At 32.7% G+C, this 70,367-nt stretch overlaps 8 protein-coding genes and 2 long non-coding RNA genes across 20 annotated transcripts; 4 read left to right on the top strand and 6 right to left on the bottom strand.

Moving 5' to 3' along the window:
- Positions 1 to 1,177: 1,177 nt before the first annotated feature.
- LOC140173530 (uncharacterized) lies at positions 1,178 to 2,089 on the bottom strand. Its single transcript, XR_011862708.1, has 2 exons — positions 1,932 to 2,089; positions 1,178 to 1,702 (listed from the first exon to the last, which is right to left on the bottom strand). It is a non-coding gene; the product is annotated as an uncharacterized lncRNA (long non-coding RNA).
- Positions 2,090 to 4,418: 2,329 nt separating this feature from the next.
- On the top strand, positions 4,419 to 6,079 carry LOC112755941 (protein WHAT'S THIS FACTOR 9, mitochondrial). Its single transcript, XM_025804292.3, has one exon. The coding sequence runs from the start codon at positions 4,806 to 4,808 to the stop codon at positions 6,015 to 6,017; it is 1,212 nt and encodes a 403-aa protein (XP_025660077.1). The 5' UTR covers positions 4,419 to 4,805; the 3' UTR covers positions 6,018 to 6,079.
- Positions 6,080 to 9,820: 3,741 nt separating this feature from the next.
- LOC112757870 (F-box protein At5g07610-like) lies at positions 9,821 to 11,045 on the bottom strand. The gene is made up of 2 exons (XM_025806420.1): positions 10,767 to 11,045; positions 9,821 to 10,723 (listed from the first exon to the last, which is right to left on the bottom strand). The coding sequence occupies exons 1-2, from the start codon at positions 11,043 to 11,045 to the stop codon at positions 9,821 to 9,823; spliced, it is 1,182 nt and encodes a 393-aa protein (XP_025662205.1).
- Positions 11,046 to 14,046: 3,001 nt separating this feature from the next.
- Positions 14,047 to 15,139, top strand: LOC140173529 (uncharacterized). The gene is made up of 3 exons (XR_011862706.1): positions 14,047 to 14,278; positions 14,410 to 14,479; positions 14,566 to 15,139. It is a non-coding gene; the product is annotated as an uncharacterized lncRNA (long non-coding RNA).
- Positions 15,140 to 16,974: 1,835 nt separating this feature from the next.
- Positions 16,975 to 18,189, bottom strand: LOC112757869 (F-box protein At5g07610-like). Its single transcript, XM_025806419.1, has one exon. It carries the CDS (start codon positions 18,187 to 18,189, stop codon positions 16,975 to 16,977), a length of 1,215 nt encoding a protein of 404 aa, XP_025662204.1.
- Positions 18,190 to 33,704: 15,515 nt separating this feature from the next.
- On the bottom strand, positions 33,705 to 34,928 carry LOC112757867 (F-box protein At5g07610-like). The gene has a single exon (XM_025806416.1). The coding sequence runs from the start codon at positions 34,926 to 34,928 to the stop codon at positions 33,705 to 33,707; it is 1,224 nt and encodes a 407-aa protein (XP_025662201.1).
- Positions 34,929 to 37,167: 2,239 nt separating this feature from the next.
- Positions 37,168 to 42,538, top strand: LOC112755938 (uncharacterized). Its single transcript, XM_025804287.3, has 6 exons — positions 37,168 to 37,779; positions 39,335 to 39,658; positions 40,414 to 40,466; positions 41,006 to 41,172; positions 41,262 to 41,413; positions 41,689 to 42,538. The coding sequence occupies exons 1-6, from the start codon at positions 37,296 to 37,298 to the stop codon at positions 42,072 to 42,074; spliced, it is 1,566 nt and encodes a 521-aa protein (XP_025660072.1). The 5' UTR covers positions 37,168 to 37,295; the 3' UTR covers positions 42,075 to 42,538.
- Positions 42,539 to 43,101: 563 nt separating this feature from the next.
- On the bottom strand, positions 43,102 to 52,287 carry LOC112757866 (F-box protein At5g07610-like). The gene is made up of 3 exons (XM_025806415.1): positions 52,167 to 52,287; positions 51,872 to 51,939; positions 43,102 to 43,938 (listed from the first exon to the last, which is right to left on the bottom strand). The coding sequence occupies exons 1-3, from the start codon at positions 52,285 to 52,287 to the stop codon at positions 43,102 to 43,104; spliced, it is 1,026 nt and encodes a 341-aa protein (XP_025662200.1).
- A 7,563-nt stretch (positions 52,288 to 59,850) lies between these two features.
- LOC112755937 (protein NDL2) lies at positions 59,851 to 64,451 on the top strand. Its single transcript, XM_025804286.3, has 11 exons — positions 59,851 to 60,198; positions 61,632 to 61,731; positions 62,123 to 62,220; positions 62,361 to 62,449; positions 62,594 to 62,654; positions 62,769 to 62,855; positions 62,939 to 63,016; positions 63,097 to 63,153; positions 63,268 to 63,323; positions 63,532 to 63,667; positions 63,752 to 64,451. The coding sequence occupies exons 1-11, from the start codon at positions 60,112 to 60,114 to the stop codon at positions 63,962 to 63,964; spliced, it is 1,062 nt and encodes a 353-aa protein (XP_025660071.1). The 5' UTR covers positions 59,851 to 60,111; the 3' UTR covers positions 63,965 to 64,451.
- Positions 64,452 to 64,474: 23 nt separating this feature from the next.
- On the bottom strand, positions 64,475 to 68,750 carry LOC112755936 (homeobox protein ATH1). Of its 11 annotated transcripts, none has more exons than XM_072197781.1 (7): positions 67,950 to 68,677; positions 67,222 to 67,296; positions 66,730 to 67,017; positions 65,777 to 66,651; positions 65,149 to 65,501; positions 64,992 to 65,052; positions 64,475 to 64,838 (listed from the first exon to the last, which is right to left on the bottom strand). In XM_072197781.1, exons 3-7 carry the CDS (start codon positions 66,878 to 66,880, stop codon positions 64,674 to 64,676), a joined length of 1,605 nt encoding a protein of 534 aa, XP_072053882.1. In that variant the 5' UTR covers positions 66,881 to 67,017; positions 67,222 to 67,296; positions 67,950 to 68,677; the 3' UTR covers positions 64,475 to 64,673. The 11 variants fall into 11 exon arrangements, with proteins under 11 accessions (XP_072053882.1, XP_072053883.1, XP_072053880.1 ...); XM_072197782.1 differs by having other exon boundaries at positions 68,165 to 68,595; XM_072197779.1 differs by having other exon boundaries at positions 67,222 to 68,733.
- Positions 68,751 to 70,367: the final 1,617 nt, after the last annotated feature.

Genomic DNA, 70,367 nt, shown 5'->3' with positions numbered 1-70,367 from the left:
TGATAAAATGCACTAAATATAAAGACATTTGAAAGAACTCTAGTGACTAGATTTTAACGTGATATTTTATAAGTCTATTTAAAAAAGGAGATTTTGTTATCTATGTGAATTTGTTTTTGTCACTTTTTGTGTGTGTTGAAAAAGGGTCTAGAGGTTGAATTTTATTGTTTTTTAATGTATTTTCTAATTAAATTTCTAAATGTTTCAATAAAAGGTAGACCAAATATATAAATGAGTTTAATTTTGATATATTGATTGTGTAATTATATTTGGTCTCTGGGATGATTAGTTACACGGTTAATGTAAAAAGTAGTTATTTTTTCTAATGTCAAGTCATATGATTGAATGTACGTGTAAAACGATTTTATACTGAGACATCAAAATTAAATACATACTTGAGTTGCTTGTCAAATGTGATGAAATGATGTTTTTTGTAAAATCAGAATCATTTTTAAAGGATTAAAATGTCATCTTTTAGTTATTTTATTAAAAAATTATTTTTTTATGCCACAATGTCTTCTCTTTCATAAGGTACTATTGGTTATGGTAGGTGCATCATTTAAGGGCTTACTATCCAACAATGAAAGAGAAGACATTAATTTGCCCATTATGGTTAACAAGATAAAACATGACGTGCGGTTGGGGGAGTTAAAAGTGTACCTCACGAATATCATAAGTGTTTTGGATGTTTGTGAAAAGAGTTCAATTTTTGGGCAGAATTTTACTTCTTTTGAATTTTGTCCTCTTTTCTGGGCCCTGGCCCTGATAGTTTACCAAAAACAAAAATTGTTATTTCATTATGGGAATTAATTTCTTCTCCAAGATATATATGTATTATATATTGTTTTCTGTTTTGTATTTTTTAATTTTAAATAAATGGATGAAATCACCGAGTGAAGCACAAAAAGTTTATTCCGTGAAAGATGAACGAGATGTCTCATCATTCATATGGCAAAACTTGCACAAACAGAATGACAATTTGAAAATATTCTTTTATGGTGGAAACTCAGGTGCAGTCGACTTCACATGAAGTTGATACCTGAAAGCCGTTAAATGATTTGACTAAATTTTCATCTGACGACTCTCAGGTATCAACTTCACGTGAAGTCGACTTCACCTGAGTTTTTACTTTCTTTTATATCAGATACATAATTCCCCGTAAAGTTGTATGTGGTATCACCAAAAAGGAACAAAAGATTTCAATAAATTAGATTACAGACTTCCAAATGGAAGTGATATCGCATCACCACCTCATAAAATATGATATGATAAGATAAGATACGTTAACATTAAACTAAAAAATGTTTCTAAGCCCACCCAAAAAAAAAAAAATTCTCGACTCAATGATGCTTCTAACTAGCTAAGATCACATAATTGTGCACATGGATTCTAGATCATGAAATGGATGCTTGTGTGGTGGTGGCAATGGTTGAGAGTACGCCAAAAGTGGAGACTCAAAGTAGTGTGTTCCATAGCTTGCATAAGGATCCACTCTTCCCTGAATACCATAATTTCGAGAATTATGGTAATAATAGGGATAATAAGGCCTCCTTAATCTTGCATCAAAACATGAACCGTCAAAAGGGTAAGGGTTTCTTTCCACATAGTTATTGTTGTTGTCGATTATATAGTGTTGCTGATGTTCACAATAACATGACGGGTAAGGATATGAACCCTCATGGCAACAGTAACCTTGACTCATCTACAATACAATATTATTTGTCACAAGAAATGTTATTGGAACCCCACCCATTAAATGGAGTGTGAATTCTACATTGTCTAGGTAACACTATTCCAACAATTCAATTTGCAGCTTACAAGATCAAACAATAACTAGTTATTAGCATCAAATAGAAGAAAAAGAAATTGAGAGACCAATAGCAAGATAAAAGAAATTAAACTAAATATTTGAATGTTTATAGATCACTTACCATACATGCGGGATACATAGTTGGAGCAAGAGCGACCAAAAAGAAATACTTGGGTTGAGATGATGAATGATGATAGAGAAGTGGAAGGGAAGATAGCAATTATATATAATTTCCCCTCAAAAATTAACTTGAGCGAGTGGTGGTTTATTTCTTTTCCTAAATGGTATTCAAGACCGGGTATCATTCTTATTTAATGAAATTATTTTGCATGGGATATTATTTATAGAAATTAAATATTTTCTTGTCATATTAATGACTTATTGTCTTATTCTTAAACATACTTTTTTTTTTTGGAAACACATTAGCATATTTCCCATAGTGACCAATATATATGTTTAATAGTCGATATGATACGTATGGTAATATTTCCATCCAATTTGAAGCAGAACCCTTTTTTAAGAAGTAGAACTTTTTTTTTTTCTGATTGGATTTGTTGGCATGGTGCAAAACAAAACATGAAAAATAAGAGAAGAAAATATATATGCAAATCCTTTTGATTTACATCAGTAGCAAGAAGAAACACACAGAAAAATAAGACAATTATTTAGATGAACTAAAATCATCTATCAATAATAATATTAATCCATTTTCATACTCACCTTACAAAAAGATGCAAATAACTAATAAAACTGAATTGAAATACTTATGAACTGGAACATAAGAAGCAAAACTTTTGCCTGGACTTCTCCCCATATGCCACCAAAAAGTGGTAGTTCTTCAACCCATTCTTTTAAGTCATCATTACTTTTCTAAAGTAATGCATGCATGCCCGGATGAGCATAAAGATTGTTCTACTTCTTGCTTTTTATAGCAATGTAGATACATATTAAGCTACTAGCCATAGAGTGAAGAAGAAAGCTGATCATGTCAAATGAACCTAAACCTCTGTGAATGTCTGTCCCATATCTCTAAGGCCTGTACGGTGATTGATTCGGGACACAGAAAATATGTCCAAACGGTCCCCCACTGACCACTGTCCCAATATTTTGGAATGAACAGAAAAAGGCAATGAACGTCTATTTGATCCACTCTCTCTTATATATCTCTTCAAATAAATTTGTGTCATCTATCATCTTTCTATTTCATTTTTGAAGCAATCTCTAAATTCAGCCTAAGCAGTGTGGTGGGGGCATAAGCCAACTAACAAACTGTTATTGGCTCCTTCGTACCTATTTATGAGAAGAATACTGTGAGGGTAGATGATCATCTCTTACCGTATTAATGTACAGAACATGAAGAGGGTACTGCATTTATGCAGAAGATTGAAAGGACTACAGAGAGAGGATTTTTCGCAGCTATATGTTGGGGCATGAGGGGGTAATGATGGGGGTGACTTTGGTCTATGGTTGAACAAATATTTTTATGATCTTTTGTTTATAGAGTTTGGGAAAATAGGAACAATCTTGTCTTGTCATTTCAAACATGAGGTGCCTTCAGAAAACAGAGGAATGGGACACACACAAAAGAGTTTTGAATTTCTTCTGGGAACACCAACGAGAATCTGTGTGAGATATCCTTCGTGAACGTGAGTGACTCTTGCAAAGACATATCTTGTCACTTGTCAGAAGAATTATGCTTATTTTGTTTATTATGCTTGAGTTTGAGTGAGTGAACTGTGAAAGTGCATGTGTATTCCTTCTGTTTGAACCATTTCAAGAAAAAAAAAAGAAGAAAGAAAAAAGGAGACATGAAAAGACAATGGCATTCTTGGTGAACGCTTGCTACAAGCAAGGGATCACCCCTCATCTCATCTGATCTTCACCGCGTCCTTTAATTTGATTGATGATGTTATTATTCTTATGCTATGCGATACAGAAAAGAGGTGATGAAGCATGCAATGCATCAAGGGTAAGAGAATATTGACCATGCTGGATTATCCAACAGAAAAAAGGGAACATGTTCTTTTGTTAGTTAGAGATATAAAGGTCTCATAGTCTATTTCTCTTTTCAAATGACTATTATGGCTTTCTGAAAAAAAGGGGATATCTCATACAAGATATTATTGCGAAAGAAACTCGTTAAAATTTTGGAAAAAGACAACCAGAATGACTAAATACTGACATAAGTATCTCACGAGGCTTTTGGTGAGAACATTGTTTATTCACCGAAAAAAACAAGGATCCCTTTTTTTTTTTTTAATGATAAAAACAAGGATCGCTTATCTCTAAAAAATTAGACATCATTCTTAACATAAGCATAGTTAAAACTGGATCTGCTTCTTTCAAAAGTGCAGAGACTTTTATAGTTTTATGCGTCTCAATAGTCAAAACTATCATCAAAGAACCCATTTCTGTGACAGGGTGTGTTACAAACTTCTCGTTTTTTGTTTCAATTTGATTTTTTTGTTTGTAGGACCATAAAAGACTTGGATCATACTTGACACCTCTGTTGGGCCTTTAACAGATCCTCTATTGCTGTTCTACAGTTCAATTTGATAGGCCTAGAATTACTCTATAGCTTATGTATAAATTTTGTTCACTATTTTAGAAACCAAAAAACACTTATTATTTTGCGGACGAATTCTTGTAAAAATGTTGTGCGACTAGATAACAGTCTGCATTTTTAACAAGTAAAAATATCTTCACAATGGTGCAATGTTACTTATTCTTAGGTTTTCACCAAAGAGCCATTTACAAGTGTTTTTTTTTTGGACTCCAGTCCATAAACGTTGGCCCATTATCTTTCTCTGATCACACTCACTAGCCAATTATGCTTAAAGCAAGATTATGAGCATCATCCCCCGTGCCCGGCGCCCCACCTCCCCCTCCCCCCAAAAAAATCGCCACCGAGAAAAAACCATAACAAAAACAGGAGTGCTAGGGTTATATTGGGTTTTTTGTAAATTATTACCTCCAGAAGCGTTTCCCTGCAAGCATGAACCATTTCGGAGACAAAAATTGCGTTTTTCAATTTCTCAAGCTCTGCCACCACCACCAGCAGCAATGGCGGCGGAGCATAGTGAAGGTGCGGCTCAAGTGGGTGAAGAACCGAAGCCTCGACCACATCATCGACAAAGAAACCGATCTAAAAGCCGCTTGCCTCCTCAAGGACGCCGTGAAGCGCTCCTCCGCCGGATTCCTGACGGCGAAGTCCGTCGCCGACTGGCAGAAGCTCCTCGGGCTGACAGTCCCCGTCCTCCGTTTCCTCCGCCGCTATCCTTCCCTCTTCGAGGAGTTCCCGCACCCTCGCTGGCCATCCCTCCCCTGCTTCCGCCTCACCGACACCGCAAAGCTCCTCGATTCGCTCGAAGAAGAAATCCACCAGAGCCACGAAAACGACGCCGTGGAGAGGCTCTCGAAGGTGCTGCTGATGATGAGAACCAAAACGGCGCCGCTGCACGCACTCCAGCCTCTGAAATGGGACCTCGGCCTCCCCGATTGCTTCGAGAAAACCCTAATCCTCAAATTCCCCGAACAGTTCCAGCTGGTAAAGTACCCTAACGGCGTGAGCGGACTGAAAATATCGCAATGGCGGGAAGATCTGGCGGTTTCAGCATTACAGAAGATGAATGAGTGCAGAGAATCGAAGAGAGGAAAAGCGGCATTAGTATTTCCGATGAGGTTCCCGAGAGGTTACGGATCTCAGAAAAAGGTTAGGAGTTGGATGGAAGAGTTCGAGAAGCTTCCATACATATCTCCGTATGCAGATTGCAGTAAAATTGATCCTGAAAGTGATCTGATGGAGAAGAGGGTTGTTGGAGTTCTGCACGAGTTTCTGAGTTTGAGTATTCATAAGAAAACAAAGAGGAACTACCTTCGCAGTTTGAGACAAGAGTTGAGTCTTCCGCATAAGTTTACAAGGATTTTCACTCGCTACCCTGGCATCTTTTACTTGTCTCTCAAGTGTAAGACTACTACTGTCACTCTCAGAGAAGCCTATCAGAGTGGCAAGCTTGTGGATCCTCATCCACTTGCTCGCCATAGAGACAAGTTCTACCATGTCATGAGAACCGGCCTTCTCTATCGGGCCAAAGGCGCCCTAGTAGAGGAGGCCGATCCTCATGCTCATGGAGGAGAGGATTCTGAAGAGGTTGAATCGAGTGATGAGTTGTGTGAGGATGAGGTTTCGGATTCAGAAGATGAATAATTTGTTTTAGTGTTGGTTAAACACATTCTTTGTAATTTAATCTTCAGATTTTGTTTTTCCCATTCTTGAATCTTCAGGCATGCATATGCCCATTCATTTTCAGGTAGTTTCTTGTTTATAAAGAAACTCAGGAAGACAGGGACAAATAATAATACAAGTGTAAGTAGGAAAAAATCTCTAAACAAAAACATTCCAGTAGAAGTTAAAAGATTAATCCTTGAAACATTACTTGTGAGTAAAGCCAGAAGTCAGTTACCTTATACACTGACTAGCAACTACTCAGTACTGAGTGGTAGTAGCTCAAATTCATTTACATATTTAGATTAGATTTCTAATTTCTTATTGATATACTTAGTCATCGGTTTTGCGCTTCCGTTTGACCGACGGCAAAATAATAATAATAACAAACAGAATAATGTAGTGAAGTTCATAAACATAAAGCTTGGCTATCAACAAACAAGAGCCACGAGTCCCACCAATATACTTGGAAAATTGATGACTATGTTGCATTTCATCATAAAGTAAAAGAGTTAACTGATGGAGAATCTTTCTCATAACTTCATTCAGTTAATTCAAGTATCAATTTGTGCACAAAAGATCGATGATATAATTTAATTAACATTCACATACAAAATTAAACTACAAAATATTGACAACATCTTGTTATATAAGCATTATTAGTACACATGTCCAATTCAAAATGATCATTGATTTTTATTTCTTATACAACTTAATTAAAAAGGACAATAAAAAATAAATAAACAAGCCAAATTTTAGAAGACAAAAATGAGAGAAGAGAACATCATCATGATCAAGAGAAGTTGAATCGGCACAACAAGAGTTGAAGCAAAACCTTTATCGTTATAAGGCACGTAGGTGTAAGGATTTGGAGGTGCATAACCACCATAGGCATATGGAGGAGCATAAGCATTTGGAGGACCATTCTAAGTATAGTAATAGGGAGCAGGTGGTTGGGTACAGCACTCAACACCGCCACCCCCACCACCAGAACAAGAAAGACATTTATTACTCTGTCCTCCTTTCTCGGGTGGTGGTGGTGCACCATATATAGAGTAGCCGGAAGATGTCGAGCTCCATAAGTAGGGTTCGGTGGAGATTGTTGTTGACATGGAGGCGATTCAAACAAGAATTTGGTGATGAAGGGACATCATTTGATGGATCTCCATAAGCTTCAAGATGAAAATGGGGTAATGATAACAAAAAGGGTATGGCTACTACAACAAATAGATACTTTAGTGGTGGAATCATTTTTTTTTTCTTTTGTAACAACTTTTAGTAGTGTATTCTTTCGATATGAAAATTCAATGGTGCGGAGGACAAAACTTTATTTGTAGACATAATAGAATTGTCCTTATATTATAGTACTCATTAGTCATTACTTGATAACTATAACATATGAAGCAGGGGAAAACAGAGTGTTCTAGATTCTGTGTTTTCATTATAACGAACCAGCATAAGCATGTCATAACTTTATTTTGATATCTATAATTTTTTTTTTATGCATTTCGTCTATAAATATTTAAGAATTTTGATTTAAAATGCAACAAATTAAATATTAATATAACACATTTTATCATCTGAATATTCCACATTTTATCCGCTCTTAATCCGCGGGTACCCGACCCTACCCGTGAGTTACAAAAAATATACAACATTATTATATAACTTGATGATAATTTAAAATAGAATTGATTTTTATATAAAAAAAAATTAAATTATCAATTAATAATTTTTTTTAGTGGTTAAGGATCTTTTGCATTCAGTGAGAGGTCTTTGATTCAACATCCACTTAAAACATATTTTTATACAAGTATATAACATAAACATATATAGAGTGCGGGTTGGTCGGGTAGGGTTGAGGCTTAACCCGCACCCTACCCGACCCGCACGAGAACTCTACCCGCACCCTACCCTATCCGCTGCGGATCGGGTTGGCAACTCTACCCGATCGGGTGGGGTCGGGTTGGGTACCTACGAGTAGGGTACATATTGCCACCTCTACTTGTAAGACCTTTGTTCCATTCATACTTTTTAATGATGATTTTTTCTTGATTTTAGTTATTTCTTAAAATCTGTTTATGAAATATTACCATTTCTTAATAAAAATGCAGCACAATATAAATAAGGCAGAAACTCGACTGCAGGTGAAGTTGCTTCTGGATGGTTGACACGTGTTACTATATGGTTTAAAAAAAATCGGTTTATTTTATACAAATGATTTATTTAAAAAAAATCGATTTGAATTGGACCAAACGGTTACTTTTATTCCCTTCTTCTTTGTTTTCACACGTTCATTCTCTTCCAATCCCTTTTTCAGAACTAATATCAAACTTTTAATTAGGTATGTTCTTCTTATTTATATTTCTTAATCAAATTTATTATTTCAAATATATTTGGAATACGTAGAAAATATTAGTTTTGAAATTCGGTGTTAATGATTTTGTGGGAATCGTGTTTAACATAGTTGGTTAATATGAAGAAAGAAAAAATGAATTCTTTACAAGTCTAAGGAAGATATCATAAATGCCAACATAATTCATCGCAATTTCATGTGATAGAAGACAAAAATGTAATTATGGTATAATGTAGACTATTTGATAACATGAGCATAGTTGAAATTTTGGCATGATCTCTTCCATATTTGTTGCATGTCTCTTTAGTTGGTGATGTTATAATTTATTGTGATGATGATAGTTTAATTGTATGAGTTAGGTCCTTTTTATTTGGTTGGATTTTTTCTATGGCTATCCTATTCTTGATGGCAATGCCAAAATAAATATTTTCATTAGTTGTTCTTTTTTTTCTCTATTTTTGGGTTGATTTTATTTTAAAAAATTTGATTAAAAATTTTTGTTGTAGACAAATTAATAATATTATGTTCAATTATTTAAGGAGACCAAATTAATAATTTGATTAGATACTTTTGTTTTATTGAAAATAAATTCTAATTTCATTAAAAATAAATTCTAGTTGGTAAGTAAAAACACAAAAACGTGCATGACAATGAAATCATAATTTTTAGGCAAGTAAATTATCGTCTTATTATCTTAAAAAAATAATTTATTTATAGAATAATATTAAAAAATCAACAATAATTTACATGAAAATAATTTATTAGTAAAATAAAAGTTAATTGATTGCATAAAATTTAATTTAATGGTAAATTTGTAATTGAACATATTTTTAAAGCTTAATTTAAAATCTGTTTACAGCTTAATTTAAAAGCAACTGTAAATGTAAGTTATGAGAAACAAAACAAAGCTCATCAAGAAGATAGAAAGTAGAGACACAACAAAAAGGACAGATGATACCATTTATGCCATTTCTATAAAAAAAAACGTGAATTTTGTTTTTTTGTTTTTTTCAGAATACTAAATGTTACTTTTTCAAACAATTTGTATACATATATATTTGACGAAAATTAAATAAATAAAAGTTTTAGATAAATTTAAAGAAAAATTGGTCAATAAAAATGAAAAAGAAGAACATACCAAATTCATCAGTTAGGAATTTAGGAATAACACGCAGAAAAAATTGAAATTATTTTAAAGCTAGTTATTTGATCTACTTAAACCGATTTTTTTAAATAAACCATTTGTATAAAATAAACCAGTTTTTTTTAACCATATAGTAACACGTGTCAACCATTCAAAAGCAACTTCACCTACAGTCGACTGCAGGTGAGTTTCCACCTATAAATAAATAATAAAATTAAAATCTATTAAATATCAAGTATTACACAAGATGAAATCAAAGTAAAGCAAAAGCTAAAATATCTATGTTTAAAGACAAGCTAAGCTCTCAACGTACTCAAAGGCTCTGTACCATCCCATAACTCCTGTAGAAGAATAATAAAGACGGGGATTTTTTTGTATTTTCAAGTCAAAGTCAAACACATCGTAACGGGTATGATCCTTTAATCTCAGAGCAATAACTTTTGTTTCTATCTGCACAAACAAAGCCATCTCATCATCATCTTCACCATCTTTAATGAGATGGAGTATGCTGTAGTTTCCAGCAGGATCTGTATTCAAAACACGTTTAAGAGTTGTACGTCGAAGATCAAAGCTGTGCATAAGAACCCATGACCTTGATGAAGAATAATCATCTTCCTTCAACCGGAATACGCGCATACCGAAATCAAAGTCAGCTCCAACCAAATTCATGTAACCGCATGCAGGTGCAAGAATGTATCCATATCCATTATAAGCTAGTTTTAAGGGACGTTTCAAGTCATCCAAGTAACTAGAGCCACCAATATTAAGATCTTGAGGCGCCGGAGGCAAAGGAGGCATGTCATCCTTCACGCACTCTGTTTTCAGATCAAAACGCAGCGTCGTTTTGCTTTTGTTACCGATCCAGTAAACTGAGTCCTTGAAATAAACACCATGTGCAAGATCCATGTCTAAGGGAGCCGAGAAGGAAGAACCGCATTGCTTCCAGGCACCGGATTCCGAGGAGTAAATCATGGTTTGGTAACCGTCTTCCTTTGAAGACTTGCCACGGAAGATGCAGATCAGCTTATAACCGAGAAATCGCAACGGATCAAAAGCCAGAGAGTACTCCGGGGAAGGTGATTTATCAAACAATGGAAAGGGTGAGAGCAAGCGTTTCTTGTCTCCGGTGGTGGGATTATAGATAAAGGTGTCACCGAATCCGCGGAGAAGCATCAAGCCGTTGCAAGACTGTAACATAGATGATTGACATAGATGAACAATCATCGGGAACTTTGGGACAGAATATGCGCCGGCGGCGGCACGGTCTACGAATCTTCTTATTGAAGTAGAAGAATGTTAATTCACGATGTTGAGGATTGACGGTGTCGGGATCTACGATCAAACCGGAGAATCTTGTTCCTTGGACGGTGGCGCGGCGGCGAGAGAAGTAAGGCTCAGAGATGAGAGAGAGCCACCGCTTGGAGACACGTTTGAAGGTTATGACATCTCTGAGGGGAAGACGAACAAGGATTTCAGTGAGTAAGGCATCGCTTCCTTCAATTACTTCCATTGAAGAAGAAATTAACTCTGTTGTGGCTCATGGCTTTCAATGTTCGACGAGTGTTACTGTTTATATAATCTCAATCCCAGATAAGATACCAGCTAAGCAAGATAAGTAGATAACTTTTTAATTTTTTATATAATGAATTGAAAAGATAGTTATACATTTTTTTTAATATCTTAGAGATTTTAAGATATTCAAGTTCAAAATTTAAAAAGGTCGAACAATCTCATTACTCATTAGTTAGTTAATTTTAAAAATAAAAAATTTAAAGTTGAATCATATAATTCCGTTGTTAACTTGGTTCTGAATCCGTTTATTTCTGACTCCCTAATGGCTTTGTCGAAGGTCTTTTTTCTGTTAAAAAACGTTGCAAGTTAATAAAAGCATTTAATCATATGTCTTCATATCATATTATTGAATATCATATTATCTATAAATGTAATTTAAATTTATATTTATATTTAGCAATTAGCAGTAAAATATATAAAAATTTAAATAATTTATTTAAAAATTTTAGAAAATAATAAATATTATATGAAATGATAACAGCAACAACGGAATAAAAATGTATTTTAAATAGAAAAAATAATGAAATAAAACGACTAAAATTTGTTTGGATCAACTTTTGAAAAAAAAAATTTAAGTGATTTTTATTAATTTTTAAAAAAATAAAAATAATTTTATATTTGAATATCTCATATAAAAATATTATTTATTTATTAATTATATTTGAATATAATAATATAAAAATATTTTTTATTTATTTATTATGTTAAAATATTTTAAAAAAAATAAAAAATCTTTTAAAATGATATCTTTTAATACTTTTATTTGTCAAAAAAAATAAAAAATATATTTTTAATAACTTAATAACATCCAAATAAATTCTACAAGTAAAAGAAATTTTTAATTAACATGGATAAGATGAAACAAAAAAAAATAGAATGAGAATGAGCAATACTGTAGAAAAAAAATAGTCAAAATACTTGTACCATTCCTCGAAACGCATTCTTAATTAGAAGAAAAAAAATAGTCAAATACTGTAGAAAAAATAGTCAAATGCTATTTTAATAGTTCAAGAATCAAGATTTGTTAAAAAAATTTGTTGACAATATTTTATGGTAATAAATAAAAGTATAGACTTCATGTATTGTATGCAAGAGTTGAAAAAACATAATTAGAAGACTTCACCTTGTTAATTACAAGCAAGCCCCAACTTTGGTACTTAGAAGATTAGGAAAAGAAAATGATTCCAAACAATAATCTACAACTGCTTAGTGAAGAGATGAGCAACAAAATCAATCCAATATTACTTGTACTAAATCGCTTTAAAGCAGTATGTAAGATTGATCGGGTTGGACTAAAATAATATTCGAAATTACAATTATACTAATTACATTATTGATATGAATAAAAGTGCATTCGAATATATATGGAGTGTATGATTCGTTAAAGCTGGCATTGCAGGTCAAACCGTCAAAGTTGCAGGACACAGCTGGGAGTGAGAGGTGTCTATTGGTTTTATTCGCCAAAGTTGGAGTGCAGGACATGTACCAACCACAAGTGACTTTTATGTTTCAGCATTTTTTTGTGTAAAAGATTTTGGAAAGTTTTAAAGTATGTCGTGTGTTTTAGTGATTTTTAATAGTTGATCTTAATTATAAAAAATATATATAATATATATAATTAAGATTAACGGTTAAAAATCACTTATAACATGATGTGGCTTGTTCATAGCTATTGAAACAATGAAACTCTGGATGAGTGAAGTTTGAAACTTGTTCATTGGCCTCCTCCCAGCTAGTGTAAACACGAGGGACATGGCCCTTTGTAACGGCGAAGAAGAGAAAATGCTTCATGCACTCTTCCATTTTTTGTCAAGTAGCACAAACCCTGTTATTTCTTTTTCAATTTCATTGCATTATATCTTGAATTGTTGAAAGTTTAGGTTGTTGCTGAAATAATTATTCAGCTAATTTTGTTTTGCTGGAAATCATATTTGGAGAATTGGAGTTTAAGTTTTTGTTGCTGGAAGTTATTATAATTGAATTTGTTGGTAGAAGTAGAATTTGTTGCCGTAACTAGAATTTGATGCTGAACATATCACAGGGTAAATTTTTTTGTTGCTGGAAGTAGAATTTGTTGTTGCAAGTCTTTCGTTTTTTCTTTTTTTTAGAATCTTAAAAATCATGTTGCATGTGGTTTTTTAGAATTGTGGAAGCTGAATACTAGGGATTTGGAATGGTGTTTCTTCATTGTGCACGGTATTCAGCTTACAGATTTTCATTGTGCAAATTTACAACTTTGATCATATTATAGATTTTCATTGCATATGAATCTAGCATGCTAAAAGGATTTTCGTAACAACTCTGCATAATAAGTTAGCTTACAGATTCAGATTGAAGCTGAATTCATAGCTGCTGCTGCAAACTGAGAAATTGGATAGACATCTTAGCAATTTCTGAGATGCTTGTTTTTGCTTTTTTGTTCACTTTTTAGCTGTGGGAAAATTCAAAATTGACTCTTCGACCCAAGACACTGGTAATTAGGGGAGATGTCAATAAGCTGCAAGGTTTGATTGGCTTCTTGCTTTGCATTCGCTCAACTAAGTGCAACCATACCTTATCTGCTCCATCCACTGCTTTGATAGCAACATAGGGTTCCAACAATATTCAATTTGGCCTAACTTTCATTAGTTTATAAGTCCTTAGATTAATAATTCTCAGTTTCTCACATTAAAAGTTTTAAAAAGAAAATTCAGTCCAATTGGTAAGTATGTGTGACTTAGAAGTTAGACTTTACTACTAAGAGCACAATGGAAGGGGAGAGAAGTAAAGTTTGTAAAGAAAAAATGTTTGTCATGGTGCTATGGCTTAACTATGTAACTGCACTTGTTTAGTGTCTCAGTTTGATTTTGCCACTCCATTGGTAATGGTGGCTCTTGCTGGATACTTAAAAGTTCTTGATTTTTCATCCCTGTATGTAACTTACATTGCATCAAGTTTCTTTGAGAGGCTAATAGTTCCTTTTAATTTGTCAAGGAGAGTTTTCTATTCTTATGCATGCTCATTGTTTTGTAAATGGGTTTATGTATGTTCCTCTTTAACAATTTCTTTTTAATTATAATTTTGCATCTGTTTTTTTAATCTGCAGACAAGGACAGCAGGATTTCATAATCTGCGTGTGTATCAATCATTGAAAAGGTTATCAAAGCATGAAGGATTTCTAGGACTATATAAGTAAGACTCTGATATTTTGTTATTGAATTTTACTTGGTTATTTTTTCTTCAATGCTCTGTTTTCTTTACTTAAAGGACAAATTCCATATTGTTCTTATATTTGATTACATATTTCATATAACATGATGCAGCTCTCTTCTTGTGAATCGCTTGTCGGTAAATTCCAAAGCATCTAGGAAATATTACTACTCTCACATACCTGTATGTTTTGAGCTTTAAGTCTATTCATTCATATAGTGTGCCTTTTTCAATATTCACTGAAATGGTAGTTTTCAATCATTAATTAGGATGCTGGAAGCAAACAATTTTTCTGGAGTTGTTCTACCTGAACTTGGGAAGCTGATCAACTTGCTGACCTTGTAAGTAGGGGGTGGCAATGGGTAGGGTTTGGATTCAATCCTAACCCTACCCGCGGGTTGACAATATTCCAATCCTAACCATACCCGCTCTTAATCCGCGGGTACCCGACCCTACCCGCGAGTTATAAAAAATATACAACATTATTATATAACTTGATGATAATTTAAAATAGAATTGATTTTTATATAAAAAAAAATTAAATTATCAATTAATAATTTTTTTTAGTGGTTAAGGATCTTTTGCATTCAGTGAGAGGTCTTTGATTCAACATCCACTTAAAACATATTTTTATATAAGTATATAACATAAACATATATAGAGTGCGGGTTGGTCGGGTAGGGTTGAGGCTTAACCCGCATCCTACCCGACCCGTACGAGAACTCTACCCGCACCCTACCCTATCCGCTGCGGATCGGGTTGGCAACCCTACCCGATCGGGTGGGGTCGGGTTGCGTACCTACGAGTAGGGTACATATTGCCACCTCTACTTGTAAGACCTTTGTTCCATTCATACTTTTTAATGATGATTTTTTCTTGATTTTAGTTATTTCTTAAAATCTGTTTCTGAAATATTACCATTTCTTAATAAAAATGCAGCACAATATAAATAAGGCAGAAACTCACCTGCAGTCGACTGCAGGTGAAGTTGCTTCTGGATGGCTGACACGTGTTACTATATGGTTTAAAAAAAATCGGTTTATTTTATACAAATGGTTTATTTAAAAAAACCGATTTGAATTGGACCAAACGGTTACTTTTATTCCCTTCTTCTTCGTTTTCACACGTTCATTCTCTTCCAATCCCTCTTTCAAAACTAATATCAAACTTTCAATTAGGTATGTTCTTCTTATTTATATTTCTTAATTAAATTTATTATTTCAAATGTATTTGGAATACGTAGAAAATATTAGCTTTGAAATTCGGTGTTAATGATTTTGTGGGAATCGTGTTTAACATAGTTGGTTAATATGAAGAAAGAAAAAATGAATTCTTTACAAGTCTAAGGAAGATATCATAAATGCCAACATAATTCATCGCAATTTCATGTGGTAGAAGACAAAAATGTAATTATGGTATAATGTAGACTATTTGATAACATGAGCATAGTTGAAATTTTGGCATGATCTCTTCCATATTTGTTGCATGTCTCTTTAGTTGGTGATGTTATAGTTTATTGTGATGATGGTAGTTTAATTGTATGAGTTAGGTCCTTTTTATTTGGTTGGATTTTTTCTATGGCTATCCTATTCTTGATGGCAATGCCAAAATAAATATTTTCATTAGTTGTTCTTTTTTTTCTCTATTTTTGGGTTGATTTTATTTTAAAAAATTTGATTAAAAATTTTTGTTGTAGACAAAATTAATAATATTATGTTCAATTATTTAAGGAGACCAAATTAATATTTTGATTAGATATTTTTGTTTTATTGAAAATAAATTCTAATTTCATTAAAAATAAATTCTAGTTGGTAAGTAAAAACACAAAAACGTGCATGACAATGAAATCACAAGTAAATTATCGTCTTATTATCTTAAAAAAATAATTTATTTATAGAATAATATTAAAAATTAACAATAATTTACATGAAAATAATTTATTAGTAAAATAAAAGTTAATTGATTGCATAAAATTTAATTTAATGGTAAATTTGTAATTCAACATATTTTTAAAGCTTAATTTAAAATTTATTTACAGCTTAATTTAAAAGCAACATATTTTTAAAGCTTAATTTAAAATTTATTTACAGCTTAATTTAAAAGCAACATATTAAAATATTTTTACAGTTTAATTTAAATGTAAGTTATGAGAAACAAAACAAAGCTCATCAAGAAGATAGAAAGTAGAGACACAACAAAAAGGACAGATGATACCATTTATGCCATTCCTATAAAAAAAACGTGAATTTTGTTTCTTTTTCAGAATACTAAATGTTACTTTTTCAAACAATTTGTATACATATATATTTGACGAAAATTAAATAAATAAAAGTTTTAGATAAATTTAAAGAAAAATTAGTCAATAAAAATGAAGAAGAAGAACATACCAAATTCATCTGTTAGGAATTTAGGAATAACACGCAAAAAAAATTGAAATTATTTTAAAGCTAGTTATTTGATCTACTTAAACCGATTTTTTTAAATAAACCATTTGTATAAAATAAACCAATTTTTTTTAACCATATAGTAACACGTGTCAACCATTCAGAAGCAACTTCACCTACAGTCGACTGCAAGTGAGTTTCCACGTATAAATAAATAATAAAATTAAAATCTATTAAATATCAAGTATTACACAAGATGAAATCAAAGTAAAGCAAAAGCTAAAATATCTATGTTTAAAGACAAGCTAAGCTCTCAACGTACTCAAAGGCTCTGTACCATCCCATAACTCCTGTAGAAGAATAATAAAGACGGGGATTTTTTTGTATTTTCAAGTCAAAGTCAAACACATCGTAACGGGTATGATCCTTTAATCTCAGAGCAATAACTTTTGTTTCTATCTGCACAAACAAAGCCATCTCATCATCATCTTCACCATCTTTAATGAGATGGAGTATGCTGTAGTTTCCAGCAGGATCTGTATTCAAAACACGTTTAAGAGTTGTACGTCGAAGATCAAAGCTGTGCATAAGAACCCATGACCTTGATGAAGAATAATCATCTTCCTTCAACCGGAATACGCGCATACCGAAATCAAAGTCAGCTCCAACCAAATTCATGTAACCGCATGCAGGTGCAAGAATGTATCCATATCCATTATAAGCTAGTTTTAAGGGACGTTTCAAGTCATCCAAGTAACTAGAGCCATCAATATTAAGATCTTGAGGCGCCGGAGGCAAAGGAGGCATGTCATCCTTCACGCACTCTGTTTTCAGATCAAAACGCAGCGTCGTTTTGCTTTTGTTACCGATCCAGTAAAAAACTGAGTCCTTGAAATAAACACCATGTGCAAGATCCATGTCTAAGGGAGCCGAGAAGGAAGAACCGCATTGCTTCCAGGCACCGGATTCCGAGGAGTAAATCATGGTTTGGTAACCGTCTTCCTTTGAAGACTTGCCACGGAAGATGCAGATCAGCTTATAACCGAGAAATCGTAACGGATCAAAAGCCAGAGAGTACTCCGGGGAAGGTGATTTATCAAACAATGGAAAGGGTGAGAGCAAGCGTTTCTTGTCTCCGGTGGTGGGATTATAGATAAAGGTGTCACCGAATCCGCGGAGAAGCATCAAGCCGTTGCAAGACTGTAACATAGATGAACAATCATCGGGAACTTTGGGACAGAATATGCGCCGGCGGCGGCACGGTCTACGAATCTTCTTATTGAAGTAGAAGAATGTTAATTCACGATGTTGAGGATTGACGGCGTCGGGATCTACGATCAAACCGGAGAATCTTGTTCCTTGGACGGTGGCGCGGCGGCGAGAGAAGTAAGGCTCAGAGATGAGAGAGAGCCACCGCTTGGAGACACGTTTGAAGGTTATGACATCTCTAAGGGGGAGACGAACAAGGATTTCAGTGAGTAAGGCATCGCTTCCTTCAATGACTTCCATTGAAGAAGAAATTAACTCTGTGTTTAGGCTCTTTCAATGTTCGAGGAGTGTGTTACGGTATATATATATCTCAATCCCAGATAAGATAAGCAGCTAAGCAAGATAAGTAGATAACTTTTTAATTTTTTATATAATAAATTTAAAAGATAGTTATATTTTTTTTTAATATCTTAGAGATTTTATTGAATATTATATAGTCTATAAATGTAGTTTAAATTTATATTTAGATTAGTAGTAGAATATATAAAGATTTAAATAATTTATTTAAAAAATTTTAAAAAAATAAAATATTATATGAAATAAATAACAACAACAATGAAATAAAAATGTATTTTAAATAGAAAAAGTAATGAAATAAAACGACTAAAATTTTTTTGGATGAACTTTTGAAAAATATTTTTTAAAATAAAAATAATTTAATATTTGAATATTTTATATAAAAATATTATTTATTTATCAATTATGTTTAGTATAATAATATAAAATATTTTTTATTTATTTATTATGTTAATATATTTTAAAAAAAATAAAAAATATTTTAAAAGAATATTTTTTGTACTTTTATTTGTCAAAAAAATAAACAATATATTTTTTAATTATTTAATGACATCCAAATAAATTCTAATAAGTAAAAGAAATTTATAATTAATATAGATAAAAAAATGAGAATGAGGGATACTGTAGAAAAAAAAGTCAAATACTTGTACCATTTCTCAAAACGCACTCTTCAAGTCTTCATACATTGAAAATATTATAGTTATCAAAAACAAACCAATCATTAAATCAAAATTATGTTACACATTTAAAGGTTTAATTGATAACTAATTATAGTAGAATAAATATAATAAATAATATATTATAAAAATATTATTTTAAATAAGATCATTAATCTTTTTACTGGTTTTTAATAGATTTATTTATAATAATTTTTTTGTTTTAATCAATTTTCAGTTAATCTAATTAAAGCGACTAATTCAATACGGTTTTCATAAATATGAACAATATCTTGTGATAATAGTTTGTTAAAGAATTCAATTTAATTTCATATATTTTAATTTAATTTATTTAATTAGTAAATTAGACTTTATGTTAAAAGATTTATATATTTTTTTAATTTAATATGACGAGTATAAGCTAAATAATTGTAGTCGTTAGAAATTGGACGAATGAAAAAATATTTTTTGGTTTTATAATAAAATTATAATCTATAATAATATATCTATAATAATATACAAAGAAAATAGAAAAGTTTGGTGTCTAATTTTCGCTTTTCCATCTTAATCCTATTAATAAAAAGTTATTGATATAACTTTTTATTTTAAAAATGGTCAAAAAAATAAATTATCAATTAACTTTTGTCATTCAGATTGCGATTACTTTTTTATTCTACGCATAATTTTTAATTACTTCGTCTTCTTTCTTATTTTATTTTCTTTTTCATGTCTTTATCTACTTTTATTAATTTTTTTATGTTTCTGTATTTTTTTTATTTATTAAATTAATTATGTATTACTTTTATTTTTTTATCTCTAAAAAATTGTAAGATAAAAAGGACTCATAATTAATCATGCCAAAAACTCCTTATTTTAATGATAATTATAAAAAAAATAGTTATAATCTTTTAACAATTTGTGGCCGTATAAGAGATATTTATTTATACTAGATTAAGGTACAGTTAAAGATAGATTGAAAGTAAATGGAGTATATATTTTTTGCATTCATATAGCTTACATAAAAAATTAAGAATGAAGCGACTTTTAAAGGAAGAAAAACAAAGATACAGCTATACAGCCATACAGGGATAAAGACAATAAAAAATAGTTTTAATTTATATAGTTTAGTACTCACTACGTATTTTGGTCTAATTTGCTGTTTGCAGTTTCTATAGATATATGAAACAATATATTTGCGTATTCATATTTGAAAGAATACAATTGCGTAACTTTGAAGGGCAAACAATTTATTTATGTAAATTGTCCTTAATTTAAATTATATCTATTTAAATTTTAAATTACAAACTAATACAAATTTTTTAATTTAAAATTCTAATTATTTAAATAAAATTAAATTGATTAAAAAATAAAAATATACTAATACAATTCAAATCGTATTAAAACGTAAACAAGTTTGCTGAGTCCATAAACAAACTTTGCGTAAATAAATAAATTTAGTCAATATGATAGTTGAATTTTGTACAAACTTTATGAAAACACAGTAAAAAAAATTAAATCCTAAAAAATAACATGATTTTTTTAGAATTATTATTTTTTATTTTATAATAAAAAAACCTAATTAATATTGAGTTGGTCCAATATATTAGATAATTTTATTTTTTTAATAATTTTTAATTATAATTTTGGTTAAAAAAATTATATAATAAATAATTAATTATAATTTTTCAATTTAAATTAATTAATTTATTTTTAAAATAAAATACAATAAAAAATATAACATCATAGCTATATCAATTATTTTTTAATTAAATTATTTGTATAAAATAAATCTATTTTTTTTAAAACCAAATGATAATACGTATCATCCATCCAAAAATAATTTCATGTAAAATCGATTGCAGGTAAGTCTCTATCGTCATAAAAATATCTAGTCGCATTTAAAAATTTTCCTTTAATGCATTGTGTCTTTCACTCATACAATGCGAATTCTTAACAAATGGATAGTAGTTTAATTAATTTTTTTTATTTTATGCTTTTATTTTTTTCCTTTTATTTAACTAATTTTTTTTTAATTAATCTTTAAATTATTGAACCAACTGAAATTTAATTATTAAAATAATTTAGTTATATAATATTACGTATTTTAAATATGAAAAATTTATAGCGTTATTCAATTAAATGTATCTACTCAAATAATATTTCAAATGATAAATTTAAAAATTAAATTTTTATGATATGATCATCTATAAATTATATTTTTTAACAATTTAATAATATCCAAACAAATTCTATAAATAAAAGAAGCTTATAATTAATTTGGATAAGATAAAATTAAAAATAGAATGAAAATTAATATACCTAATATATTACAACTGGTTGGGTTTGAAAAGTTAATACTATATATCCAGAATGAGTACTAAAAATATTTTTTGTCAAATAAAATAATCAAATATCAATGAATTTAAGTTGGTCGAGTGATTACTTCACTCATTCATTAAATTCACTCATTCATTAAATAAGTATCGAATGTCTGTATATTATTTTGTACATATAATAATTTATTAATCAATAATAAATTTTTAAATAAACTCTAAATTTATAATAAATTAATTTTTGACTAATATTAAGCTGAGCAACACCGTAAAACAAAAACATACTCAAATACTCATATCATTTTTAATAAAAATTAGTTATAACTAATATTCTTCTAAATCCAAAAATATTATTTACACACTGAAATAGTTACTAAAATTAATCATTAATATAGTTGTGTATAAATACATATTTAGTTTAAATTATTTTTAATGTGTATTTATATTTTAACATGTATTTTAGACTGATAGCCAATTTTAATAATCATGAATAATAGTCAACAATCAGGAAGAAGGAGGACGATTGAGTGCACAAATTGGAGGGTTGCCATTAAAGTTGCTGGATATCCTGAAGTAGAAGTCAGTTGCTGGTTCGTATAGGTCTGATTGCTCTAAAGACGGAAACTATTACTGAATGTACTATTGAATTATACATCACAGATTGAATGTTAGCATCATGAATAATAACTATGTTACTTCCTCTTTTTTTTTGGTGTGTGGTTATACTACTCTTATAGGTTGCCATTTCAACTGCATATGTTTGATTTTCATTTTTTTTTTAATAAATTCACTTGGATTGTGAAGTTGTTTTTTGTTAACTTTTTGTTTGAGTTTGGAGGATGCGACTGTAGTGAGGTAAATTGACAAAAATTTTGTTCAAATTTAGAGAGTTAAATAGTGAAATAGTGAAGCAAGAACCATACGAGGGAGAGATTTTAAAAAAAGAGAAAAAATAGTTGAGGACTAAAAAGTTTTATTACCTTTGTCATTACTAATTTTCAATGACAAATAAGTGTTTCCTTTTGTAGGTGATAAAGAATAAATCACTTAATCCAAATTTGATTGACATAGAACTAAACCATTCACACATGAACTTGATTCTAACTTGATCAGCCACTAAAATCAACCACCAATATATTTGTATATAAATATATGTGTGGTTTAATTTATATTTTAACATGTATTTTATACTAGTGGCTGATTTTGGTGTACACGTAACATAATTGGTAAATGTACAAGATGTCTCTGGTACGAGTTGAGAGATGGATCGGGAACCTGCGGGTCGAGGCGGATGCCGGATCACTTGACTGGGGCGATGGGGGGTGGTACCTGCAAAGACACTCCGACGCTCAAGTCAGAATGGATCTGAGAGGTAGAAAGTGTGTGGAATGAATGAATACCTGGAGGGGCCTGAGTCCTCTATTTATAGGTGATGGAGAATATCTTATCTTATCTTATTTGGCTAAGATAAAGGGGACGTTTGAATTCGAAAGTCGGTTAGGAGTCTGAGAATGCCGTTTTCGGGCCTTCTAGAAGTGAGGAACGGGTCGGACCCGGGGAACCGGTGTTGGGTTCGGTCTTGGATCCGGGATGGTGGGCCGGATCCGTAACAGTTGCCCCCGCAGCGGGGGAGCGAACAAGGTCGGTCCGTCGCTTGAAAGGCGCGATGCCTGTCCGTGGGCTTCGGTTCGTCTTGGGAGTTCGTTTGTTTTCTGGAGGGAGGTCGGTGCCTTGGTTCCGGTTTCGCTGGGGGGCTCGTCTGACCGTTTCTTGGTTTGACGAGACTCCTCCGCTTCTGCCGTGTCTGTTGCGTTCTTCGATGCTTTATCAGTTTCTTTTTTCGAGGGAGGGTCATTAAATGTGAAGGGACGTTTTCCCTTTTCTACCCCTACTAGCTTTATCTGTTCCTAGGGGTAATTGTGTTAGTTCACCCCTCTCTTTGAAACCGTTTTGGATTTTTATTTCAGTTCCCTCGCTCACTTCCCTTTCTTTTTCCTTTTTCCATTCTCTTCTGAAGAATCTCTCTCTGAACAGAAAGTCCCTTCCTTTCTCTGTGGTCTTTCGTTTTTTGGTTTTTGCTTGCTGCTTCTGCTTTTCAAGCTTCCTCAAGTGTTCTTTCTGCATTTCCAGGTTAGCGCGTTTCGTTTATTCTTTTCCTGTTATTTTGTGAATGCTGCTCTATTTTTTGCCATGCATTGTTCTGCCTGTTTTTAGTTTTGCGTTGAACTAGTCTCTTTTGGGGGGGTGGTTGTTTGAGTTTTTGGAGGGGTCGAGCACCGTCGTATTCGTTCGGTGATGGCGGTGTACCGCCGCGTTGGTTTGGTAGTGGTGTGTAGGTTTCTGTCTTGCTTCTGTCTAGGGTTAGCAGGCTGATGGTGGTGCTCCTCCCTGTTTTAGGTATGCAACGGCGGAGAAATGAGGGTGTGAGGGCTCCAGTAGCCCCTTCCAGGGGCGTTCCCAATCGTTATGGTTGGGTGACTAGTGATGTATGGGGCGTTCCGTCGCGGATGACGGAGGGCGACCTTCAACGGCTCCGTGATCAGGCGGCCATCTGTGGCGGTGGTGATGAGGAGGGGCGGTATGAGCTCGTCCTCCCGGATGCCGACGAGCGCGTTTGTTACTTGAATCTGCATTCTCCCACCGTTCCGGATTGGATGTGGGTTTACGAGTCGATGTTCACTCGGCTTGGCGTGCGACTTCCCTTCTCGCCGTTTGTTCAGGATCTGTTGAGTCGGTGTTCCGTGGCACCGTCTCAACTTCACCCGAACAGCTGGGCTGCTGTGCGGTCGTTTGAGTTGGTGTGCCGGTATCTCGACCTTCCGGCTTCCGTTCCTGTTTTTCTTTTTCTTTTCTTATGCACTCTTCCGACTAAGGAGGGGAAGCATAAGAAGGGGTATATGTCCTTCCGGGCTCAGCCTCATCGCCGTATTTTTGGTTTATTTGAGGATTCTTTTCATGGTTTTAAATGGGAGTATTTTAAGGTGCGTCTTGTCCAGGGGCACCATCCATTCTGGCTGTCACCGGAGGGCGTTCGTCGGTTTCCGACATACTGAAATTTTCAGGCTGGCCCGTCGGTTCTAACTAAATTCACCTACGATGGCTTGTCCCAGGAGGATAAGGACGTTGCCAATGTTTTGTGGCATTTATTTGGTGAGCGTCCGTTGAATCCTCGGGAAGTTATGGGTGATCCCGAGGCTTGTCGGGCGTATATCGGTGTGTGCTTTGTCTTCTTTTCCCGATTTCGTATGTTCTATTCTTGCCTTTTTGTAATCTTGTTATTTTTTATTTCTTTCAGTTGAGATGGCTGGTGGGCTGACTTCTCTGGCTAGGTTGAAGGCGGCGATGGGTCGGGAGGAGGGATCCTCGTCTCCTTCTACCCCTGTCTCCAATCCTGCCGTGGAATCTCAACCGGTTTCCCAGGAGGTGATTTCCTCGGCTGCTCGGGCAGAGGTTCAAGTTTCCCCTGGCCATGTGAACTCTCCTGAGGTTGTGGTAGTGTCGGCTGCTGAGGCTTCTCGGAAGAGAAAGAGGCCCGAGGACCCGAGCAGCGAGACCTTTGAGGAGGGTTTGGTGCCAAGTGTGATGGATCGTCGTTTTGATGCTCCGGGTTTTATTGATCAGCATTTGATGCCTGGTACGGAGCCTTATTTTGATGGCTGTGATGTCTCGTTCCAGGCCAAGTCGGTGTATCGTGCTCTCCTTCGCTCTGCTGTTGTTGTTCGGAAGGCTGAGCCTGTGATGGCTCAGGTTGGTTTATTGGATAAGAAGCTTCGCCAATCTCAGGCTGAGGTGGCTAAGTTGAAAGAGGAGCTCGATGCTGCCGAGATTGCGAGGGGGAAGGCGGTGAAGTCTTCTGAGGAAGCTGGGGCGGAGATTCTCCGGCTTTCCGAGGTTGAGACTTCACTCCTTTCTCAGCTGGGCGAGGAGCGGCGCAAGGCTTCCGATGCGGGTTCCCGGGCTGCCGTACTTCTTGGTGAGATGGAGGCTCTGAATGCCGAGGTTACTACATTGAAGAGGGAGAAAACGGAACTGTTGGCCGATGCTAAGGATGCAATTGCTGCTACTGAGGAGACGATGAAGGCGCAGGCCCTGGTGCTTGCTCCGGGAGTGGATGTGTCCGTGATGGGAGCATTCAAGACCGTTCGTGATGGCCGGATAGTCGACCTCGAGTAGCTTTATCTTTGTAATCTTTTGTTCTCCCGCTTTTTTAGACTTACTTTGTTTTTGGATACTTTTGGTTTGGCCGTGGGCCGTGTAACCGTGACTCCGTAACTTTTGGTTTTTTGTTTTAACAACTTTTCGAGCCGTTCGGGCTCTTTTCGTATGTTCCGTTTAAAAGCTATTCCGTTTAATTAATCTTTTTCCCGTATTTGGGATGAGTGGACCGTCGTGTGGTCGGGTTTATATGAATATCCGCGGGTTGGGCCTGGAGGGTGATCGGTCCTCCAGTTGTGGCCGTGTTTTTGTTCCGTATTTGGGACATTGTGTGAGAAAAAATAAAGAATTTAGGGATAGCTTTGTAATGCGATTTTATTGATGGGTGGGCCTCGTTAAAACCCTCCGTTGTTGGCGGGAAAGAGTACCCGAGTTTGATACATAGGCGTAGTTTTTGAAATGTAAATGTAATTTTGCAAATAAGTAAAGCGAAAGCGTAAAAGGAAATGGGGGAGGGGGAAATGGAGACCTGGGTTGGTTTTAGGAGTAGTATCGCCGTAAGTTGGCGGCGTTCCACGTTCTCGGGACTTCGTTACCGTTAAGCCGTTCGAGCTTGTAGGCTCCTTTCCCGATTGCAGCTTTGATTCTATATGGTCCCTCCCAGTTGGGGGCGAGTTTTCCTTCTCCCGAGGTTGGGGGACCGATGTCGTTTCGCCGTAGGACGAGGTCGTCAGTTGTGAACTCTCGCCGAATGACTCCGTGGTTGTATCTCAGGCTGATTCTTTGTTTTAGGGCTAGCTCTCTGAGGTGGGCTACGCTTCTTATTTCGCCAGTGAGGTCTCGTTCTGCTTCTTCGTCGTTGCCTCCGATTGTTCTTCGCGGGCTTGGGTCGCCGATTTCAACTGGGATGATAGCTTCCGTGCCGTAGGTTAATCGGAAGGGGGTTTCCCCGGTAGCTGTCTGCGGGGTCGTGCGGTACGACCATAAGACCGATCCGAGTTCGTCTGCCCATAGTCCTTTGGCTTCGTCGAGTCGTTTCTTGAGGCCTTTGACTATTATTTTGTTTGCTGATTCCACTTGTCCGTTTGTTTGGGGGTGTTCTACCGAGCTAAAGCGGTGGGATATGCGTAGCTCGTTTAGGAATTCCTTGAATTTGGTGTCGGCGAACTGGGTTCCGTTGTCCGAGATGACGATCTCGGGGATCCCGAATCGGGTGATGATTTGTCGCCAAAGGAATTTTCGACATTGGGTCGCCGTGATAGAGGCTAGCGGCTCGGCCTCGATCCATTTGGTGAAATAGTCTATGGCGACGATGAGATATCGGAGTTGGCCTGGTGCCGTGGGAAAAGGTCCGACAAGGTCGATCCCCCAGGTGCCGAATGGCCGTTCTGCCGATATGATGCTGAGCTGATGTGGGGCGGCTTGGTGGATGTTGGCGTGTCGTTGACATTTATCGCAGTTTTTCACTAGTTGCATGGAGTCCCGGATGATTGTGGGCCAGAAGTAGCCGGCGCGGATGACTTTTTGGGCAAGGGTTTTACCTCCGACGTGGTGGCCGCAACAGCCTTCATGGATTTTGCGTAGTATGTATTCCGTGCTCCCGGGCTCGTCGCATTTGAGCAGGGGTTGCGAGAATCCGCGTTTGTATAGTTGTCCTGCGACGACCGTATAACCGGCGGCCTCCCTTTTTATTCGTTTTCCCTCTTTAGGGTTTTCGGGCAGTTCCCTGTTGAGGAGGTACTGTAGGATGGGGTAGGTCCATGACTTGTGGTGGGAGTGTGTTAGGTGGGTGTCGGCTGTTAAGGATACGGACGGCGTTTTGACGACTTCCTGAATTAGCGATTTGTTGCCGTGTCCTGGTTTGGTGCTAGCAAGTTTGGAGAGGAGGTCGGCTCTGGCGTTTCTTTCCCTGGGGACGTGCTGTATGATTACCTGGTCGAATTCTTCTTTTAGTTTGTTGACCTTGGCGAGGTATTGTTGTAGTAGGGGATCTCGCGTTTGGTAGTCTCCGTTGATTTGGGAACTGACTACTTGCGAATCCGTGTTGATCTCCAGGACTTTTGCCCCGACTTCGCTGGCTAGGGTTAGGCCTGCCAGGAGGGCCTCGTATTCTGCTTGGTTGTTTGAGACCGGGAAATCGTATCGGACTGATTGTTCGATCACGACGCCGTTTTGGCTTTCCAGAATGACTCCGGCGCCTCCGGAAGTGACGTTCGAGGAGCCGTCGACGTGTAGTTTCCATGCCTCGGGAGGGGTGTTTCCTGGGGTCATTTCTGCGATGAAGTCGGCCATGGCCTGTGCTTTGATTGCGTATCGGGGTTCGAACTTGATGTCGAATTGGGATAGTTCGACGGACCATGCTAGCATTCTACCCGCTAGGTCGGGCTTCTGTAGTACCTGTTTGACTGCTTGGTCGGTTCGAACCGTTACGGGGTGGGCTTGAAAATATTGCCGCAGGCGTCGGGACGCCGTGAGGAGGGCAAAGGCTAGTTTTTCTAGGCGCGAGTAGCGGGTCTCTGCGTCTTGTAGGACTTTGCTTGTGAAGTATATAGGTTTTTGCTCCTTTTTCTTGTTTTCTCGGATGAGTGCCGCCACGAGTGTTTCTTCCGTTATGGAGAGGTATAAGTACAGGGTTTCCCCTGTTTGGGGTTTGGCGAGGATTGGTGGTTCCGCCAGGGTTTTCTTGAAGTGTTGGAATGCCGCTTCGCACTCTTCTTTCCATACGAAGGGGGCTCCTTTCTTCATTAGTTTGAAGAAGGGGATTGCTTTTTGGGCTGATGCTCCGAGAAAGCGAGATAGGGCTGTCAGTCGACCGGTGAGCTTCTGAACGTCGCGTAGGTTTTTTGGGCTCGTCATCTCGAGAATGGCGCGACATTTCTCCGGGTTGGCTTCAACTCCGCGTTGTGTGATCATGAAGCCGAGGAACTTTCCTGCCTCCATTCCGAAGGCGCACTTTGTTGGGTTGAGTCGCATTTGGTGTCTTCTTAGGGTGTCCGTTACGGCCTTGAGGTCGCTGATGAGTTGTTCGTCGGAGTCAGTTTTGGCGAGCATGTCGTCTATGTAGACTTCTAGTTTGGTTCCGGATAGGTTCTGAAATATTTTGTTGACGAGCCGTTGGTATGTTGCTCCGGCGTTTTTCAAACCGAAGGGCATGACTGTGTAGCAGTACGTGCCGTCGGGGGTGATGAACGCCGTTTTTTCTTCGTCGGGTCGGTGCATGGGTATCTGATTGTAGCCGGAGTACGCGTCCATAAAGCTGAGATATCGATGTCCGGATGCGGAGTCCACTAGTCCGTTGATGTTCGGTAGGGGAAAGGCGTCTTTTGGGCAGGCTTTGTTGAGGTCCGTATAGTTGACGCACATTCGCCATTTTCCGTTGGATTTCTTTACAAGTACAACGTTTGCTAACCAGGTTGTGTAGGGAAGTTCTCGGATGAAGTTTGCTTCGAGCAGGGCTTGTACTTGTCTCTTGACTTCGGCCGCTCGGTCTGCTGACATTTTTCTTCTTCTTTGTGCTACGGGTTTGGCTTTGGGGTTCACGGCTAGCCGGTGGGACATGAAGTCAGGATCTATCCCCGGCATGTCGGCTGGAGTGAAAGCGAACAGGTCTCTGTTTTGTTTTAAAAATTGGGAAAGGTCTTCTTTCAGGTCATAAGGGAGGTTCCTGTTGATGAAGGTGTATTCGTCCTTGGTCTGTCCTATTTGCAGTTTCTCCATGTCGCCTTCTGGTTCGGGTCTAGGTTGGCCGTCTTGTCGGGCATCTAGGTCGGCCAGGAATATCCCGGCTGCGTCGCGGGATTTTTTCCGTAAAGCCAGGCTGGTGTTGTCGCATTCTGCCGCGATTTCCCGATCTCCGTGGATGGTCCCGATGGAGTCGTCCTCCGCTATGAACTTCATAAGGAGGTATTTGGTAAAGATGATGGCCGAAAAGTCATTGATCGTCTTTCTTCCGAGGATGACGTTGTAGGCAGTGGAGTCTTTTAGGACCACGAATTCGGCTATGAGTGTCCTCCTCTTGTCACCGGTTCCTATGGTGAGGGGGAGTGTGATGGAGCCTTCCGGTTTGAGGAAGTTGTCCCCGAGTCCCGTGACGCCGTTGCGGTGCGTTTGGAGATTTTCGTCGCGGAGCCCAAGCTTGTCGAAGGCCCCTCGAAAGAGGATGTTGGAATCTGCGCCGGTGTCTACTAGTATTCTTCGGACTAGTCCGGTTCCGATCTTCGCCGAGATCACGAAGGGTGCGTCTTCGGCTGCGGTGCCGTGCTGGCAGTCCTCGGGTAGGAAGGTTATTGCTTTGTTGGACACGGGAGTTGGGGCTTGGTTTCTGACGGCCATTACCTGGAGGTCCTTTTTTATCTTGGATTTTGACTTGCATGGTGCATCTTTGCCCGTGATGACGTTTACTATGATGGTCGGGTCTTCTTCTGGACTTTCTCTTGGGGGTCGCTTTTGGGTTCTCGGGTTACGTCCTTCTCTCTCCGGTGACCTGTCTCTCTCCGCGCGTCTCGGTTCTCTGATGATTTTGGTAAATTCTGGGAGTTTGCCGTCTCGTATGGCTTGTTCAAGGGCGTCTTTAAGGTCGAAACAATCCTGCGTTTTGTGACCGTAGCCTCGGTGGTATTCGCAGTAGAGGGTTTTGTTGCCTCCTGTCCTTTCCTTGAGTTGTCGGGCTTTTGGAATGATGCCTCGGTCCGCTATTTGGTGGTATATCTCGGTAATTGGTGCAGTTAGGGGTGTGTAATTGGAGAATTTGCCTATTCTTGGTGTCCGGTTGGTCGGCCTCGGGTGGTCTCGTTGATTCTCTTTGGGTGTTGCGTTATGGTGAGAAGCCGAATTGCCGCGTTGGTTGTTGCCGTGCTGCCGCTTGTTGGCCGCGACGACTTGGCTGACTTCTTCGTCGTTGATGTAGTCTTTGGCGACGTTCTGGATCTCATGCATGGTCCATACCGGTCTGGTGGTGAGGTGTTTGCGAAAGTCTTCGTTCATTAGTCTGTTGGTCAGGCAAAGGCTTGCGACGGAATCCGTGAGTCCGTCGACCGTTAGGCATTCGTCGCTGAAGCGATCGAGGTATTTTCTTGTGGATTCGTCTTGTTTTTGTGTGACCCCGAGCAAGATGATGGGGTGTTTGGCTTTAGTGATACTTGTAGTGAACTGGGCCATGAATTTTCGTGTGATGTCGTGGAAACTGGTTATGGATCCGTTTGGGAGGGCGTTGAACCATTTGATTGCTGGCCCGGCGAGGGTTACCGGGAAAGCTCTGCATCGGACCGCGTCGGCTGCTCCTTCTAGGTTCATTCTGGCTTCGAAAGCCGTTAGGTGTTCTTGGGGATCCTTGGTTCCGTCGTACTTCATATCGGTAGGTTTGTCGAAGCCTTTGGGGAGTTTTGCTCTTAGGATTCTTTCTGTAAAGGGTGTAGCGCCCATTATTATGTGGTCGTTTCTCGTGCGCTTGGTGTTTCGGTCCCTCCGATCTTCGTCTGAGTAGTGTTGAGAACTCAGATCTCGAGAGGTGCTACGGTTATGTTTCTTGTTGTATCGCCGTTCTGGTGATTTCTCGTGTCTGCGATCGCGTGATGGACTGCGACCGTTTCTTCTGTCGTCTCTTCGGGTTGGCGATCTACCGCGGCGAGATCTTGATCTGGAGGTTGCATGGCTTCCGTGCTCGTTGTTGTGTTTTCCTTTGTTGGTTATCTTGCCTTCGAGTTCCTGAACCCGGAGGCAGAGATCCTGGATGATCTGCGCTGCTTTGTCGCTGGCTTTCTCATGATGTCGTCTGTCCGTGACGTCGTAATTGTTCGCGTTTTGGACCGCACTCGCTATTCTCGCTTGGTTTGTGACTTCACGGTGCTCGGGGGTCGGGTTAATTGGTTGAGAGTCATCCTGGCTTGAGGGGGTTTCCTCTAGGACGTCCCCCATCGGGCCCGGTACGCGCAGGGTTCCCACAGACGGCGCCAATGTACAAGATGTCTCTGGTACGGGTTGAGAGATGGATCGGGAACCTGCGGGTCGAGGCGGATGCCGGATCACTTGACTGGGGCGATGGGGGGTGGTACCTGCAAAGACACTCCGACGCTCAAGTCAGAATGGATCTGAGAGGTAGAAAGTGTGTGGAATGAATGAATACCTGGAGGGGCCTGAGTCCTCTATTTATAGGTGATGGAGAATATCTTATCTTATCTTATTTGGCTAAGATAAAGGGGACGTTTGAATTCGAAAGTCGGTTAGGAGTCTGAGAATGCCGTTTTCGAGCCTTCTAGAAGTGAGGAACGGGTCGGACCCGGGGAACCGGTGTTGGGTTCGGTCTTGGATCCGGGATGGTGGGCCGGATCCGTAACAGTAAAGAATTCGATGGTCTCACAAAGTTTCTACTATTAAATGGTCCCATAACAAAACATGTTTTTTAAATTTTTTAATAACTGCTAAATAGTTATTATTTAATTTTAATTATAAATTAACCTGTTATATATTATTTAATTATAAAATCTATTTTTTATTTTATAAATTATTATTTTATCATCCATCTATCATGTTTATTGATAATAAAAAATTAGATTTTCTATTAATCGTAATAAATATTTTGCATCGATCATAATTTTATCATTGATCCGTTACATAAGTATTGGATTGGAAAAATCGTGTTTGTCAATCGATTGGATGCACAAATCAATCGATTAAAATTCAAAAATTCAATCGATTGGAATTGATACACAATCGAATTTTGCAAGACATGTGGGGTTTTTCTTATTCAATACCCAATTAATTCAAGTCTTCAAAGCAATATAGATTTTCACAATTCAATCGATTGGTTGTGTTACCCAATCAATTGAACTGTGCATTGCGTTATATGTTACGCTTCTCTACATTTTTCTGCTATTATAAATTATTATTTTATTATTCATCTATCTTATTTTTAAAATTTTATCTTCAATTTTTAAGTTTTTATTTTGATTTAGATACTCTAATCTTATCTTTTCTTTAATATTAAGATTATAAATTGATGAACTATCAACAATTACTCAATCCTATAATTAGAATTGTTTATTAATACGATTGATTATCAATTTTTTTTATTATTTTTGTTCATTGTTTATCCATCTACTTAATATCTAATTTTTCTTCATTGTTTATACATCTCTTTAATATCCAATATTTGTTCATCATTAATTGATAATCAGAGTTGACGATAGAGATCCAATCAATTTTTCACTGTAGCTTTTAGAAAACAATCTATTGTTTTGATTACAAAATTGAGATTAGTAAATATAATCTCTAATTTTGCAATTCTTTGTTTCGATTATTTATTCATGAAATTGATTGTGTAATGAAAAAATATTTTTTTATCTTTTAGTAATAAATTTTTTTAAAAATAAAATTAAAAAATATTATTTTTTAAAACCCAATTTTTTAACTTTAATTTTTCAAATACGAATTTTTTTAATGCAAGGCGAACTTCACTTCAAATTCTAAAAAAATTGGCTAATTTAAATTATTAAACTTCACAATAGATAATGGCAACCATTATCAGAACAGTACACATGAATAAGTTTTATTTTTATTGAAAAAATAATAATTTTTTTTAATTTAGAATGAAGAAAATTATTGTTAAATATGGTTTATTCCCGTATATTTATGTATTTCTCAAAATGTTTTGATGATTTCAATCGATTGAATAAAAAAACCTACATGCAGTGCAAAATTCAATCGACTGTGTATCAATTTTAATCGATTGAAGTTTAAGAAACCTGAATTTCAATCGAGTGGTTTGTGCATCCAATCGATTGAATTTCTAACAAATACAATTTTTCCAATCCAATATGTATGTAATAGATTAATGATAAAATTATGATCGATTAAGATTGCAAAATATTTATTACGATTAATGAAAGACCTAATTTGTTATTGATTTAGTTTTTTATTATTAATAAACATGATAGATAAATAATAAAATAATAATTTATAAAATAAAAAATAGATTTTATAATTAAATAATATATAAAGAATTAATTTATAATTAAAATTAAATAAAAATTATTTAGCAGTTATTAAAAAACTTAAAAAACATATTTTATTATGAGATGATCCAAACCGGCTGAGATCATCGAATCCAGTGCCGCATAACCCCAAATCAAATTATTTAACTTCATAAAAAATTTGAATGTATAATATTACTCAAAGTTTATATTGCCAGTGCACAATCCTCCTCTTTTTTTTTTGAAAAAAATGCGGCATAATGTAAATAAATCATAAAATTAAAATTGATTAAATATCAGCCATTCACGTGATGAAATCAAAGTAAAGCAAAGGCTAGAATCTATGTCTAAACACAAGCTAAGCTCTCAACGTATTCAAAGGCTCTGTACCACCCCATAACTCCTGGAAAACTACAATAATGGCCGGGATTTCTTTTTATTTTTATGTCAAACACATCATAACATGTATGATCCTTTAACCGCAGACCAATAACTTTATCCGGTCTCTGCAACAACAAAGCCATCTCATCCTCACCATCTTCAATGAGATGGATTATACTGTATTCGTACCCTACAGAAGAGTAGTTTTCAATAAGATTTACATGAAAAATAGTTTCCAGATTTGTCCGTCGAAGATCAACACTCTGCATAAGAATCCACGACCTTGACGAAGAAGAATAATCTTCCTTCAACCGGAACACGCTTATACAGAATTCACAGTCAAATACAACTAAATTCATGTAACCGCATGCAGGTGCAAGAATGTATCCATATCTATTATTACTTAATCCTGAGTAAGTTCTCATGGAATTCAAGTAACTAGGAGCAGCAACATTATGATTAGGAGGTTCCGGCGGCAAAAGAGGCATGTCATCTTTCACGCACTCTTTGTTCAGATCAAAACGCAAAGTCGTTTTGGTGATGATACTGATCCAGTAAACTGAGTTCTTGAAATAAACACCATGTGTAAAATCCATGTCGTAGGGAGCCGAGAAGGAAGAACCGCAGTGCTTCCAGACACCGGAATCTGAGGAGTAAATCATGGTTTGGTAGAAGTCTTCCTTTGAAGACTCAAAAATGCAGATCAGCTTATAACCAAGAAATCGCAGGGGATCAAAAGCCAGAGAGTAAAACGCGAAAGGTGATTCATCAAACGATGGAAAAGGCGACGGCAAGGGTTTGTTGTCTCCGGTGGTGGGGTTATACATAAACACGTCTTCCCCCTGGAAGAGCATTATCAAGCCGTTGCAAGATTGTAATATCTGTGAAGAATTATCGGGGATTTTGGGACGAAATCTGCGAATTTTCTTATCCAAGTAGAAGAATGTTAATTCAGGATCTACAGGATCCATGCCGGGATTTAGGAACACACCGGAGACTGTTGTTCTTTGGATGTTGGCGCGGTAGCGAGAGAAGTAAGGGTCGGAGATGAGTGAGAACCACCGCTTGGAGACACGTTTGAAAGTTATGACATCTCTGAGAGGCACGCGAACAAGGATTTCAGTGAGTAAGTAAATGTTTCCTTCAATTGCTTCCGCTGAAGAAGAGATTAACTCTTTGTCGTCGCTCATGTTGTTCTTCAATTAGCTTTGAATCTTCTGCGCGCGTTACTGTTCTTATATATCTCACAATTAGCATAATTATCTAAGTAAGATAACTTTTAAATTTTTATATAATTAATGAATTTAAATGTTAGTTTTTTTTATTTCAATTTCATAATTTATTAATTTCAACATTAAAAATCCTAGATTTATTATTTATCCGTATCACTTCTTCTTAATGCTACTAGGTTCTGATTCGGTTTCTCCCTAATGGCTTTGTCAAAGAGTTTTGTTTTTTGTTTTTTTTTTTCTCTTTTAAAAGGATTACAATTTTTTAAAAACATTTATTCTAAATTTAAAAAAAACTTTTTAAAAAGGTAGTTTATACTTATCAAAATTAAAAAATCTAATATAACTTCATACATTAATTAATAACTAAATTTAATTATTACATTAACATTTATTATAATATCTTTTAATTTTAAAAGTTATTTGATCAAACACATTTATTTTTATTTATACTTATTAAAAAAAATTATTTAATTTACCAAATATAAATATAATAACTTTTAAAAAGTTATCTTTTGAAAGCTAATTTTTAAAGTAAATAATCATGTTTCACCATCAAATTGAAAAAACTAAACATAAAAAAAATAAATTAATATTATATTCATAAAAGATAAATACCTTTTGACAAAAATAAACTATTTTACTCAAATTTAATTTAATTAAAGTAAAATAATTTATAAAAATATAAGTTTTACCAAATTAAGTCATATTATATTATTGAATATCATATATCATCTATAAATGTAATTTAAATTTATATTCAACAATAAACATATATAAAATTGAATTTAACTTGAATTTTATTTTTATTAGCGGATTTTTTTTGTCTGACGCTAATTGTCGGCAAATTTTTCGTCGGTGTTTTCAATGGATTGTCGAATCTCGCCATTTGACCATTTCGCTTGAAATGACACCAAAACTTACCGTCGGATTCATCCGCCAATAGGTTTTTTCTATTTTATTTTTCTGGCAAGTTTAGCCACAACAAACAATCAAATCAAATTAAAACTCTTGTTAACAAAATTATTATTGAAAATCAACAAATTATTTTATTAAAAGTAAATAGTATGAATACAATAAAATGTCATAGAAGTAGAGTACTGTACCTAAAAAAACAAAAAATGCACAAAATCCTAACCCCTACAAATCTTGATAATTGTTGTCATCAACTTTGTGGTCCCTTATTGAGGCGGCTAAGATTATTGGGTTGCGGCCTTCAATTTCTGCTGATACTCCTCCTACGTCACACACGTTAGTTGTGATTAGGATAATAGTTAAATAATTGAATTTTAAACGAAATAAAATTGAAATTTATGATTAATTTAAATTTACATAATGGACCTTTGACTGCTCATGGTTCCACCAGCAAATCTTTTGACTGCTTATCAGCAAATCTCTCCTTATTTACTTTCAAAGTATAGGTATACTTGAAGATCTCCGCTAGTATCGCCTCACGATTTAAGTACTTAGACTAAAAATTAATATATCAACTAAACAATAAAATAAACGAACAAATTAAATAATAAGAGATAAATATATATGAACCAGAAAATCTTAATTCTAATTTTGAATAATTTTAATTTTTTTATTTTACTGAAAATCTTATAAAAATTTCGATAGTCTCCCCTAAAATTCGGATTCATCCACACTTAAAGGGTTCCATCCAAACCAAATATCTATTATTATTTTCACAGTCAAACATTTTTCAAACAATTTAAGCAGCTGGAATTAGTAAACAGTTGTTAATCGGGTTTAGATTGGATAAAAGTCTAAAAAATAGGTCCGACCAATATTTAAAGTCGAGTCTAATTCAAGATAAATTCGATTTCATTCGGTTCATATACACTTCTGATTATCATTATTATTAACCTGCTTTTTTTTTATATAAATAAGATAATAATAATAAAATTTGATTTTAGTCAAGATAATAAATAATAAAATATTTTATTTTATAAATTATATACAACGAAAGACATTTTAAAAAACTAATTTGGACACCAAAATATTTCCATATCTTATTTATATCATAGAAGATAAATAAATATATTAATAAGTCTTATGCATAATTTAATAATTATGCAAATATATATATATTATATATATTACAATTAAAAAAAAAAGAAAAAATAAAGTGGGCCCGAATTCAAAAATTCGGCCGTTAACAAAATGCATATTCCCTCTCGTTTTTCAGCTCGCCCCTCCACTCGCTTGCTCACTCACTCCCACACGCTCTCTCCATTTCACACTAACATAACAAAGCTAGGGTTCCCCTTTTCCTCTGAAATTGAAAATCAACCCTTCAAAAATTCCTCTTTCTCTTTCGCTACCATGAAACCCCTCCCTCTTAATCTTCACCACACCATGCTAACGGAATCCATTACCCGTTTTCTAACCCAATACCGAAACGGCGTCGTTCAGTTCAACGACTTCACCTCAATCTTCTCCCGAACCCTTCACTCCCTCCCAAACCCACCCCTTCACCTTCTCTGGTTCTACTCCGCCCTCGAATTCCACACCCTTCGTTTACAACCTTCTAGAACACCAACACCATCACTTTTAGAACCTTCTAGAGCTTCTCCTCCTCTGCTCCCTTCCGTTACTAACCTCAAGGACCTCTTTCAGTTGCTGGTTTCTTGCTCCTCTACCTGCGGCTCCACCAAAAGAATCGCTGCACTCGCACCTTTGCTGTCTCAATTGTACCGTTTGCTGGTTCGCGAGAAGGGATTGGTAAAGAGCGAGGAGGGTCAGGGTTTGATCGAAGGGATCGTTGGTTATTGCAGCCTTGCTTGCAGTGACGCGATTCGTGGCCATGGTAATTCATTTTTTTACTCTCTGTGAAGTTTAATTCAATGATGTTCAACTTTGTCTCTTGCCCTGGACACCGATTATTATGCTTAAAAATTATCGGGATTATTAAGTTTTTATTTGTTTGTTACTATTTGTTAGAAATTGTTTTGTAGTGACTTTGAAGTAATTAGGTTATAGCCGGTCAATTACAGTTACGTGTTGTTAAGCTATCATACTTCATAACACATTGATTTGTTTAGCGTTATATAGGAGGTTTAGGTGGGTGGCTTTTGTGGTCATTATTAAAGGACTCTAATAGTAACTCTTCTGCTTATTATTATTATTATTATTATTATTATTATTGTTATTATTATTAAAAGACTAAAATAACTTTTAAGTTTTTATGTTGCTACTGTCATTGTATAATGTATATTAATGAGAAATTCTTTGGTGTCTATGATTTTTGTATCTAAAATTCTAAATTGTCTAAAAGTAGAAATAGAAGAAGATGGGACTCACTCTTTTATTTTTGAATTTTATGTTTAAAATTTACACACCATAAAAAGAACCTTAATTAATTTTGCTACTTTCATTGTATAACTCAAAATGTGCTTACCTAAGCATGTGTACATTATTATATTATTTATGACTAAGTATCAAAATCAATTTTTAATTAGTTAATATTAATTAATTTTATTTATTATTATAAAATTATTCTTTTTAATTTTGTTTTAAAATTTAGTAAGATTAAAATTTAAAATTTAAGATTTAAAATTTAAAATAATAAATAATTTAAAAAATTGATGTTATTAATTAAAAAAGCTAGTTTTCTAGTTGAATTCGTTGTTTATATATATGATATTTTTTCATGCTGTCTTCATGTAAAGTTAATATTTAAAAATTGTTTGATAATTTAATAAATTTAATTAAATTATCGTTTAACAATTTTTATTTATAAATTTAATATGAAGATAATAAAAACAACTGTATGTAACTATTCACCTTCTAAACAATACAAGACAAAACAATTACTGACCGACTGTAATTTCATAACAAGAAAAGTAAAACCTAAAATTGTTTATTTTTTCATAAGTACTTCAAAGTCAACCACTAGATACAAATACAATATGTGCTATCTTTTGATTGGCAGTTTGATGCAGAATAATTTATGCCGCTAACATACAAAAGTTGATTTAGATGTTTATAATTAGATAATTGAACTGTCATATACTCATTACTTCTTCGTTCACGAATAAAAAAGTCACAGATAAAAGAGAAAGAAATACAGAATATTACGATTTTTTAAAAATCTTTTTAATGATGATTTATTTTGAAACATCGTCGATAACAGATTGCGATTAATTAACAATAGGAACTATTTTCTTCTGATTCTGATAAGAGTTTATTTATCTTATTCTTCTAACAGTATCGCTTTTTATTTGGATAAATATGTAAAAAATATTTCATTATTTATTGGGGATCAAAATTAAATGAACATTTTTTTTCAGCCATGATTTGTTTCTTATCACTATTATTTTATATTTGGGATTTATTTTTATTCTTTTATTTTTATCTAATAGGTGGTGATGAAGATGAAGTGGTGGTTTTGGACTCGGATTTTGTGGATTTAATTAGGGTTTGGATGGTCGATGATGAGGAAAGTGGGAGTGATGATTGTGTGAGGGCGTTCTTCCCTTTGGTGAGTGAGGGGTTTCTGAAAGAGATGATGATGATGAAGAATGGTTGCGAGGTTGGGTTCTTGTCTGGAGTTGTCATGTGCCAAGCTCTGTTGTTGAAACTGTGCTTGGAGTTTGAACCATGTTCAGAGAGATTGGAGATGGAGAAGAAGCTTCAGGGTTGTGCTGTTCAGACCATAACAGGGTTTAGGAATTTCTGCCTTTTAGGTAAGAACTTAAAGAGTCTCGTTCCGCAAGTGGCATTTATTTATTTGATTCAAGTTGGACTGTTTCTTTATTTATATTTTTATCAAAAAATAAATTAAAGATAGTCATGCATTCATGCTATTTATTTATTTTTAACCAATTAAAAATAAATGATACAAAATAACTGATCACCAAAAAAAAAAAAAAAGAAAGGAAATTTATATGTATTGTTTTATTTTTTAACCAATTAAAACAAAATGTATTAATTGCTCCATAGCCAATAACTTAATCACACTCATTTCCTTTTTTCAATATTTTTATTTGTTTCATGAACTAGTGCCTAATGGTTACTTGTGAGCAAAGACTCCTATGCCATACTTTCATGTTCATTATTTACTAAGTTGTTTGGAGTGTGGGTTCTTTCAGCAGTTTAGGCGGTTGAACCTGGATGTATGCAGTTCTGTTTTAGTTCGATCCTTTTCTTTTCTTTACTTATTCTCTCCTCCCCTCTCCCAAAAAAAAAAAACCACCAGAATACTCACATTTGTTCTTCCTGGTTTTGATGCCGTTCTAATTTATAGACGTCTCCTTCTATGGGCCAACTGCCAAGGTTCCAAAATGATCAGATCATACATGCCATTTCTTAGATAAATCACTATACTACCCATAGTTCTTTACTTTTCAGCTTGATGCTCGTTGAATCCTTGTACTTTCTGGGGTGATCTCATTACAATTTTCGTGTTTGTACTACCTGATTGCTCATTGGTGCATATCAGATATTCTTTTCAGGATGATGTTGGAGCCAGTTTTGCCAGTGATCTCCCTATTGGTCAGTACTACATCTTCTTTGCTTTAATTTTCCTTAATTATATTTTGAAACTAAGGGCTTTTTAGGCAAACCCTTTTCTCGAAAACTATCTGGTGTAAAAAATAGTACATATATATGACTTATGGTTGGCAAGTCTGACGTCACCATTTATTCAGAGAGTTTCTCATTTGTGATTATCAGTAAGATGTCTTAGAAAAAGGCTTAACCGTCGTAAGTTCTTCATTTTCCGTTCAAGTACTTATATATGATTTATGTTTAATGGAGGCAAGTCTTATGTCTCCAATTATTCATGAATTCCCTATTTGTGATTTTCAGTAAGTTTTCTTAGAAAAGGCTTAACAGGTTAGCTGCATTAATTATTCGATTGCCATATTCAAGGGCATTGAGCCCAATACTGGTAATATCTTCTATTGGTAATATCAACTCCTTTGTTTTATTGAATGACTCATTCCAATTCCCCTCATCAAGTATATGTTGTATTGCTTGTTTCTAATATTTATTGTTAAAGTCAAAGACTAATTGCTTGTTTTACTATATAGGGTTTGGAAAATTCAGTTCTTCTAAAAGATGTCCTGTTCAATTCTGTGATGATGATAGAGTATTCATTCATCAATCCTCAAGCAGGAGTTTCACTACATGCCAAGAACTTGAAAGATGTTGCTATAACCTGGTTGTTTGTTGCTGACTTAGCTATACATTCTGCTAGGTATGGGAAAAGTCCTTTGTGCTTGTTATGGATGAAGAGGTTCCTAGAATGTTTTTCCTGGTTTAGTCTCATAATCTGGTTGGTCACAGGGAAAAGGGCGATCATGGCAAGGCTATGTCTTATGTAAATGGCTTCTCCAAATCCTGCATACCCGTTCAGTTGATCAACTGGGTTATTAATCAAATTGGCATAACTAGAAAGATCAGCAGACCAAATGTTTCCACCCCCATAGCCCTTATAAGTGAGTTCCTTTTGAAACCTCTTGCAGGATTTTGTTCCACTTCCTTTTGTACCTAGAGGCTGTTACATTTACAGAAGCATATATTTGTACGTGGCTGCACTCAACTTCAGATTGTATCAGTAACAATGCTGGTTGAATGCAGATACAGATAGTTGCTAACTGATACAAGTTGCTTATTTTGTATATTTATACATTTTATTTTATGTATGCATTGCTTGAGAAATTTTACTTTCTATTTCCTCACATTAACTAATGACTAGTGATTTTGTATTCAGAGTGGCTTCTAGATGTTCAGGATCAAGGATTGGCGGTATTTGGGGGTGCCAATCATCGTGCTAAAGCTAACTTTTTTACTTCAAGATCTGAGTGTATGCTCCCAGTGATAAAACATTTCTTTAACAACCTGGATAGGAATCTCCCTGCTAATTCCATTAATGGAGTGATAGAGCCTGAAAAACCAGATGCTGATATAGAGATGGTTGATAGTTTGGATGTATGTTTTGCTGACGATGATAATATAATGAGCACACCCAACACTGATGGAACGAGAAAACGCAAAGAATGGATTGAGGATGAAACTAAAATGCAGTTAAAGTTTATGAGATGCCACCAGTTTCAAGAGAATTCAGTGAGAGAAAACTCATTTGTTTTCAGGCAATAGCTTTGGGATAGTGGAACTGTGGAAGCATTACTTGGGTTTCATGGAGTTTCCAAAGTAATGGAGCAATGTGATAATGTTGAAAAGAAATACTCGTGATATGAGGACGCTGCTGCTAACAAATTTGACTATTTTTTTTGTCCCACTTTTGGTGCTAGTAAAATTGGAGACACCAACTTTAGGGTATATTATGGAAATTCATCATACCCTGGTTAGCATTATTTGGAGAAAAAAAAAGGGTAAATGGTCTTTTAAATTCAAACTCAGAGAGGCCATAATAGATAGTATTATTAACTGGTAAGACTTGTTTGGACTTATTATGTATTATGTAATTAGGAGGAAGTAGTTTAAGAGTGAGCAGGAGAAGGCTTTGGCCCTTTTCATGATGATTAATGATTAGTGATAATGAAAATTCTTGATTATGTAACAAGATAAATCAAAACATCCATACTTTGTTGTGGGCAAAATTGTCTTTTCCTTTGTTATTGTTATTTACTTGGTAGACTTTTGAGATCACTCAGTTTGCATTTTGTTAAGTATTATTATTATTGCCACTTATACTCAAATCGTATACTTCTAAAACATATCTTCACAAATATAGTTTCAGATTTAAATTTTTTCTTTATTTCTATATCTACTATGGTATAAATTCTTATATATGATTAAGAAATACCTCCAAAACCAATATAAGAGAGATAAAAGATGAAAATTCAGGTATAGTCAACTTTTGATAATTAAGAGCTATTAGATGAAAATTTAGTCAAATTATTCAAATCATTTAACAGTTCTCAAATGACCTTTAGACTTTTAGTATCTATCGTATCAATATGAGGATATAAATATATCATAAAATTACAAGTTATTAAATATCAAGTATTCCATATCATGAAATCAAAGATCTATGTCTAAATTTAGATTCTCTAAATTTTATAACGTAAAAAAATAAAATGTGATTTCTCATTTTTAAATATTTTTTTTCATGTTTTTTCTTAGTCTTACAGAAAAATAAATGATGAGAGATGTCTAAAGTCTAAACACAAGCTAAGCTCTCAATGTACTCAAAGGCTCTGTACCACCCCATAACTACCCGTGGGAAAGAATAATGCAAATATGATGATCTTACTTTTGGTAAGTCAAACACATGGTGATAGGTATTATCTTTTAACCGCAGAGCACTAACTTTGTCATGTGTCTGCACCAACAAAGCCATCTCATCTTCATCATCTTCAATGAGATAGATTATACTGTATGCGCGCCGTACACTTCCGTTTTCACGAATAACTAAAGGTGTAAATTGAAGTTCAACGCTGTGCATGAGTACCCACCTTGATGAATAATCTTCCTTCAATCGGAAGACGCTTACACACAACTCAGAGTCACCAAATCCAACCAAATTCATGTAACCGCATGCAGGCGCAAGACCGTATTCATAATAATTATGAGGCTCCGCCGGCAACGGAGGCATGTCATCCTTCACGCATTCTTCCTTCAGATCAAAACGCAGCATCGTTTTACTTCTGTTGCCAATCCAATAAACTGAGTTCTTGAAATAGGTTCCATGTGCAAAATCCATCATCTCCAAGGGAGTCCAGAAGGAAGATCCGCACAGATTCCAGACTCCGGATTCAGAGGAGTAAATCATGGTTTGGTAGCAGTCTTCCTTTGAATATCCGCCATGGAAAATGTAGATCAGCTTATAACCAAGAAATCGCAAGGGATCAAAAGCCAGAGAGTAATGCGCGAAACGTGATTCATGAAACGATGGAAAGGGTGAGGGCAAGGTTTTTTTGTCTCCAGTGGTAGGGTTATAGATAAACACGTCTTTCGATTTGTGGACAAGCATCAAGCCATTGCAAGATTGTAATATCTGCCAAGAATGTAGATCGGGGATTTCAGGGAAGCAGGAAGATGAAGATGAGGTGTCGAATGAGAAGAATTTGAATTCGTAATTTATAGGATTGGTGAAGATATAGGAACAAACCGGAGACTCTTCTTTTTATGGTGGCATGGCAGCAGCGGAAGTAGGGGGCGGAGATGAGAGAGCGCCACTTCTTGGAGACAAGTTTGAAGGTTATGACATCTTTGTGAGGCACGCGAACAAGGATTTGAGTGAGTAAGTCATCGTTTAATTCAGTGGCTTGCGCTGAAGAAGAGATTAACCCTCTCATGGTTGTTCACTACTTTACTTTCAATTTTCCACGAGTATGTTTATATGGACTTGTCTTGAGTTTCTAAAAAAAAAAGATTTTTTTTAGTTATCTTTTTTTATCTATCAATTATATTTGGATATAACAATATAAAAGTATTTTTTATTTATTTATTATATGAAAAATATCTTTTTTTAAGAAAAAAAATCTTTTAAAAAAAGATGTTTTTTTATTTTATTTTTCTAATATTTTTACTTTTACTAGTAGAAATTTGTCAAATACGTTAAAAACAAAAAAAAAATTCATTAAAAAATATTTATTTTTATCAAAATAATCGCACCTAAACAAACACTATATCTGAATAGATTCTAGCTAAGATATTCATGGTTCATGGGACCATTAATTTCAAATTCAAAATTAAAAAGATAGACTTTGGATTTTTAAAATTCTCCCAAATCTTAAAGGGATTTTTTATTCCAAACATTTAGAAATTTTTAAAACATATATTCATATTGGATTTTTTTAATAAATAAATTAAATATTATATTTATAGATACTAGCAGCTCAACAGACATTATCAGTCGCTTTTCTATTATTGTGAAAAGATTAATTTTTATAATTTTATTTTTAAAATTATAAATTTAATAAAATAATCTAAACATTAAGAATAAAAAATTTAAAAATAAAAAGAAAAATTTTATAAATTATTTAACTTTTAGAAGGTATAAAATTTATAAATTTAAATTAAATAAGATATTAAATAAATTTATTATATTGTTATTATGTGTAACAAAATAAAAATAAAAATTTAAAAATATTATTTACAATTAACTATTTAAAAACGTTATTAAGTTTATTTATTTATTTTTAATAGTATTTAATTTAAAATAAAAATAAAAATTTATATTCAAAACACTCTTTATCTTCATACATAATTTCAATTAATAAAAAATATTTTTTTAATTTTATATTTAATTTTTTAAACTATCTTTAATTGTATTTTTTTAAATTATTAATTTATATTTGTATTATATCGCTTCACTGTATCAAACACTATTCTTTCTCTTACTATATATTGTTCTTTATAGACATATCCATGTCATTGTCTCATCATCACTATTATATTACCTTGTTCTCCTTTCTCATTTTTTTTCTTCTCCTTCCACATTCTCTTCTTCCCATCGTTATTAATTATTACCAAGTATCATCATTGCAACTTTTACTCTTGTCTATCACTTTAATTTATAACTATCTATTGTGTTAACTTTTATGAGTTGTTGAAGTTTTACTAAAAGAATTAAGACATAAAGCATTTAAAATTTTTTGAAATTATCAAAATTTGATGTTAGTAATCCTAAAAAAATAATATCAAAATATATTATTTTCAACCAAAATAATAAAAAATAGTACATAATTATAAGTTTTTTAACTAATAATTATAAATTTAAGTCACAATTTAATATAGTACCTTAGAACAGAAGACAACCATTGATATCCACATTTGACTGCTATTTTATAAGTTTCATATTTATTTTATTGTGCACATCAATTAAACTATACTTTATTATTTCATTTTACATGTTTTGAACTAATGTCATCGTATTATAAAGATGAGATTAATTTTCATAAGGATTAATCTCCATATACAAGCCTTTTTACTATACAAGTTATACAAGTCCTGAAAACCCCTAATCTCTAAAACGCGCATCTTATGGCATGTATGTTTCACGCGCCTACTTAATAGATTTTTCAATCAATCAATGCACAAATATATAACTTCCTTTTTCGAAAGGATTTCGTTTCATTTTTTGAATTCCTTTTGCATTTTCTTGTCTTCTCTCTTCGATCTCTTTCGTGCGTTTCTCTCTCCCTTCTCCTTCGCCGTTTACGTAAGTTTCTCTCTCTGTTCTCTTTCTTCGTTTTTCTCATTTTCTATTGTTTCTAAAATTAAGCTCTGAAATCATTTTGAAAATAATGGATGATTCAACTTCAGATTGTCAGCTGAACCAGAGCGAAGTGAATTTTGAATTTGAATCCAATGAAGTTCCTGAGGTGTGGTTTAATTCCAGTTAATAATTGAATTTGAATTTGAATCCAGTTAGTATTTTATAATTGTGTAGTTGAATAATGCGCGAACCTTATCTGTGAAATTTGTTGTTTATTATTCCTTATTTGAATTGAATCTAATGTACTAGTTCTGATGAATTTTCTGCATTTTATATCAGACGATCGGGTGTAAATCAAAAATATTTGGGTGTATTTTAGGAAAGTTTGGGTGTCATTACAGTTTATGACTTTTCATCTCACTGAGGGTGAATTGTCTTATTCTTTTAGTTGAATTGTTTTAGTTTCTATTTAATGATGATTCATGAATCTGATTTTTATTATTTTTTATGATGGTTTTATAGTACTATTTGCATTCTATAGTTTATGCTTGTTTTAATATGGTGTATTTTTGGTGTATTTTGCAGCCCCCTCTATGGTATTGATGAGCAGCTTGTTCTCCACATACAAGCATTTTTCTCATACAAGTCTTTACAAGTCTTCTCCTCCTTTTATTGTTTTGAATCCAATCAAGTGGTTGAGGTGTGGTTCAATTCTGAAGAAAAAATATAGTATTAGAGGAAATATTTTTCTGTACAAAAATACTATTTGTACACTAAAATCAGCTACTAAAATCAGCCACCAATGTATTTATGTATAAATACATGTGTGGTTTAATTTATTTTCAATGTATATTTGTATTCCAGTATGTATTTTATACTGGTGGCTGACTTTGGTGGCTAATTTTAGTGTACACGTAGCATAACTCATTTATGTATTTGCACCAAATTTGGGTGTAAAACGAAGATATTTGGGTATAACACGAAGATATTTGGGTGTATTTTAAAAAATTTTGGGTGTAGTTTTATTCTGATAAGTTCTGCATAATTTAGAACTTTTTCTCTTCCTCTTCCTCATCTTCTACTGCTTCTTTTTTTTTTCATCATCATCGCCTTATTCTTCTTCTTTATTTCTTATTCATTTTTTTTCTTTTTGTTTTACATTCTCAAGTTTCTTTTTGTTTTACTCTCTTAACAAGAATAAAAACAAAAAATTAAACAAAGAAGAAGAAGAAATACATAATGCTCCAAAATTACTTGGAAAATAATGAACTTACATTCATTTAACTAAAAGAAAGAAAGAAATAAGGAAAAAAAGAAGAAAAAATACAGCATTAGAGGAAACATTTTTCTGTACAAAAATGTTATTTGTACACTAAAATCAGCCACTAATGTATTTGTGTATAAATACATGTGTGGTTTAATTTATTTTCAATGTATATTTGTATTCCAATATGTATTTTATACTGATGGCTGACTTTGGTGGCTGATTTTAGTGTACACGTAGCATAACTCATTTCTGTATTTGTAACAAATTTAGGTGTAAAACAAAGATATTTGGGTGTATTTTAAGGAATTTTGGGTGTATTTTTATTCTGATAAGTTCTGCATAATTCATAACTCTTCTTCTTCCTCCTCCTCATCTTCTGCTGGTTCTCTTTTTTTTAATCATTATCACCATCTTCTTCTTCTTTTTTTTTATTCATATTTTTCTTTTTATTTTACCTTCTCAAGTTTCTTCTTGTTTAAACAAAGAAGAATAAGAAACACATAATACTGTAAAATTACTTGGAAGAGGATGAACTTACATTCATTTAACTAAAAGAAAGAAAGAAATAAGGAAAAGAAGAAGAAGAAAAAATGCAGCATTAGAGGAAAATTTTTTCTGTACAAAAATGCTATTTGTACACTAAAATCAGCCATTAAAATCAACCACTAATGTATTTGTGTATAAATATATGTGTGCTTTAATTTATTTTCAATGTATTATTTGTATTCCAGTATGTATTTTATACTGGTGGCTGACTTTGGTGGTTGATTTTAGTGTACATGTAACATAACTCATTTCTGTATTTGCAGCAAATTTGGGTGTAAAACGAAGATATTTGGGTGTATTTTTATTCTGATAAGTTCTGCATAATTCATAACTCTTCATCTTCCTCCTTCTCATCTTCTGGTGTTCTTCTTCATCTTCTTATTTCATATTCTCATAATTCTTTTTTGGAGGAAAAAATCAAACAAAGAAAAAAAATACATAATGTTGCAAAATCAAAAGAAGAAGGAGGAGAAACACGATGATGAAGATGAAACATGCGAAGAAAAAGGAGGATAAACACAAAGAAAAAGGAGAAGAAGGAAGAAGAGGATGAGGAGGAGAAACGCGAAGAAAAAATGAAAGTTATAATTTTCATCGAGGAAGAAGAAGAAGAAGAGTCGTTTTTAATGGTGAGAGAGCGCTTTAGAAACGTGATGCACGTGTTAACACGCTTTTGTGGGTGAGTGTAGCTTCTGTTGGGTTTGTCCCAACTTGTAAGACTTGTAAACCAAAAAAACTTGTATATGTAGCATGACTGTTTTCATAATCTAATACGAATCTTCTTTATTATTTTGTTCGCTATTTGAATACTATACATAAAAAATAGTTAGTTAAAGTGAAATACTATATAAAGAGAGATAAAAAACTTTTAGATTTATCGTTCTGATTTGCTTCTTAAACCTCACTTAATATACTCAATTTTAATAGCTTTAATGGTGGTGATTTTTTGTAATTAGTTAAAAAATTTTAACTTTCTGTTTCTCTTTCTAACTCTCCCTACAATTTTGAACAAATTTAATTTTATTATTAAATAATTTTTTAAGTTTAGAATATTTTTAACTTCCTATATAATAAATATCTTTTAAATTATCTCATGCATAAAAGGTTACATCTTTTCATGTATCTTGAAAGTTAAAAATTAAAGTTAAATGATATTAATTTTTTTATTAAGTACAAAAATAAACATTAAGTCTAAATGATACTAGTTCTTTTATTAAGGCAGAAAAACTCCATAAAAGGATAATATTAAGTCCCATGTTCTTATATATGAAAACATGTACCATTATTATATTATATATAATCTTTGTACCATATAACAAAAGGTGAAAATCTATAAAGCCAATACAAAGAGTTGACCACGACTTTAGTTTTTAATTTTTTTTTTTACTGTATTTACCCTCTAACAAACTATTTCATAAAACAAATTATAAAGACAAAATAGTCATAAAATTTATTTAAAAAAATCTAATAACTTCTCACTAAAATAAAAATAGTTTTATTACTCCTATAATCATGATAACACATCTCCTAACAAAAAAAATACAGAATGTCTGCAAATTATTAATAAATCAGAAAATGGACTAAGTGAACATCAATATCTTCACATTTTTTACCATCTTCATGTTTTGTTTAATTTTATGTTAATTTTAGTTTATATCTTTTATTTTATCAATATCTTTATATTCTTTACCATCTTTATGTTTTATTTAATTCTATATTAGTTTTAGTTTATATCCTTTTGTTTAAACCACCCTTGTACTCTCACTAGTAGTTTGATTTTACTCTAATTATTCTATTAAAGTTTTTTTTTAATTTTTTAAAAAATCTACCAATTTTATTTTTCATGCACACTTTTATGTGTTTCTCTTACTATCGCCCTTCTCCTTTTTTTCAACACCCTCAATTACATCGCCTCCAGTGTCTTACATTGCCTTCATCTACTGCAGTTGCAAATTTTATTCGGTTTCACGCATAACTTCCACTTACATTTTCTCTTCTCTTTAGTTTACTTATTTAATTTATATTTTCAGTCATTTTTCTATCCTTTTAATTTATTCCTAACTCTTCACGTAAAAAATAATTTTGTGTTTTTCTTTTATCAATTTGATGTAAAAAAAAAATTTATCTTATTAATTTGATGTAGAAAGAATTTTTTTTATCTGATATGTGTTCTTATATTTTTTTATTAATTTTTTTATAATTTTTTTATCTAATTAAGCAATATTTTATTTAACATGTCAAGAATTAAACTTAAATTCTTTTATAATGAATAATTTTTTAATCATCTAATTTATAAAAAAATTACATCTTTTTATCTATTCTAAAAATTTAAAAATTAAAATTAATATTAATACTTTTAGACTAACTGAATTAAAATAAAATACAAAAATAATTTTTGAATAAACATAAAAATACAAAATTTTAAATCTCAAAATATAAAATAATTATAAAATAAAAAATTACTTAAACATAATTTTTGTAAAATAATTTATGAATTGACATAAATATAAAATGAACTTTGAAATTATGATGTAAACACTACTTCTGTACACCACCACAAAAATAAAAGATGACATATAAATACACAATTTTTTTTTAAAAATTCAATAAATATATACCCAATGCTTTTCATTAAAAATAGTTATTTAAGTTCAAATTCATTCCCTCAAATTGTTGATATCATTCAAACTGAATATACTTTAAAGTTTTATGACGACTTTGAATAACAGGCATAGAGTTTCTCTTCCAATATTGAGAAGGTTTCATATCCATGGTTAGAACAAAATAAAATTAAAATTTACATAACCCAAGAGATAGAAGAAGACAGAAAAAAATTATGTAAATGTTGACACAATTAATACCTATGTATTAATTATAGTAAAAGATTTGAGTTTGATAATTATACTTTGTAAATACGAGGCTAACAGGATTATCTTAAAGATAAAAGAGAGTACTACCTGTATGTAGTGGAACGAAGAAAAGGACACCATGAGTGGGAGTTGTGCGTAAAGTAAGAAGGTAATCATAATATGAACGAAGGAAAGTTAATGGTAATTACATTTTATACCAATTTTTAAAATGCAGTTACGTCAATCACTAGTTATTAATAAGGTTAAAATGAGAATACGAAAATTGGACACCATTCTCTCTGTATTCTCTTTATATATTGTTATAGATAGGTAATTTGTAGTATTTTTACCGATTTGCATTGCATTACTTATCTTGTTTGCTGTGTAAACGAAATAAGGTTGTGTATATATTGTTTACATTGTAAACGAGATAAGACACGTTTGTTGTTGCACCTGTCACGTAGTCTCAGACTCGACAATTACAAATACCACAGGAAGGATGTTACTATTACCGTCTTGTGTTACTACAATCAGCAACACACTATCATATTTGCTATACAAATGCATGTCATCGATGGAGACGAAGGGCTTGTAATGTTTGAAAGTCTCCACACAAGGAGAAAAAATCCAGAATACGTTATCAAATTGGCTGTAGTCGCATACCACCAAGTGCCCATCATAGTACAATACCACTCTGAAATCACATATAGTTCCGAGAAAACAAATCTGCAATGTTTATTTGCAGCAACATCGGCACCTTATTATATAACTCCTCCTAATCACCGTATATTTGCGCAATTGCCTTTTATTGCACCATCTAAACCTTTTTGTATGAAGGTTTAAAGTGATAGTTTTGCCTAATTGTACCTTGTAGAACAGGGATATATAGTAACTGATGGGTTGGATTGTATGAAGGGCACAATGATATTACAAATGAGGTTGATATATGTCCAACTGTTGATGGTCTTGGAACATGATGGAGGCTAAACAGGTGTGCGCACCGCCAAATTTACGCACCTCACTAATGAAATAAAATATAATTGGTAGGCATTTATAACCAAAATAATCATCATAAATAAGAATATACACTACAATTAAACTTGACCTTACCAATATCCGAGATTCTGTCGGATGACAACACAGAGACTCCAAGAATATTCTGATGCAAATTTTCTGCAATGCACATGGTATTTTGATTGATTAAACTCCACAACTCGAAACTCAGCACTTCTCCAAATGCTGTAATTCTTCATACCTTGCATGACTGTCTCTCTACTTTTGAATTTGTGACTAATGCAAAACTTCACACTATCGTCTATATTATAATCATCCCCACCCATATTAAGTAACTGAGTACAGTGAATAAGGTTAGAATTGATTGCAGGACAGACAAAACATACCGAACTGAAGCACCGATGGAGTCTCTGGTACAAACTCCTCCTCATTATCATCCTCAGAAGAACCACTATCATTGCTATCGGCAACATACTTCTTATCAGACTTCTCACCGTCCACATCCATATCACCACTGGACTAGTACAGTGCAGTGGTGGACTGGTGGTGGGGCAAGAGGTGGGTCATCTTGGACAAAATTCAAGTGGCCAGATTCACCACCACCACCGACATCACCAACCTTCGCAGAAAGCTCCATCACTTGTTCTGCCATGATTCTCTCGTAGTGTGTAACAAAATAGGATTATCACACTCAAACATAACAACAATGTTACTATTTTTTATATGACAATTGAGATACACACTTACAATAACATATCTACTACCACTAGACATTTTTACTAATTTTTTGAAGAAAAAAATGGAAGAAAAGGAGAAGTGAAATGTTTGTGAACAAAACAAATGTTGTAGATCTTTTTATAGCTACTCAAAATTTGTCATACTTTATCTCGTTTATAGTGTAAACGTCATAACTGCTCCAATATCTCGTTTACAGTATAAACAAAATAAGTTTGTGTATATCTTGTTTACTGTAAACGAGATATGTGTTGATCGTTCTCTCCAATGTATCACATATGCAAACGTGATGCGTGCAACGATAAATGTGTCTTATCTCGTTTACAGTATAAACGAGATATACACAAACTTATTTCGATTATACTGTAAACGAAATAAATAATACAATATAAATCAATAAAAATGCTACAAATTACTTATATTCATAAAATATTTAATTAATTTATTTTAAAAAAATCCTAATCATATCTCATCATAGGATTTCTCGTTATATAAATAAAATAAAATAATTATTTACTTATTTGGATTCTATCAACTTGAATTGAATTACATTAAAAAAATAAAATCAAATTGATATGATAAAAATTATCTTTTAGAGTAGATGGAAAAAATACATATAAAAAAATTTTAGGATCACAAAAATACACGATAGAATTAAAATTTTAATATACACATAAAAAATGACTAACGATGGATAAAATTAATTTGCCGTTAAATAAATTTTGTTTTCGTTAAATTTAATGTATACATGGCCAATAAAACGGTAATGTGACACTCTTTATTATTGTTTAGTTAGGATATTTGATGTAGAAAATAATAAATTCTCTTATTTTAAAATTAACAAAAATATTTTATTAAAATTTTATGTGTTGTAACTGAAATTTTAGTTTTAATTTCAGTCTCAGTATGTTAAAATAAATGCTACCTAAATATATTATAAAACAATCACTAAATTATTATATAACATATATGTTAAAATATAAAATATATTTTAAAAATAAATTAAATAATATATATTTATATATAAGTACGTAATAACTAATTTAGTGACTAATTTTTATGATAGATATAATTAACTGGTAAGACTTATTTGAACTTAAGTTACTATGTATTATGTAATTAGGTGTAACTAGGCTAACTCTACATGAAGAGATGTCTGGATTTATATTAATCAGCTGATGCATGGCAGAAAGACAAAGCAAAAAAAAAAAAAAAAATAGATAAAAGTACACATAGATTTTACATAATGGATAAATATATATTCTAAATTTTTAATAAGTCATTTTACACATCAATATCAAATTCTGTTATCATTTCTATTCTTCTATCGTTTAAGTAATTTTTTTAGCGATAGTGACTACCAGTAGCTCTATGCATTGTGTGACGTGGCCCTTTTGATGATACAGTAAAAAATAAATGATAAATTATTAAATTGGTAAAATTTGAATAAAAAAAATTACATATGATTTGAAATCTTCATTATCTTCTTTTTTTCTCCAAAATTTATTTCGATCAGAGCCCTAACCAGAGAGGGAATAAAAAATATTTCATTTTCTTCTTTCTATGAGATTAAAAAGAAATTCCCTCCCGAAACCTTTTTCGCGTCTCTCATAAAGGGATTTGTAAACCCTAAGGTATCAAAATGTCACAATCTCAACGAAAAAAGAACATATCACATGCTTGTGCGAGTGGTTGTGGTGGCTCCTCTTCTGCACCAAAGAATAAAAAAAGAAAAAAAATTTAACTACAACAACGACAAATGTTTGCATGGACTTGATGCAGTGGTGCTTGAGTTTGCGACCGAGTGGAATCCTGGGAGATTATTTCTTTATTGTCTGTTATAGAAGGTAGGTAATTTTTGATTCTGTTTATGATGATAAATACTATGCATCTTATGTGAAAAGGGGAGGAAGCATTACCTTTGATCGCGTTTGCTGCTGAACTCTCCTCGTTCGCTTACTACCCTGCGTATAGATTTCTACCCTTCTCGCCCTATCAAGTTTGCTTTTAGAATGGAACGAAATCCATGAATCGCAACAAATTCAAATGCGAAAACTTTAACAATTCACTCTCATTGTTTACTCTTTATTAGAGTTTTGTTATTCAAAGTAATTTTTGAGAAGGAAGAGAATGAAAAAATGTATAATTTAAAAAAGTTTTTTTTTTAAATTTAACATATTTAATAATTTAACCTTTATTTTATATTGTGTCATCAAAAGAGTCATGTCACACAATAAGATATCATCTAGCAATCACTACTGTCAAAAAAATTACGCAGAAGATAAAAAAATAGAAATTATAACGTAGCTTGATATTAATATGTATAGAGAACTCATTAAAAAATTAGAATATATATTTATTCACCGTATAAATTTGTGTGTATTTTTGTTTATTCTTTCAAAAAAAAAAAAGACAGAAGGTTAACTTGATTCAACTCCGACTTGAACTTTATTTTATATAATAATATTATTAATATGAGTCTAGCTAGATAATCAGTTAAAAAATAGTCAACATCCATCTCTATTAATAATTTAAAAAAACTGAAAACCCATTTATAATCTTTCAAAGATTATCCTTTTATCTTTTTCTTTTTTTTTTTACTCTGTAATTTTATCTACTACTGCAAACCACCCACCTTCATTATTATCAGTCATCGGTGATTACCGTCAGCTATCATAGTTGGCTGTCGCCGACCATAACCACTGTCGTCACTGGTGACCACTTCCAATTTCCTAAATAGGAATGGGGAGCGAAAAGAAAATCTACGCCCCTCAGATATCTATTGTCATTTCCAATTTAGTTAGCTAACAAAAAAAATATCAACATCTCTATTAGTAATTTAAAAAACAATACCCATCCAATTATAATTTTTTTGAAGGATTATCCTTTATCCTTTTATCCTTTTTTCTTTTCTTTTTTCCTCTTAATACCTTAATTTCATCTACTACCACAAACCACCTATCTCTATCCACCGGCAACTACCACAGTCAACTGCCGCCAACCATCATTGTCGTCACCCGCAACCATCTCCGACCATATCAGATACCCTAAATTCTAAATTCTAATTAAATATTAATTTTTAGACTCTATATTCTAAATTCTAAACTCAAAATTTTGAACATTAAATTCCAAATTATAAATACTGAATCTTGATTTTTTTTATTTAAATTTTGAATGTTTTTATTATTTTTAATTTTAATTTTTTTATTATGAATTGTTAGCTACTTTGTTGACTAAAAATTATTGATTACTAATAGTAGTTTTCCTAATAATATATTCTAAAAATGCATACTAATTTACATTATAGTGTTTTTTTTAAATAAATATATTTTAGAAAAAGTTTAAACATTAAAATAAATTAAAGATTTTATTTATATATTAAAATTAACTATTAAAATAAATTATTATTATATATTTGTGTATAAATATATATGTATTTAAATATTTTTTAAAATATATTTTATATTTGTGACTGATATTAATAATTAATTTTATATTATTTTAGTGTATAGCTATCGTGATCGAAAATGGACAATAGATGTAGGATAGATGTTATATGGACTTGGTAATATATAATGTTGGAAGAGTTTTAATATATAATGTTAGAAGAGTTTTAAGTATATCGAAAATTTCAATTGTTTTAACCGTTGATTTAAATTATAAAAAATATATATAATATATGTTAATTAAAATCAATGATTAAAACAACTGAAACACCAATATTTTCGGTATACTTAAAATTTTTCTTATAATGTTATGATAATGAAATGAAATATTTTGTTAACGACTTAACGTGCTCAACTGTCTCCTTAGCTTAAGTGAGGTGGCATAGGTGCAATCTTAACCCTAAAATAAGGCTGAATCTGAATGTTATTTTGGCAAACTTAAGAGGGTTTATTGTTTTGACGAATTTGGTAATACTTTTATTTTTACAAATAATTTATCAAATATAATTTTTAAATAAAATTTTTTAAAAATGGTATCATCTAAACTTTCTAAATCAAACAAAAAAATAATATTTAATAAATATAAGTAATAATAATTATATTTGATAAAATAATTTTTAAAATTAAAAAATTTAAAATAAACATAAATATAAAAATACATTTAGATATTTATTAATATATATAAAATTATATTAAAATTTTTATTTTTAATAAATATAAATTAACTTTAAAAAATATCTCATTAAGAATTTTTAAAAGTATCGCTAACTACTTTTTAAAGCTAATATAAGTATATAAATTTTTTTATTAACCAAATAAAATGGCTGTGACTCTGTGAGCACATTCCTAAAAATAGGGGTGTGCATGCCCGGCCCATTTCGAACACTCAGTTCGATTCCGAACACTTTAGGGATTATTTTGGTGTGATTTTATCGGGTCTAGGATCGGGTAAGGGTCTCAAAAATAGACCCGATCATTATTTTGGGTCGGGTCCGGGTCATGACTCGAGCCACCCGAACTCGATCCGGTAGTCCGGTCATCATACACAATTAATATTTTGTGTTATTAGTGATGGATGATGGCTATTCTTATGTAAAATTTAAGTATTGTAAACCTTAATATTTTGTCTTATTAGTTATTATAAGACTATAAGTTAATGTTTTATGTTTAAAATGTATAAGATTTTAGACTAATGCATAATATTGTGTTATTTGTATTGATTTAAATATTTGGTGATATTAGACAATATTAGTATTGATTATGGTTATGCTTTAATTTTAGAGAAGAGTTGGTTCTTTTTATATTTTTCTAAATGAATTTTATCATGTCAAATAATGGTTGGAGTCTTGAAAATTTAGATATTTTCACATGCTAGCTTATAAGAAGGTATTAAGATAATGTAATGTTAACGGCCTGATTTTTACCCGGTATAATCGTGGCCCGAAAGTGTATAAGTTTCATCAGGTCTAAGGCCGAGATTGAGTTTAATAAATAAGCTCGGTATATATTTCGAGTCGAATCTAAATCACATCAAACTTGGTTTCACGCTACCCATGTACACCCTACCTGCAAAACTTTATGAAATCAGGCCTTAGTATTATAAGTGCAAATACTTTTATGTATTTTCAAATCATTAATTAAAAGACACTAAAAAAATTTCAAATTAAATTATTAAGACGGTTATGATTAGAACTGTACTCTTTTTATAAGATGTTTGGATCATCTAAGTTTGAATGAGTAATTATGGTATGAGAAATAGTGAAAGTGTAATTACTGTTAGATCATTTAAGAGTAGTAGTACTGTTCTGTGATCATTGTAATAATGATGATATAGAACATTAAAAATGTGTCCAAATTAAATTGACCGTTTTGTTTATACTCATCTTATTGCGTATTCATTTTGTTATTTCCATTAAGCGCACAAACACGATAGTTAATCATAGTTCTTTAACTAATATGCTGTTCAAAGAATCTTACTTTATAAAAGTGTATGAAATTTTAAAATTAAGATGTGCTTGTATAATACGTTTGGTTAAAAACGGAAAACAAAGTTAATATAAACCTTTTCAATTCACAAATGTAATCTATCTCAACATAATCTTCTTAGCATAGGCAACAACTCTGTCGGTTGAGAAAATAATGATAATAATAATAATAATAAATTAAACCTTTTTTTGTTGATTCAATCTTTTTTTATTTTTCCATGCATGGTACCGAATTATTGATTTGCATATACGTAAATTGGAATGCCATTGTAGGGACAAAGTATGCCAAAATTTCAATGGAAAATGATATGTCTGTTAAATGCATGAAAGTGGAGCCCAATTTTCATTTTCCGAAGCCACAAATGTCACAAACTATAGCGTTGCATGGTTGTTGGGAGCTGACTTTTTATATTCATTAATAATTAATGAATAATATAAAGGTGTTTTTCCCTTTTCAAAATAAAAAATTTAAGCATTTTAATTAGATATTTAAATGTATAAATAAATTTAAAATACATGTATAGAGAAAAAATATCTATTCTCTTATATGTTTGTCACTTTGTCCTGTATAGAAAAATAAAAATACTCATATATTATATCATATAAATAATTAGACGTGTCTTAAAAAATTACACCCGAAGAAAACAAAAGAAAAAGAAAAGCAATGAAATGCTTATTATAAAATTTTCACTTCAAAGTACAAAGAAAAGGCACACTAAATTTGTCACAACATAATTACGATTGCATATCGTCATTTATTTATTTAATTATTTGAAAAAGCTGTACAAATTTTGCTAATATTCAAGAACAACAAAGATAGAGTATTCACGTATGATTAAAAAAAATAAAGAATTCAAGTATTAAAAAAATTAATCATATATATTATATATTGTGTGTTTTAATATATAATATTCTATTCTATATAAAAAATTGAGTTTAATTTTAATGCATTAACAGTGTAAGCTATTTTACAATATCTTTCAATCATGTATATTCATTTTTTTAGATGATTATTTATACGTTGAATATTAAAAATAATTATTTTTATTAATATGATAATATATAATTGTATATATGTGTAAATTAGAGTTCTTTTATATTTTATCAGTGAATCAAAATTTAATTTTAAATAATTAATTAATTTATGTATTTTTATGGGACATATGAATTAAGATGTAAAAGGGAAATTAATAAAGGTAAACCACTAGTGTACTTATAATAAGATAAGAGGAGGCTTGTACTCTTTAACAAAGAAAAAGAATACAAAGAAAATAATCACCCATTAATCAATAATTTTTTTTTTTTTACTAAAGATAGGAGACTCGAACCCGCAACCTCTTAATTGAGTATGGAGAGACTATGACATTTGAGCTATTATTCATTGGTAAAATTTGGCAAAATCAATTACATGTAATCTTTTATATATATATATATATATATATATATATATATATAATTAATGTATATTATATATTTTAATATAATTTTATGTATATAATTATATTATTAACAGTTAACTTTTAGTATACATATTACATAATTATTTCACTTATAGTGACTATGATTTAGTGGTTATCTCTTAAATTTTTTAACCAAACGGTGAAAGTTGGATATTGTTTTTTGTATTACATAAATATTGTTTTTTAATTCTTTTAATTGATTTTGGTCATTATGATATTATATTATATATTATTTAAGTGATACAAAAAATGAAAAAAAAAATCTATATAATAGAAATCACACTTTATAAGGTTAATTAAAATAAAAATATTTTTTATTTAATTATTAAAAAAGGAAAAAAGGGACGGAGGAAGTGTCGGCGTAGGAGAAGTGCGGCTAATTCATAATTCAACAAAATTGTCAGGTTTCATTGAAAATTGAAAATTGAAAAGCAGCCCCTCATTACTTATAAATTTATAATTTCCTCCCTTCCCAATTCCCGATACTTATATATATATATATACGCACACTAATTAGCGTCGGTGACTCGTTTTGGACTCGCTCGAACTCAGTTGTTTCCTTCCTTCCTTCCTTCATTCACGAACACACATATTTTTCGTATTTTCTGAATTTCTGATATTCCCTCATAACATAACTCTTCTCTTTCTCTCTCTATAAAAAACGAACAACACGAAGAAATTATTCAATCAATTAACAATTTCCAAATGCAAATGAAGATGAGAGAGCGGGAAATGGCGGCTTCAACCGATTCTGTTTCGGTCGACATTGATGCCTTCTCTCCTCCTCCAAAGGTATTATTATTAATTTATTATTATTATTCACGTTAACGTTACATTATTTACATGCTGCATTCTATTTTCTTTACGTTAATGTTGTTGTTAAAGTGTGAGTGTTTATGTATTTCAATTATCAAGCAAGTTAATGAATTCGTATATAATTTTTCTCTTGTCGTTTTGTTTTCTTAGAAATATTTTTATGTTTAAGATTCTACTTGTATTCAGGAGAAAAGAAAAATATTATTATTTGATCATATAAAAGTGAACATGATATGTAGAAGGTATTACAATGATTGGAATTTCTGTCTCAAAGATGATGTTCATGAGATTATAATCTTGTGCTTCACATTGTATGTTATCATATATTATCATCATTATGATGATGACGGCAAATACAAGCATTTGGTTTAAGTAGTTTGGCAGTTTTTTTTTTTTTTTTTCTTAATTATAATTTAAAGTAATGTGGAGAAATCAGTATTTTAGTTGGGTATATAGTAAAATTTTGGATATTGAATGCTCAAATTAAAGAAAAAAAATGTTATTATTTTTTAACTTCACTTGTTGGTTAAATAAATTGATTTTCCTTGTGTTCTGGTTAATACTTTTTATTTAGTACTGCTATAATAAAAGTTAACGAAGTTTAGTTTGATTGTTCAATATATAATCTGAGATTGTGATGATGTAGGTGTTAAATGGTTACTTTAAATTTGGCAGACAACTTGATTAGTATTGCTATCAGATTATTAATTTGCTGGAATTTGGATATTGGTTAGACTTTAGAGATTTCTAATTTCTAAATACTTTTAAAATTTTATACGGGTGAAGACTCTTTGCGTTATCAAGCTTTGGATGGGTTAAGAAATGTGATTATTTAAGGATTAATTTTATAAGCTGATCAAATGTGCAGATTCTGTTGGATTTCCCATGGTTTCATAAAAAAAGGGGGGAAATGTAAAAGAAAGACATGTGATTTTGTTTTGAGTTTTACTTTTATATTTTCTATCGATGGTAATATTGTGGCCAGAGTGAGATAATATACTATTGAAAGTTATCTCTTCACATGCAATCTGCATTTCCTTGAAAGTTTTGTACCTTCTATGTTATGAATTGCTTCTTCACATTGACTTGTATTTCGTACCTTGAAAGTTTTGTACCAAAGCATTGCGTTTTTTGCTGGAATTGCAAAACGCACTTACTCTTTATTTATGGGTTGTTTTAATTTCTTATAGAATGTCCGAATAAAATGCTGACTTCAAATGCTAATTGAGAAGTGTTAAGGGAGCTTCAAAAAATGATTTTCTTTGCTGCTGACTGTTAACCAGGCAGGGTATAAAACATCTATTGCTCTGCTTTCCTTGTTTTGAAAATTTAGAGGTGGTGATTTATCATGAGTTTATGGTTAACTTAATGTTCTTTTTCTTATTAACATGCCACTGTGACGTCTGCAGGAACATATTGTAAGAACACATTATGGTTATGTCTCTGTTGCTGTATATGGAGACCCAGAGAAGCCAGCTCTTATAACATATCCTGATTTGGCTTTGAATTGTAAGTTAAATGTATCTTAGATTTTAATATTCCCTTGCACCTAACTCTATATCTTTCATTAAGCATTTCTTTTTCTTCTTTTTATTTTTATGATATAACATTTATGGTCTGCTTAACCTGCTCCCCCAGTTAATTTAATTTTAAACTATATACCAATATCTTCGTCAAAAATTCAAATAATTGCTATTTTTGCTCATGAAAAATATGGCTTAGTTCCTCGTGAAGTTTTTCTTAAAAAGATAAGGTTTGATCTTGAAGAGGTGTATGCACAGCAAAAGAAATCTAAAAATGGTTTTTTGGTAGTCCAAACATTGATCACTTTCTTAACATATCTCTTCTATTGACATTCTAATAACCTAACCTTTTGTTTTCATGCATGTGGTTTCATCAGATGTCTCCTGCTTTCAGGGGTTATTATTCTGTCCCGAAGCATCCACCCTTTTGCTCCACAATTTCTGCATATATCACATCAGTCCCCCCGGACATGAGGTCTGTAGCTTTATATCTTTAAGTCATATTGCAGTCTTACTTGATATATATATCTCCTCACTGTTATAAATTCCTTCATTGATAATATTTTAAGTTCTTGCTTTCTTATCATCTTGTACTTTGTTCAAGAGTTGTTGCAGTTGGGAGCTCCTGAGATTGTTCCAGATTATCCAATTCTTTCTGTTGACGACCTAGCAGATCAAATAGCCGAGGTTCTCAACTTTTTTGGGTGAGTAAGTTCAAGCTTAATCTGTAATTGATTTCCATTTAATGACATAAAGAAAATTAGTTTACACCAATTTCCATTAGGCTTTGAATATTGGCATTTCGTTTTGAGAAGGCAATCTGACCCCAACATTCTTTTTGTCTGCAGTCTTAGTGCAGTAATGTGCATGGGAGTAGCTGCCGGGGCTTACATTCTTACCTTATTTGCTGTAAGTTATTATGTTGGTGCTATGCAGCCTCTCCCCTTTTTAAATTACATTAGAGTTTCAATGATGGATCGTCCAATTTTTCTAATGTTTTTATGTGTTTACTGTTTACAATAGATGAAGTATAGACAACGTGTACTTGGTTTGATACTTGTTTCACCTCTATGCAAAGAACCATCTTGGACTGAGTGGTTGTGCAACAAGGTTCTTTTTCTATACCTAAAACACTATGTTGTCTTGTAAAAATAAATGTTACTTCTTTCTTATGATTTTGGTAACATATGCAGGTCATGTCAAATTTACTCTATTTTTGTGGCATGTGCGGGGTGGCAAAGGAAATGTTGCTGAAGCGGTACTATAGCAAGGTATACTTTTTGCATCCAAATTCCCTCTTTCTACTTCCATTTAGTGAGGCTGAGTTATTTGCTTTTATTTATGGTGATAGGACATTCGAGGTGGTGCTCAATTCCCAGAGTCAGATATAGTTAAAGCTTGCCGAAGGGTTAGTGAATATTTTTTGTTGTTGTACAACAACTCTATTATGGCTGGTTGCTGGTTACTTGAAGCTGACCACTACTCCTCTTTGTCTGATGTAATATTTTCTGTCTTCTGACAGTCACTGGACGAGATGCACAGTTTGAATGTGTGGCGGTTCCTTGAAGCTATTAATGGGTAAGATTACTTTCTCACTGCAAGATATTAATTCTTGCTAGGGGTGCAACTTCATTTGAATATAGTTGTGGTTAATCTATTTCCATCAACAAAATGGATGAGCCTAGTCGCCTACACTTCAGTTCAGTATGTCTTCGACATCATTGTGCTCGTTGCTCTGTGATAATCACTTTTGTCCCACCCTTAACTCTGTATTGTCGTGTAACAGGAGGCCGGATTTAAGTGAAGGATTGAGAAAATTAAATTGCCGTTCACTAATTTTTGTTGGGGATATGTCTCCTTTCCACTCAGAAGCTCTCCATATTACTTCAAAGTTAGACAGGCGATTCAGTGCCCTAGTTGAGGTGTGTAATATCACTCGACTGGATGAAATTTGAATGTGTTAATGAGCTATAGATTTGATGGCTGTATTTTTTGTGTAACTACAGGTTCAAGCATGCGGGTCAATAGTGACAGAGGAGCAGCCTCATGCTATGTTAATACCAATAGAGTACTTTCTGATGGGATATGGCTTGTACAGGCAATCCAAGAGTCTCAGCCCTAGAAGTCCGTTGAGTCCATCTTGGATCTCGCCGGAGCTTTTTACGCCAGAGAGCATGGGTTTGAAATTGAAACCGATAAAGACACGAATTCCCACATAAACCCAGTAGATGAATGAGGTTGCTTCTGATTTTTGATCTGTTTAATTGAATTCTGGGGTTAGTTGGATATCTGATGAATGAAGTGATTCCAGATTGCTTGTAGATAAAGGTGATGATGAAAATAAGAAATCAACCACAAAAGAAATGGGAAGAATTTGGTTGAAATCAACAGATAGTAATTCTTTGATTTGTAATCATATAGATATTTTAATTGATGATCTGAAGCCTGAATGGTAGATAAAGCTTCGGAATTGTCGTTTTTGGATTACCAAAAAGAGAAACAAAAGGATGTTGTGGTTATGATTGTAAAGCAAACATGGAGGGCAAATTGTTACTTCATGCAAATGTCTTGTTTCTTAAGTAATTTCATCATGTTGAAATAGAATAGCGTCTTTCTTAATTGAAGGTATGAACATTTATTGGAATTTTAATATGATGTATGTTCTTTAATGATTAAAAAGTTTAGAATGAAAATAACTTGAAAAGATATTCATTTTCCACGTCATACTATTTGCTTAAAGTCATTTTTTTTGCATCAATCATAAGTGCATGAAGAGTTAAAAAACCAGTATTAACATTTGACATGGATTATATGAAAGCACATTTTTTAGAACAACTATATCTCATTATGTAATAATATACCAAACTGGTGGCGAATCATCCACTAAATAAAATCAAAAGTTTTTGTTGATCACATTGTTCTTCAACTTCAATTCATATTAAAGTAATGATTGTTCATGCTTAGCCTGCTTCTATGGCCATCCTCCATCCCTTCTTCGATTCGACAAGCTTTTCTTCTATTCATTTCAGCATACATTTCCTCAATCATAGGTTTCCATAACCGGACACGAGCATTTATGAACCAGTTAGATACCTGATCAACCAACAACAAATTCAGTTCAAAACACAGTCAAATACCAAAATGTTCCTAACTGATTTTCATACTCTGTCCATGTAAAATGTTTCACCTCTATCAACTAATCAAATTAAATTATCCTAAATTTTTTCTAGCAAGAGTAAGAAATACCTGACTTCTAGTTAACCCACTTTTTACAGCAAGTAAATGCTTTTCTGCATCTCTAGGATACCTGAAATCCATCACATCATCAATAGATTCAACTTGGGCAAGTTCTTCAATGGAGAGAAGAATATAAAAGTTTATTTCTTTGAGTATGGAAACTCACGGATGGAGGAAGTTCTGGAACATCCAAGCACGAAGAACTGAGACAGATTTTTCAGGCAAGCCCCTTTGAGGCCTCCAGAGCTGATCTTTTCTTTTCAACTGCTGGATAGCCCATTGCTTTTGAATGAATGAAGTATCAACAGACCATTCCTTATCTTCCGAGCACGACTCGCCGAAATTGGTCCCTGTTGCAAGAATATGATTGCTGATCCTCTCCCTCAAGTCCTTGTATAGTACAGAAATTGTTTGGAGCGCAAAGTGTGCGTGTATGCACGGATCGAGCTCTGTCGCCGCGTGGAATGCCGATACAACAGTGTGTATCTCATCCAAACACTGACTGTATCGGCTGTCCACCTGCGAAAAATGATTAGTATCATCACTTTGGATACTTAACATGTTAGTACTTATACGGTTTCCTATTCGAATGAGCACACCTAATCCTCAAAAGATTAGTTCTTCTCACAAAATAATGATTATTGGCAAAATTGTTTAGCTCTAAGGCCATAACAAAGAAAGTTTGTTTCTAGATTTTCAGGATTTAACACAACTTTATGTATGTATCTTCATTTCCATTCTCATAGAGTACTAAAACTCATTGGCTAACACTAAATTAAAGTTAGAATTGTTACCAGCTGTAAAAGTGTCAGCAACTGGGATTTGTTTGATTCAGCTGCATGTCTTTGCAATGGAGACTCTGCATGAGCTTCAAACATAGAAGAATTTGCATTTGAATTTGTTGCTGCTGTAGTCTTTTGCGCAAAACCTGATGTTGATTTATTTCCTCCAGCTCTATCACCAGCACCTAAATAATTCACCTCTTCTACATTCTCAATCGAATATGCTGCAATTTGAGCCAGTACCTCTTGAATTCCTACAAGGTACTTTGATCCAAGTATCACCGGCGAAAACCGGACATGTTTTTCAGAACCTAAACTCATAGACAGTTCCCTACTGCTGCAAGAACCTTTCTCCAATCCTGTCCTTGTTTCATTCATGCCACAGCTCACATCGGAGCAGCTAATCTCCGAGCACTGAGCTGCAGCCGGCGAAGTAGCAAGACTCAACGATAGCTCGTTGCTATAACTCGAAGAATTGTAAGCATGATTAGCCAAATTTGCACCATTCAATGATGTCCATCCATTAGGATCAAGATTCCCTATGGATGCATAAGGTACCAATCCACTTCCTTCAACCTCTGGTGCTTTTGGAAACTTGTTAAAGCTCCACTTACCATTACTAGGGACTTCATCGTAGCCACGATCGCCATAGAAAGTCGCCGGAAAAGGGCTTGAATTTGAAGTAGTATCATGCCAATTATTGAAGACATATTGTCCTAGTGCCTCAAATGAAGGCAACAAAGTTGCTGAATTCTCTAGATTTTCTTGAAGGCCAATTCTAGCAGCAAGAATGGTTGTCAGCGGAGAAGCCAGCGCGCCGTTCGGCTGCGTTCCTCCGGCTAAATTCTCATGAAATTCGCCATTTCCGGTTGCATTTAAGGTATCTCCTACAGTAGTCTTTCCTTGTGATGAAGTAACAAATGAATTAGAATTAAGAATACTTGAAGAATTTATGAAGCTATTACCATCAACACCTCCTTGGTCTAAATCAAGCATTGGAATTCCATTTATGATGTTGTTTTGGTTATTAAGATCAAATGAATAGCACTGAAGAAGTGGCTTTGGTGTAGGATGATGCTCCATGTTCAGTGAAGAACTGTAGAAATCATTCTCCATTGACAAAATCAGTTTGGTTAATGTGAAAAGATAGAAGCTCTTGGTTCTTCAATGGATCTTTCAGAACAACATCACTTCAGAAAAATGACATGAATACCCTCTTCATAGAAGAACCATCTTATCTTGAAAGATCCATGCTACAAACAAGAAAACAAAATTTGAATAAGAAATCAAGGAATAAGTAAAAAAATATATTATTTTGTTTGGCAGCATGTGAACTAGTTAAGCATCATTTCAAAAAGTTCATATAATGCAAGACAGTGAAAAGATGAAAAGTGGGAATAATAATAAAAAAAAAATTCCCTTATTATGCAAAAAAATTAACAAGCTATATCTATCACCTGCCAAAGCAAGTTGAAGCAAATTAAATGAGACTTAACATAACTGAAATCTTCAAGAACTTGCCCTCCAAGAACCTTAAGAGGAAAAAAGAGAGAGAGAGAGAGAGAGAGAGAGAGAGACATGAAAAATAAGCATTGTTTGATTCAGTTCCACATAAAGTTTCAATATGGTTGTAACATCATGAACTCTTTTAAACTTAAAAAGATTATTCATAACCAAAAAGCAGCATTACAATGCTAAAGAACAACTATTAAATTTGCTTTAAAAAAATGGCATATAAAGCCAACATCAAAAGGTAGCAATGTAGCATTGTTTCATTCTGCATGAACATAAATAAAGCACTATTTTTTAAAAATCCAAATATAATCCCCAAAACAAAAAAAAACATATATTCTCATTTTTGCAGATCCCATCAAGAGATTCATTGTATTATAATACACAAAAACACGACCTCTCTAATCTCCTAGAACACATAAAAAACCTCAAATACATCTCATTTTCTGTCTTATCTTCCATCATTCAAACGAATGAGTTTTTATTAAAAAAAGGGTTAACCAGTAAGTAACCTTCTCAAGATTCAAGAACACCAAAAGCAAGAAAGATAAAAACTCCTTGTTTACAGGACCAAGTAAAACAATAATAATAATAATATTATTAAAGAGAATAAACAAACATTAAATATATAAACCCAAAATAAAAAAAATATAAAAAAAAAGAGCTAAGGTACCTAAAGCACAAGCAAAATGCTCCTATGTGAGAGTGAGTGAGTGTTTCAGTGTTTGGAAATGACCGAAGAACAAGAGAGCATTAATTGTGAGAGATAGATAGATAGAGAGGCAAAGAAGAAGAACCACAGAAATGAGTAAAAAACAAATAGAGAAAGAAAAAAAATATATAAAAATTTAAAAGAAAAAAAAGGAAAGAAAAAGGGTAAGAGAGAACTATGGTGCAGTGTGCCACTCATTTCAGTTGCAGGCTTTAAGGGCCCCATTGTAATTTCCTCATTCTCTTTCTATTTCTACCATCCCTTGTTATCATCTTCTGCTGCTTCATCACTGCCACCATCACCACAATCAAAATATCTGGATTCTCTCTGTTCAAACTCCTGTTCATGGCAGGCAGAGAAAGTGAGAAAGGGAAAATAATAACAAGAAAACTTTCAAAAGAGAGGAAAAGGAAAAGGGAGGCTTCTTTTGTTGTTTGGTTTTTTAACTATTTAAAAACAAGAAGCTAACGTGACTAGAAAGGTGAAGAAAGGAGTTGTTGTTTTTATGGTTTTTAAGTCATTATGTTTTGTTTTCTCAAAGGGGTTAGAAATTGTCAAGCTTTCTCTTTAGAATGTAACAAGTAAAGGGACAAGGAAAGAAAGAAAGAAAGAAGAGAGAGAGTGTTTGTGTTTAAATAGGGTTAATGTAGCTTTGTACTTTCTTGCTCATAGCCAGACACACAGAGACCAAAGAGAGAACAGATATCAATTTGGTGATGTAAGCATAAACACACTCTGATCACACAAATACATCCACTCAACTTATTTATTATTTATTGCTTCTCTTCAATCCTTCTCCCAAGTTATGACAAATCATTTGTGTTAGACTAACTTGTTACTTGTTACTACTCATCCAAAGATTTTGGTCTTCACAAAATAAATATTTTTTATAATTTAGATCAACGCTTAAAATTACTCGAATACCGATATTTTTGGTACATTTGAAATTCTTCCTAAATCAACTATCTTTTGATATATAATATAGGAAGAGTTTTAAGTTATCGAAAATACCGGTGTTCCAGTTATTTTAACTGTTGATCTAAATTATAAAAAATATATATAATATATATTAATTGAAATAAACAGTCAAAATAACTGTAACACCGATATTTTCGGTATACTTAAATTTTTTCTTATATTATTACTCCAAATATTAAATATGAGGGATGTTCTTGCATGGCCATATACTCTGAATACTTGGCATAACTGGAAGCACCACTTCTTTTATTTTCATTGTGGAAAGTGGGAAAAGCAACAGGGTTTATTAGGTGACCATCATGAAATATTTTGGTGCGTTAGATTAAATAATATTTGGATTGTAAAGGAACAGTTAAAGTCAGAAAATAGAACCAATGGAGAAATCATTATATTATTATACAACATGTTGCATTTTTTTTTTTTTTAATTAGAATTGAAGCTCAAATTTGAGATTTTAGATAAAGTATGGAGATTATGTTATTTGAGTTATAGTTCATTGGTTACAATATATTGTATTTTTGCATCAAATATACTAATATACTGCTTTCTGGTATCAATATGTTTGCCTATTCTGTCTTTTATTTCTTATTTTCGAAAAGTATTAATTTTAAAATAATTATATTTATTAGCATTTAATAATTAATTATGATAAAATTTGTCAATAATAATATTTTATATTATATTTTTTTAATAATTACAATAATTCTTTCTTATATCTCCATAAGTATTAGATATAGTGTTTCATTTATAATGCATCACATACATTACGCTCTATCTCAAGAGTTGTTTTTATTGATTTGGGTGCTAATTATATGAATGTACAAATTCTATAAAGTGAAGGTATTGAACTTCATTTTGTTAAAGAATGGTTAGATCTTCTTATATACTATGACAAACTTAATAAAATGTGGGTAAAGTTATCTTCTGAAAAAAAGTTGAATTTATCATAGAAATAAATATGGTTATTCTTGTTTTGCTACGTTATATGGATAACAAATGATAGAGCATATTTAACAAGAAAATGGTATAAATTTATACAAATTTTACATATTTAATTTGGTTAAACTATTTTTATTAGTTGTCATTATAAAATTAATTCTAATGTATATATATGTAAAGTCTAAAATTAAACACTATAGATATTATTTAAATAATTTAATTCTAATATTAGAATTTAATTAGTTTAATTTTAAAAGAATTTAAAAATTAATATCACTTTATTAGTTAAGTCTATTTAATTTAGATATGAAATATTTAATTTTTATTTAATTTTTATTATTTATGAGTCTATTTTACCAGTAATATATCTAAGTAATTTCGTAAAAAATACTATTAATATGATAATATGTCATATAATTTTGATACGCATTCAATATACCAATAATTAAAAATTAAATTATT

This window comes from Arachis hypogaea, chromosome 6 (assembly GCF_003086295.3).
Source record: "Arachis hypogaea cultivar Tifrunner chromosome 6, arahy.Tifrunner.gnm2.J5K5, whole genome shotgun sequence".
In the NCBI taxonomy this organism is placed as follows: domain Eukaryota; kingdom Viridiplantae; phylum Streptophyta; class Magnoliopsida; order Fabales; family Fabaceae; genus Arachis; species Arachis hypogaea.
The sequence above is the reverse complement of the archived record's forward strand: the minus strand, read 5'-3'. Positions and strand labels throughout refer to the sequence as shown.

Excerpts from the sequence above, each read along its gene's own strand:
- LOC112755941 (XM_025804292.3), top strand. The coding sequence starts at position 4,806 with ATGAACCATTTCGGAGACAAAAATTGCGTTTTTCAATTTCTCAAGCTC.
- LOC112757870 (XM_025806420.1), bottom strand. The coding sequence starts at position 11,045 with ATGGAAGTAATTGAAGGAAGCGATGCCTTACTCACTGAAATCCTTGTT. Across the intron at positions 10,724-10,766 it reads GGCGCATATTCTGTCCCAAA|TCTTGCAACGGCTTGATGCT; the intron begins GTTCCCGATGAT and ends TCTATGTTACAG.
- LOC112757869 (XM_025806419.1), bottom strand. The coding sequence starts at position 18,189 with ATGGAAGTCATTGAAGGAAGCGATGCCTTACTCACTGAAATCCTTGTT.
- LOC112757867 (XM_025806416.1), bottom strand. The coding sequence starts at position 34,928 with ATGAGCGACGACAAAGAGTTAATCTCTTCTTCAGCGGAAGCAATTGAA.
- LOC112755938 (XM_025804287.3), top strand. The coding sequence starts at position 37,296 with ATGAAACCCCTCCCTCTTAATCTTCACCACACCATGCTAACGGAATCC. Across the intron at positions 37,780-39,334 it reads TGACGCGATTCGTGGCCATG|GTGGTGATGAAGATGAAGTG; the intron begins GTAATTCATTTT and ends TTTATCTAATAG. Across the intron at positions 40,467-41,005 it reads TGCCAGTGATCTCCCTATTG|GGTTTGGAAAATTCAGTTCT; the intron begins GTCAGTACTACA and ends TTTACTATATAG.
- LOC112757866 (XM_025806415.1), bottom strand. The coding sequence starts at position 52,287 with ATGGATGTGGACGGTGAGAAGTCTGATAAGAAGTATGTTGCCGATAGC. Across the intron at positions 51,940-52,166 it reads TCCATCGGTGCTTCAGTTCG|AAAATTTGCATCAGAATATT; the intron begins GTATGTTTTGTC and ends TGTGCATTGCAG. Across the intron at positions 43,939-51,871 it reads GAATCTCGGATATTGGTAAG|ATATTACAATCTTGCAATGG; the intron begins GTCAAGTTTAAT and ends CATTCTTGGCAG.
- LOC112755937 (XM_025804286.3), top strand. The coding sequence starts at position 60,112 with ATGCAAATGAAGATGAGAGAGCGGGAAATGGCGGCTTCAACCGATTCT. Across the intron at positions 61,732-62,122 it reads TCCTGATTTGGCTTTGAATT|ATGTCTCCTGCTTTCAGGGG; the intron begins GTAAGTTAAATG and ends TGGTTTCATCAG. Across the intron at positions 62,221-62,360 it reads TCAGTCCCCCCGGACATGAG|TTGGGAGCTCCTGAGATTGT; the intron begins GTCTGTAGCTTT and ends GAGTTGTTGCAG.
- LOC112755936 (XM_025804284.3), bottom strand. The coding sequence starts at position 66,880 with ATGGAGAATGATTTCTACAGTTCTTCACTGAACATGGAGCATCATCCT. Across the intron at positions 65,053-65,148 it reads TTCCAGAACTTCCTCCATCC|GTATCCTAGAGATGCAGAAA; the intron begins GTGAGTTTCCAT and ends GATGGATTTCAG. Across the intron at positions 64,839-64,991 it reads GTGGGTTAACTAGAAGTCAG|GTATCTAACTGGTTCATAAA; the intron begins GTATTTCTTACT and ends TTGGTTGATCAG.